This window comes from Schistocerca nitens, chromosome 2 (assembly GCF_023898315.1).
Source record: "Schistocerca nitens isolate TAMUIC-IGC-003100 chromosome 2, iqSchNite1.1, whole genome shotgun sequence".
NCBI classification, from domain to species: domain Eukaryota; kingdom Metazoa; phylum Arthropoda; class Insecta; order Orthoptera; family Acrididae; genus Schistocerca; species Schistocerca nitens.
The window spans coordinates 617,447,309-617,519,397 of NC_064615.1; positions in this window are offsets into that span (position 1 = coordinate 617,447,309).

Consider the following 72,089-nt stretch of genomic DNA (forward strand, 5'->3'; position numbering starts at 1 on the left):
GCACTACGCCGGGCAAAAGGTAATGCGAGCCGTTGTAACTGACCACTGGCAATTCAAAGCGTCTTCTGTAAACGTCTTTCTGACATGCCGCCACCGTTAACTCATCGTCAAACAGAACGACAATGACGGCCTAGAGTCTTTGTTTCTATTCTGTGCAGTCATGTCGAAAGAGTAACAGGAAGGAGAGTTAGAGCACAATGGCTGGTGGACTTCGCGGCAATAGTTTACATACATAAAGAAGGAAAAATGTTAGACCGAACTTCTCATTCCACTTTAAACTGTAGTTCGATGGACAAAATCAGCTGGATTGATGAAGAATGGTTGATTAGAGTAAAAAATCGTGTCGTCCCAAAATTTTGCACAATGCTAGGAGGAAGTGCCCTGAACAATATATTAAAAATTCTGACAGGTGGGTTCAAATGGTTCACATGGCTCTGAGCGCTATGAGACTTAACATCTGAGGTTATCAGTCCCCTAGAACTTAGAACTACTTAAACCTAACTAACCTAAGGACATCACACACATCCATGCCCGAGGCAGAATTCGAACCTGCGACCGTAGCGGTCCCACGGTTCCAAACTGTAGCGCGTAGAACCGCCCGGCCACCCCGGCCGGCTCTGACAGGTGGGGTGCGAAAGTTGGGGCGTGAGTACGCTTGAAGGTCATTTTCTTGGGTTTTTCTCCAATAACTCGAAAACCGCGGCTTCTAGAGAAAATGTTTTCAAGTACAAAACTGCATTAAATTTCTTACAAAAAGGTCCTGTGCATTGTTTTAGGTCCAATAGTTTCCGCGCTGCTGGCGGTTGAAAAATTTCAGATTATTAAAAATACTGTTTCAACAGTAAATTAATGTTTATCTTTAAATCAAGTAGATTAATAACAAATATAAACGTGTGTACTACGTCTAAATACAGTATTGAGGGATATATTGTGTTCAGACTCCTGCTTTTGCGCGTCTCTTTCTCTGAGAGCGGCGCGTAGTCGCCGAGCTTTGTCGTGCAGGCAGATCCGGGTCGAATAGCAAGCGACTCCAGGGGTGTAACAGGGTGAATGGGTGCATAAGTGGCGCAGAAGCTTGAGGGAAGGTCTGTCGTTGGATTGTGTTCATACACTTCCGTTCTGCATCGGTCTGCAAACTGAAGATTTAGTACGTGATTCCCCATTCTGTCTACCCCACTACTGCTCAACCACGATATTGCTGCAGCTAGCCATTATCGGCAACACGCGGAGGTTACACTAATCAAGTACGCTGGTAAACGAGGAAAACGTATCACACTGTCAATAGTTTCAGGTCAACTGTGAACATACTATCAATTGACATCACGCGCTGAAGCCGACCGAAGCGCCCACACTCGCAGGTGCAACAAATAATATTGTGCTCGACCAATATGTCACAAGAAGCAACTGCAGAGTGACTCTCACAGTTAGGCCGACCCTCCACAGCGCGCCTGACGAATCTTTGGCGACGCAGTGGGCAGATTATCTCCAGGGGATGCTTATTTTCCTCAATCTGCGTTAACACTGTGCGGAATGCAGATACGAGGCGTATTCCGAAAGTAAGGTCCGATCGGTCGCGAAATGGAAACCATAGTGAAAATCCAATAACGCTTTGCACAGACGTGTTGGGCAGTGTGTCTAGTATGCCCGTAGGTCGCGTCACGTCTGTCTTTGCGTTCCGGGCGCACAGTGAGCACGTAAAGATGACTACAAAACAGTGTCTCCCGCCAAGTATGAGTGCCTGTGGCAGATTTCGCCTGATTTGACGCAGCCCACACAACATACTGTCATGTATTTCCTTCTTCATGACAGTTCTTGGCCGCAGTCTGCAGGGGAAATGAGGACGCCCCTGCAGCTCGATGGGAAGTGTTCAATCACCCTCCATACAGCCCATGACTGCAAGACTTTGCTCCCTCCGATTTTGATCTCTGCTGACATGAACCGCTGGCTATGAAGGCAACGTTTTGGCACAGACATCGGACTGCAGATCAGCATAGAGAATCAGTGAAAAGTGCAGGCAGCCGCCTTCTATGACGAGGGTACTGAAAAGTTGATACAACGCTACGACAGATGTCTCAGATGGAGCGGCGACTATGTAAAGACGTTGCTGGAAGGTGTGGCTACTACAGCAAATAAAACACTTTTGTTTTTCACTGCGGTTTGCATTTCGCGACCGACCGGACCTTACTTTCGGAACACACTTCGGAGAAAAACTAGGTTATTTCACACTGGACAAAGAAAGAGCACACACTCTCAATTGCATCTTAGACACTACTAGGACGTGTCTTTGATAGGAACGATTCTATTTTCCGCATATCTGGGAACAGATGCCGCTAAGATAGTGCCGGAAGTGCTGAATTCCGCAACGATTTTTCCGACTTTTTTCATAAATCGGCTCAAACCGATGCACCACCTCCTAACATCCGAGGAACGGGCCGGAGCGTATGCGGCGATGAGACCCCGCCTCCCAGGTATTACGTCTCCGAACATGGTCGGAGACCGCGCTCGTGTCGCACGTGAAATGCCCTGTATTTTCCACTCCTCCTTCACCACTCTGCATAACGAGAAAGTGTTTCGCTGTAAAGACAGGCCTACCAAAGGCAAGAGTGGGGGCAGAGGTAGGGGCGGTCCTTGTGTTTTCACAGCGCCGGGCTCGTTAGGTATGCGGAGCCAAAGCTCATTTCGCAGGGAGGCGGCGAAGCGCGCGGTCACAGGCCGCGTCCGCCGCCCGCATTAAAACAGCAGGCAGCGGCGCGTCGCCGGGGGGCGGTCCTCGTCTGTTGACGTCGACGCGGCGGCACGCCTAATTCAGACTCCTGCTGCTGCGCGTCTCTTGTAAATGGATTCTTCGCGTCGAGTTTCTCTGAGAGCGGCGCGCAGTCGCCGAGCTTTGTCGTGCAGGCAGATCCGGGCCGTATAGCAAGCGACTCGGGACTCGTAAAGACTACGGAGTCAGCCGACGGCTATGGTGCCCGTGGGACAATGCTGCTCACACGACTGTTCCAGCAAACGGCTACAAGGCTTGCTGGGGGGCAGTGAAGCGCTCTGCAACCCGCAGGGTGGCGCACGGTACCCATAGTTTGCCTTTCGCTCCACTCGAGATACACTCAAAAGAGTGACGCTTGGGGAGCCGCAGGCGAATGAAAAAGGGGGGGGGGGGGGGAGGAAGACAAGCAGTGATCAAGTAGACATAAAAGTTTTTTGAATATCGTGCCGAGTCATAATGTAAAGACTGTGCTGGAAAAACCAAAGCTCGGCCGCGGTTACAGTGGCCTTCTTCTGAGTCTACTGATCAGCTTTAGCTGTGTGGAGTCGCTTATATTTTGTCATTTCTGCTCACTGACCTTCACGTTAAGTCGCAGTTTTAAAAAGGTGTTGTAATGATTGGTTATTTGAGGGGAAAGACGCGGGAACCTCATAATAACCGGTGGAGGGAATGGGAATCTGCTGTTGTCTATTGCTTCTTGCATTGTTTGCTACGATGGGGCACATTGGCGAATGAGCATGAGCTTCTGTTTTTCTACTCCTGGACGCAGGATGTTTCGTATACCTGCATCGAGGCAGTTGCGTTAGTTGGACTCCGAGGGCTCGCAGCCAGGATGTGGCAAGCCTGCACCTATCGTCTCTGTTAACTTTGTTACGATATTTTATTGTTTCTGTGGCTTCTCTGATATTGCGTTTTTTGCATTATGTCGCGGAACGATACGCTCTTTATGTTAACTAACTCTGGCCGTTGAAGCCTAAGCAATTATAGTAATCAAGGCGGTTAATTGTTTCTGATAGCACAGTATTTTTCCGGGCGTGACCCTGATGTAATATTGCTTTGGGCTACGTGCCAGTTTACCCAGTTTGCACACGTGGACACGCCGTAAAGTGTTTCGGAAACGTCATGTTTCAGCCACTCAAAGGCGCTGATAAATAATTCCTTATCTACGACCAATTTCGATGATTAGATGTTGAAATCAGTTGTGCAGTTGAGAGTATACAGAGTGCCTCCACCCTACAAGGTGGGCCGGTTATAACAGTAGGCGACGAGTAACAGTTAACTCATGATGGATTTGATTCTATATTAATAGTGCAGTGCAAGATGTTGTAAGCAATTTTACGATACCACAAAATGATCTGAAGATCGAAACCGGTTGTGAATAATTATTTGTCAGCGGTTGAATTATAACGTTTTTGAATAATTTGTAATTGCGGTACTTACATAAAAATCACGTTGAGTTGGCACCTGTCATACACAAGAATTGTGCTGTGCGTTCTTTCATCCGCCAAAATATGATCAACTACAATTATTTTAAGTACAGATAATAGTTACCTTATTAACAGCCAGAGAGTTTGTACAAAATAAATGGAAATGTGGAAAGACATCGTAGTTGCATACATAGATATGAAAAAGACTTATGACACTATTAGAACGAAGAGACATTGCAAGGTCTGATAGGCATGAAATGTCAAAAGGAAAACAAGTGAGAATCATAAACATGTTCAAAAAAGTCTCGAAACTTGTTATAGGCTTAATAGACGGCAAAAATCAGAATGTTTTATAACGGAAAGAGGAGTTCGGCAAGGAAGTGTGGCCCCACCAGTGCTTTTTAATAGAATCATGGACAATATCGTAAGGAAAATTCGCCAAGGGTCAACAGTAGATGATATGAAAATCGTAGCATATGCAAATGTTGTGAAGATTTGGGAAGAAAATGAACAGATATCGGAAGAACAACAAAATAGCTGGCAGAGAGTAACTGAAGAACCAGGCACGGAAATAAGTTAAGCAAAAGGTGAAGTAATGAAAATCAGTAGCAAAAAGGAAAAAAAAATGAAGGAGGTAAGCTGTTGTTGAAAACTTATTAAAGTTGTAGATGCTTTCAAGTATCTAGGAAGTAAATTAACGAAGAGAGGAACAATCAAGGACGAAATTTCGATGAGAATAGAAAACTGTTCGAAATTTTCTTGTTGTATACTGAACATAATTATAAATTGGAAAATACCTGCTGGACTTGTACAAAGAAAGGTATGAGAAGGATACAAGTAACAGAGGTGCGATTCATACGAGGGATCCTGGCTAAGACGAGAAACTAAAGGATAGGGAATAAAACGATACGAAACAACCTACAGATGAAGCCTCTACAGAAAAAAGTGAAGAATAATAGGCTTAAATGGTTTGAACACATTTAAAAAATGGGACCAAGGAGACTTCCAAGAAAAGACCTAGAATGGACAGTATCTAGAAGGAGACCAACTTAAGATCACGAACAAGATGGACAGAAAACGTGAACGATGATGTAAACCGAAGAGGACTGCAACGGGAGGAGATGCTAAATGATAGTCTATGGGATAAAACAGGTTAGAACATGCTATGTCAACGAGCTGCATAAGCAGAAACGTTTTAGGAAGAATAAAAAGAAGAAGGAGAGGAAGAGTAAGAGAAAGAGGAAGGGGAAGAAAAATATAGTACATTGCTATTAGCGGCACACGAACATTCTTCAAAATGAGAAAAGAAAATTACAACGCTTGGAGTGAAAAATTTGTTAAAATGTCCAGGCAATGTGTTAAAGGTAATAGCCAACACAGTCGGCAATTGATTTAATGAAGAAACACCATCACTAACTACATTTTTGGTTGGTTGGTTGGGGGAGGGGACCAAAACACCGGGGGTATCGATCAATCGGATTAGGGGAAGAAGGGGAAGGAAGTCGGTCGTGCCCCTTCAAAGGAACCTTCCCGGCATTGGCCTGAAACGATTTAAGGAAATCAGGATGGCCGGACGCGGGTTTGAACCGTCGTTCCGAGTGCGAGTCCAGCGTGCTAACAAATGCGCCACCCCGTTCGGTAACTGCAGTTTTGATTTCGATAGCCACAGTGGATTTAGTGTAAAGAGCTTCTTCAGATTTGCAGATTTGAATTGGTGTTTTTCGTGTCAGGTATAGTATGACGAAATACCAAGAGTGCATAATGCGCAGCCACTGTTAATTTTTAAGCTCATGAGGAAGCGCAAATGACAGTGACTTCGTAAGAGAGGAGATTCCATCGAGGCGTGATAGTAGCTGCGTGCTTCGCGAAAAACACGTATAGTGTTGCAACAGCCAACCGAAATAGTTTTAGATCGTGGAAGTTCTTCATTTAGCTTCACAACGCATATGAGACGCAAGCCCATAAAAATCTCGGACAATGCCTTCTGATCGTAGTCAGCTGTCCAGTCGGAGTACGGGGAAAACAATATTGCCTGGTGAAGTTATTTTACTCCGATCTGTAAGTGACAATTGTTCGATAAGCCAGCTGAAATAAAACCTCCTCGTATATGCTGCAAGGCTTTGGTTTACGTTTTTTTGGTTATGCAACTGATAACAAGACACATAGGCTAAACAAGGGCTCAAATACTCCTGTCCTGCAATCTACGTTCAGGAAAAACTGTCCCACAGTATTACTAAAGTTTATAAATTGAAACTACACTGAGCTGTATGTTCTAGATACTGTGTCTTACTGCACCAAACCCGAAAATTTTCATTTACACTACTATTAAGGGCCTCGTAACTGCCACGCACGTTTCACAAGGCATTGCGTATCAAGAGCGGATATAAAACATTTTGTGTCCTCATCAAAATTCTATCTGGGAAGAACAAAGGAACACATGCTCGAAATAGTACTTGTATAAAGTTAAAAGTGTCTGAGGGGTCTGTGCTTGCTTATGGTAGTAACAGTTGTTGTTTCCTCCAGTGTTTCTCCAAGCACCACTCCCCTTCTCGAAAATCTGTCAAAGACAGAAGTCAGCTGCTTTTGTAGTGACTATTCTTACAACTTGTGTTTGTAGTGTCAGCTGTCACAAGCGGGAATGGGAGCAGTGGTCTCTTTCTGCGGTTTAATAAGAGGGCGACCTCTGTTGATTCAACAACCCCTGTTGATTCTCTCTCTCTCTCTCTCCCACACACACACACACACACACACACACACACACACACACACAAATCCAGCCACACATGGGGTAGCGTACTGTGGTTACACCGGAAGCCAGGTTCGCAGACGCACCTGGAAAGAATTACAGTGTCATTTATCATAAGATATAATTCAATACTTCGCCTTCAGAATTGTTGTGTATGGTTGATTAGGTAATGGAGTAATGTCACGAAGGCCACTAGCAACAACGATCGATATTTTGATTCGTCACACCCGACAACCTTGAAGAATTTTATTGAAAATATCTCTGCCCGGAAAAGAATATACATATAACTAAGTCCTTAACTTAGAACAGAGGTGCGCATGAAGTGGTAACACGATGAAATTTGCACGCTGTCACATACAAGTTACGATTACATACTTTTCACAGAGGCCGCACGGATCCAGCAATAAATTAAATACGACCAAACTCATTGTTCTCCCAAGTTTTCGGGAGTTTTTCCTGATGTCGAATTTGGAAATATTTCCCCAAACCGTCCTTATCGAAAACTGTCTTGCCTCATTTCGTGCTGGGGTACTGCTGAAAACAACGACGAGTCTGCAGTGGCCACTTCTGTAAACTCGATTTATGAAAGATATGTGTATACGAAAGCTAATTCCAGGTATAGGACGAAACCGTAGAATTTTACTGATCTCTTACTAAAATTTTAACGTAATTTTCTAAATTTATTTCCTGGTAATCCAACTGGGACGTTAAATTACTGGGGTTCCCAAAAGTGGAAGAGTTTCCCAACATAAGATTGCGATTTATGCTAATCAATCAGCTGAAATTCACACTCTCTCCCGATATCCAAAACAAACGTACTGTATCGTTATCGATCGTCTCCCTGAAGAACGACATTTCCAGTGTCATGCATGTCATGTCAGCGTATCATTTCAGAACATGTCACATCGTACCCATTACAGCTAGAAATTAAAAGATTTCCCTATAAGTCGTGGTAAGTACTCACTCGGAATGACCTGCACTCTTTTGTTTCAATTTTTTAAAAGTGTGTATATTCCTATTGTAGATCCAGGACTGCACTGCAATGTTTAACTTATGTTTTTGTAATTGTCCATCATGATAAAAATCCAAATTTATACCTTTCAGTCACTTGGATACATTTTTTGTTTTCGTCCAGCGGTGTTAATGAAACGGTCTAATCCCCTGACTAGGATCGTGCGTTGCTTAACTTCGTACGACGTGTCATGTATCGTAAGTTATACGCTGACCTTAAGGGCGTATAAGAAATAAACCTCGCCTGCCATGAGGTACTCATTATTCATGTAGGTCTAGCTACTGTGGTGAAATCTGTGGCAGAGCAGTGAGTGAATTTCTGTCTAATACGCAGTCCCATTCATAGCCGCGAAGTGAAAAAGAACAAAATGCATCCGGTGTCGGACTGCAACCAATCAGAGTGCACGTATTTCACGCAACTCCAGCAGTATTACCGCAACGTACAAAATTACTAGCAAAACCTAGGGAATGAAAAGGCAATCGTTCTTTGCGCAGTAGTGAGAACTGAAAGAAACTCAATTCTTAATAGGACTAACTGACTCCCAAATGAATGTCTTTTCTCTACCATGAAAATGCTCCATATCCTGAAATAACAAAGTCCGTTGGTTCCAACTGGCGTCATAACACGTTACAGTGCAGGTCACGGAGTAGGTGAGTTTCGTGTTTTGTCACTAAGTTCTTAAGGACTGAAGCAATGTTCGTAGCCACAACGAAATTTGTTTTGACGTAGTTCCAATCACAGCAATCGAATAGAAGCAATGAATTTCAAATGAAGGACGTTAAGTATTTAGCTGGTAAATGATAAATGCTGATTTCAGACGAATTCACATGATCTTCAACAGGCATAGGATGCAGATAGTTATCGAGGTGTCTTCCGAAATTTCATCAGGACAGAGAAAGATGATTTGGTATCTGTCGTAACGGTGAACTTCACTTTCTTTAACGTTCAACAACGTCTTTCCAGACGAAATAAAACTTATTTCATGGCTTCTTACAAACTTAGTTTTTCGTATGATTTCCGCTAATTAATTAAAAGTGATTAGACTTTTAATATCCAGCCACACAAAGAGAAGGATCGATTCCGGAGAGGAAAACAGTAATTTGAGTAACGTAATAACACAGTTCACGAGATTTTCTGGACTCTGGTCACAGCTAAACACCCTGAAGTGAAATATTACCTTGGGCATAAAAATCGCTGTTCGCCAAAGAGAGTTCTTTTATACCGAAATCAGACCAACACAGCTGCTTTGAAACTGCAGAAATGCAACAGATTGGCCAAAAAGGTGAAAAAAGTCCCAAAAGGAGCGGCTCGAAACCCTCAAGTGCAAAGAGAGCCAATTAAAGAATCTGAAGGCAATTAATTTCACGAGGGCTTCAACAAGGTTCGCCTTTGAAACGGTCTCCAGATATTAACAAAAACTTCGCCTCTTTTGTGGGTAACAGTTGCGAAAGTGGTGTTCGAGTAGAAATGTAGCCCCACCAGTGGCAGTGTGGTTACAATTACCATCACGCGTCTAAACTGTATCGATTTCCTCTGGTGATCGGCGCGGTTCGGGACAACACCTTTGCGTGCGGGAATTCCACCAGCAGATGGCCCGCGCAACTGCCACGATCGGTCCCTACACCCTCGTGATTAATCGGCAGAAGACATTCATTACCAAGCGGTAATTGTGCCGTTGCCTTCCGCTCCTTTTTCACGTCTACTCACGTGCCGGTATGCTCGGTTATTCGATGAAAGAAGAAGAATAGCTACACTTCCCTCGGCGCGCGACCTCTTTAATTTAGGCTGCTAATATCACGGCTTCGGAATTAAATTAGGTGTAGCATCACATAGGCGCGTTGCCTGAGAGTTATTATTGGCGGCAATTAAGGGGAAACTGCCTGTTTCTTCGGCATCCGGTGCTCTCAATATAAAAGCACCTTTGTCTCGCGAAACGCCTCCTGGGAAGCCGCAGCATTACCATAACGTCTACGTGGTGAGCACGAAAGTGTAACACAGCGGGACGTTTCGTGGCTGAGCATCGATGTTTTCTGTAGCTTTGCTAGGGCATTAGCTTCGCACACACACACACACACACACACACACACACACACACACACACACAACGACACACACGAGCACTAGCGTGTCTGTGCGTGTAGCTGGGGATTTGTCTTATTCTAAAGCAATACTTACTGCAATTGTTGAGCGTGAAATAGTGGGGACGTCTTGGTGCGTGATAGCGCACTATAAATAAATATTTACATTATAAGTCGATGTTTATTTCCCATCAGCAGGTAATATGGTAAAATACTTTCATCATCTCTACCAAACTGTGTCCAGAAAGATGGGAACGCCAAACTTTGGTGGCTACAGCTACGTTTTTCGAGAGAAGTACGTTGCGTCGCGGCATAAGACTTCACCTACCGCTTTGTTATTTTACAATATTCGCCCAAAAAAGAAAAAAAAAAGCTAATCCAACGAGGAGACTTCAGTGCAAATGCTGTCTCTACTCTCATGCACTTAATGTATCGCACGCTCTGGAATATTGTAATGGTAACCTATCTGGGTCTACAATACCTTGCGGTAAGAGAGTGTATGTGGTTCTTCCATTTCCGCCAAGTTCTCTGTACATTCTTTACAGTACTCCAGTCCGTCTGTGCAGTCTAATGTCCTTGAAACCGGCCTCATGGAAATCAATTTCAGATGCCCTATTTCGATGAAGAACAACGCTCTACAGATCTTGATTTTTAAGTATTTTGTACGTTCTTTCATGTCCGTTGTGGTTTGATACCCAAGTTTTTAACTCAGTCATACGATACACTGACCCGACATCAAGAAATTTCCATTTTCCGTAAGATAAGCGCAATAGAATGTCCTCATGACAGCAATGTCACAGTAGGGCAAGGAGACGTACACTTCTCGGTCGAACAACCCCGGTGGTCGAATGACCTGATTTGAGGAAGATATAGAAACCCTGCGTCAGGTCGGTCACGTACAAAAAAAGCAGTAGAAATGGTATCTACCCCTCAACTGAACATCTCAAACCGAATAAAACGTTCGATATCCGCCCTAAGAGAGCACTAACCTCCATAAAACGAACGTCGTTACGATGCGATATCGACTTGCAAGAAATACGTGTAGAGGGTACACTTGATCAAAATGATTACGACGGGCATGCCCTTACAAGAAGTGGCTGTACGACTTCAGAAAGATTCCCGTTGTAAAGTACTTACCATTTTAGTTTGAAAATAATAATAATAATAATAATAATAATAATATTTCAATTATGCAGAAAATAGAACTGAATTCAGGAACATCATCAAAAAACATAAATTTGACACCACAACACAGAAGAGAACAGGATGCAAATGGACAGCGGAGCGAAAGAAACAACACAGTGAACACATGAAGAAAATTTGGGCTCAGAAAAAACATAAACAATCATCATAAAGGAATTCAAGTTCAAACGCTCTCTTAAATGGGAATAATCGAAAATAATAATAATAATATTTCAATAGTAGTTAAATTACGAATGACGACACTGAAAATCACTTCCTATCGAGAAAGTTTATCACTTGATTAAAAAAGGGTAAATATAAGCTAATGGTATTTGAATTACAGAAATTCTTTTCATCATTATTGACATGATGGGCAGAGGTCTGGGAATCGATTCCTAAGGAGAAATTTAAAGACTTATCGTGTTGACAAATTCTGAAATGCAGACGACTCAGCCTTTTGAGGCTAACTGAGAATCAATTTAAGGGAAATTAAAGAACAAAATTATACTTGAAAAACGTCAAAGAGAAATGTAATTGGAATTCTTACTCTGTGCTACGTGCTCCTTTCCACTTGACAGGATAGTTGTTGAACTGTTTGTACAGCACTAAGATGAGGTTCTCACTGAGGTGATACGATACGTCATGCCACAAGACGCAAAAGGCAGCAACAGCCTCTCATGTGGACATCACTGCAAGCCCCATCATGGACGACTTCCAGACATGTCACGTACTTCTCCGAGACTGGAATGAAGTATGTAGGGCTGTCCCTCCAACGTTAAAAGCGATGTCCATGTGTTAGCTACATTTAGTACTCAGCATTCTATGACCTAAAATGCACCAAATGTAAACTGGCCAGCGACTACATTTTTTACTGCAAACTTTTAAGACTACATGCTGTGTTTTACTTAGCACAATACAACAGCAAAAAGCAAAACAGTTCAATATCAATTTGTACCATCAAACTATACGATGGAAGAAAACCATTTTTTCCTAATAATATCTTCAGAATTGAGTGAGAAACAGTGCACAGCGGAGAACACACGAATCCCAAAACAGAGTTTTTTTTTAATTTTTTATGTGACAACTGGGAAGTTTTACTGAGTAACTAACAACACAGGCGGATGCGGGCATTGATTCACCTACATAAAACAGTTTTTTTAGGAGCACCACAAGACTTGAAATTTTCTTCTCAGTATTTGCGTGGAGCAACCAGCACTTCGTGTTGCGCTGGACAATACGACCATCATATAGCTATTGTATTACTGTCGTCCCAGTGCCAGCCAGTTTTTTCGGATTTGAATTGGCGACCCGCTGCACGTCAGCCACTCGTTTTTCAATGGAACCTTCCTGGCGCCCAAACGGAGGGCTGGGGAAAATGTGGGCAGGGATCACAACCGGACGCCCGGCCACTATGTCCCGTTCCGTGCCCCAGGAATCGAGGAAGCAGTTTTTCGGAGAACATGGCCAAGACCAGAGAACAACTGACACTAAGAATGAAAAATGCGTGGACCAGCTCCTCGTTACAGCAACGCCCCAGCTCCGGGGTGGGTTAAAAAAGACACTGCCGAAAAAAAACTAGAAAAAAATTGTCTGTATTTGTGATTGCGAACAACTGTACAACGTCGTTCATTAAAGGAAGTCCCAAAAAAAAGGACATTTTTCTCGCCGTCAGGAAACAAGTAGTGAACTGCGTGTCCACAAATCCACTTCACGGAGTTCGTCTTCTTTTGTAGGAAGTATCCTGAGTCCGCAAAGAAGAGCAGGTGAGGAAGTACCTGATGGGGAGTTGGATAATTAAGCCAGCTTCTGTCGCATTAAGAACCAAACACCTGTCGCCATTCCGGACACCAGGCGATGAACCAGTTAAGTCGCTTCACCTATGTCCCTGTGCGTTCCACCGATGGGGTTTGCTCCTGCGTCATATAGCGAGTCACGTCGCGTATCCCATCGCCTCAGTGGGAACCGCGGCCTAAGACAACGTGATGATTCCTACGAAGAGACCATACTTAACGCCGGCCACTGTGGCCGAGCGGTTGTAGGCGCTTCAGTCTGGAACCGCGCGACCGCTACGGTCGCAGATTCGAATCCTGCCTCGGGCACGGATGTGTGTGAAGTCCTTAGGTTAGTTAGGTTTAAGTAGTTCTACGTTCTAGGGTACTGATGACTCAGATGTTGAGTCCCATAATGCTCAGAGCCATCTGAACCATACTTAACTACGTCCAATGAACCTGCCGAGTTGGGCTATGGAACCTGTTGACGGGACAACATCAGTAACTCACCTTCTAAACACACTCAGGAGAACACCACGGTTTCGATATGTCACTAACGCCAAGCACTTCAGCAGTTCACAATGTAATGGATGTAATTAACTTCGAGTGTTTTACCTGGAACGGCGCAGCACATAAATCTAATTTAAAACATTGTCCAACAGGCTAAAAATGACCGGGTTGTACTGGTTTATATTACAGCAAGCAGTCTGCTGTTTACTGTAGTGTCTCCCACAGGATGAATAATTTACGTGCCGGAATGGGCAGCAGGCTCTACACAAAAAAACTAGTACACATGCAGATAATTAATAAATTAATCAGCTAATTACAGCCAGTGCATATTTACGAAATAGTATAAACACGCGGTATTAACGATTCTCCCCAAGCGCAATTTGGGATTCTATATTTCGAAATTGCAACGGGTGGTGTTCTAGCTGAGGTATGTTGATTTCGAGCGTTACGATCTCTTTAAGGTGGCGCAGTGAAGCGCTCGTAAAAAGCGCGACGTCGGGCGCAGGAATTCTCCGGCCGACGCTGTGGGGGTTTTACATCGCGGGCTCGCGGGACGCCGCAGCCAGCGGCCGAGGCGCGCGGGGGAATTTTTACAGCGCCCGCTGCTCCATATGGAGCAGCTTATGCAAACGAGAGGTCCGGCCGCGCGTCGCACTGGCGCAGGAAGCGCGACGCCGTGGCGGGCGGGCAGTCCCAGCTGCGCAGCGTCATCCGCGGGTGCCTCCGCGCCGCCAGGAATACCTCGCACAGGCTCTGCATTCCTCCACCTGCCGGTCGGGCCGTGTGTGTGCCTCTGACACCTCTCTGTGCCTCACGAATAGTGGAGCAAGGTGCGGGCTGCAAGGAGTGCAAGCAATCTATTGCGCAAAAGACGGCACTAGGCATTAGCTGGGCACTAACACTGACATCGAAAAAGAGCGGCAAACAAGTAGTGGACGGAGAACATCGCTACAGTAGAGTAGGCGAAAAAGATCGCTGACAGCTACAGTGAACTTCAAGCGGCTTCTTCGAGTGTCCACCTAAAACAATCAGGTAACACGATTCTGGATATGTCTCTACAAAAGTGGCGTACACACTAAGCCAACGAAGGCCAACGACCAACAACCAACCTCTTTGTTAGCAGAGATTTGCTTAGTGTGTAAGGGGCAATGAAGCGGTTGGTCTTGGCTGTGATTCGGACTAATGGCGGTAACATCAAAGCGTCGGCAGCGGGTCGGCCTTGGGACCCATTTCCCAGTGTGAAAACTGCGTCGAATCCTCATTCGTTCTGCATCGATCTGCTGTCTGTTGAATGGTTGTGTATTTCTTGTGTTTAAAAATACTGGACAAAGGAGTACAATATGGAGACGGCACTGAAGCTGATATGAGTTTTATAGTCAACGGAAATGTTTTTGTCACCCCACCAACTGCGATAATAAAAACAAATTGGAAAAAATCAGTCACTTGGAGCGAAGTAAGTAAGCTATTAAAAAGTAACGTGCATGTTCTGAAAATGTAGTATTTATTGACATCTTTTCGCTGTGAATGACAAAAAGAAAGAAAGAAAACTACGAACGGTGCTGACGAAGTCTACAGATCAACATGGTTTCCTTTCAGATACAGTCTTGCAGATGAACTGTTTTTATATTTTAAAGTTATAAAATAAGCTGCCTTCTGAATCCCGAGTGGCTAAATATCTCAGAGTCACCATTACTCTTTTTTCTGCAGGAACAGATCTAAAATAGGAGTCACCTTTGGGAAATTTAAGGTCTACACAGTTCCGTAAGAATTAGAAATACGTAGCTTTCATTCGGTAAAATATATGAAATAATCCGTGTTCCAGTTCAGATTTAGTTCAGACATTAATTTTGTCGTACCACGCTGCTCCCTATTTTTCAAAAGAGAGGTCGTCCTCTAGCGTCGTTTATTCTTCTTCTTCTTCTTCTTCTAATAATCAGCTTCTTGCAGTAAAATAAATTCTGCACATGCAACGACTACAAAATCTCCCTCTTCCCTCGTAATATCGGCTGGTGGAATCGTAATTACAAAGCTACTTGCAAAATCTGTCTGATTTTCGTAACTCTTTATTTTCCATCCGTAAAACAAATCTCTGTTCCTCACAGTTTATATTGCAAATTAACTCCACCTCTTCTGCAGTCACAAACAAAATACAGTTCTGTGGAGTTGGCTCCACCTATCTCCCTGGAGCCAAACTAAACACTGAAATGACCACACTCGAAGAAAGCCACTTCTCGGCGCTCTGCTGTCGTCAGCAACAGCACGTCGACAGGAGTTCAATGGAGGGACTGCAAGCAGTCGGCGCATGAGTTGGCCAGCCCCCCCAGTAACTCGTGACCCGATGTAAGAGTGCTCTTTCGATGCTGCCAGCGACCTCTTGCTGTAGCCTGACAAGGTACCTGGTGGCTCGTAGCTCTCGGTGTGCCTCCTGGTGGTCAGTGGGCTACGGACGTGGCTGGTAAGGACCGCGTGAGCGTTCCTTTGCTTGACTCGCGCGTTATACCCATCATGTGTAATGCGGTTGGTTCCCCTGGGCACTATAGCTCTACTTTACAACAATATCAAAATGACAAGAACCTCGGCTGCTTGTCACAGCCTATTGCGATTCCACACGGACGAATCCCTGGACCCCAACTCAATGGTTTGGCAAGGATGAGAGGCCGAACGCCAGTGGGTTGGCGATCCATGTTCGGCCGAATCCACTGACTGCCATTCGGGCCTTTTGGCACCTCCTCAGTGTTATCAGAATACTATACACGACTGTTGTTTCCGCAAGCTACCAATTGCGCTCCTAACAGCGCTGTCACCTGTCAGGTACGACATCTCGTCGACTATACTACTACTTTACCTACTACCTACTAGTAGGAGAGAACCTACAAAACTGGCTCAGACTTTCGAGTAACGTCGTTTTCCTTTCTTACTAATCTCCGACTAGTCAACTATATCACTACACATGTTCTTCATAAAGAAACTATAAAATAATAATAATAATAATAAATTCACAGGAACAAGTCATCAGAACCAAAGCCATAGTTCTACAAAAGATCCTAATTGCAGATTCTGCAAAGAAGTTGACGAAACGACTGGCCATGTCTTGAACTGTTGCGAAAAGACATCCGCGACTGATTACAAGCAGAAGCACAATGAAGAGGCATGAATGAGCCACTGCAGTTGCTGCCGGTTGCACGGAACCAGTAAGACCACAAGCCAGAAGAATTTGAAATCGAACGTGCCAAATGACGGTGGGACCTCTAATTACTGTGCACACATCGATTGCTGAAACACAATACACTAGATACCACAAGTGTGGAGAAAATTAAACTTTGGGACACTGACATTGCCATCCCAGTGGAATCGATGAGAAAGAACGTGCCAGATACGAGGACGTAAAACTCGAACTACAACGACTCTGGCATAAATCGATGAAAGCGGTCCCAGTGATTTCTGGTACACTGGGAGCAGTGCCAAAAGGTCTCAGTGGGTATTTGAAAACCACTGGAACTGGTGAAATATCCGTCTGTCAACTACAAAAAGACAGTTTACTGGAATCTCAATGAGTCATCCATCCATAGATCATGCAGTCCTATGCGCTTGGGAAGTATCCGAATAGTAACAAAATACGAAATACAGCATAATGAACTCATCTGCTGTGTTTACTGTTATAAGCAATATGTATAATGAACCAGGGTGATTGTAATTACTGTGCAGGAACTCACAGAGGTCCAGCGCGAGCTATCACCATCGTAAAGAGCGATAGTTGATTGATAATGTAATTCCGAGTCATGCTGGAAAAAAATTGTTGCAACTTTGACCACCTGATGGAAATCTGGCTCTGTGAATTCAACAAAGACGTATAGAAATAGAAACGTTTCCATATGTAATGCATTAGGAAAGGGACGTGAGCAGTAAAGGTCTAACAAGAGAGAAAGGCATTACGTTGATTTTATTGTAAACCGCCGCTTTCACAATTTTTTTCAGTATGAGCACCGGAGGTATCGACGAAATGCTCTGCAGCGCTAGATTTGCACCTGCCACATTACAATATCAGCAGAAGCACCGCGACGTTCCGCTTGACGCCATTTACCTTCCGATAGCGCAGTATCTCGCTATGAACGCGAGTCCATCATGCTGAATAACTCCCTCTCGGCCGTGCTGGTGACAAAAACCCAGCTCCGGCTACAATGTCTTAAACTGCAAGCGCCAGCACGCTAATTAACTGTTCACTTACTGAGGAAGGTTGACAGAACCACTCCCGAATGTCTGGAAGAACATTCAGAACAATCCTCAGTTACCCATTCATCGAGACACTGCACGCACAGAACACCAACGCCTGAAATCGATAAAATGTTTAATATGAGTCCTTGATCGTTTTTCTTACATTTAGCATACAACTTGAAGCTTTCGACCTACCAGCATGTTACCGAGGGAGGTGTTGCAGTCCGCAGCTCATGGTCGTGCGGTAGCGTTCTCGCTTCACGCGCCCGGGTTCCCGGTTCGATTCCCGACGGGGTCAGGGATTTTCTCTGCCTCGTGATGACTGGGTGTTGTGTGATGTCCTTAGGTTAGTTAGGTTTAAGTAGTTCTAAGTTCTAGAGGACTGATGACCATAGATGTTAAGTCCCATAGTGCTCGGAGCCAAGCCAAGGAGGTGGTGCAGTGGTTACCATACTGGACTCGCACACGGGAGGACGACGGTTCAAACCCGCGTCCGGCCATCCCGATTTAGGTTTTCCGTGATTTCCCTAAATTGCTTCAGGCAAATGCCGGTATGGTTCCTTTGAAAGGGCACGGCCGACTTCCTTTCCCATCCTCCCCTAATCCGATGGGACCGATGACATCGCTGTTTGGTTCCCTTCCGCAAATTAACCAACCTACCAGAAGGTCATAATCAAAATTTTATTAAAAGGACATCGGGACATAGTATCAGGTATGAACGCAACGTAGACCATGCATCAGTCTATGGTACAAAATCACACACTGATCCTGACGAAAACGTGCATAGAAGGATTTGCATCATCCTGATGATGGTGTAGGCCGAAGCGCGGGAAGGTCTATGGAATTACGTAAATCAAGGAATCAAGAAGAAACAGTAACAGTGTCAGTAGCGACAAAGGTATATAGTGACAATGGAATCATATTCCTCTTTCGTATCCTTTATTAGTAATGCCGATTCGTCACGGACTACTATGCATTCTGTAAATCAGAGGAAATTCGGGCGAGAAAGAGAAAAGCTATCGGTTCTCTGGGGACGAGTAGCGCATGAGCTAGCGAAGATAGGATTCCCTGCCCCGTGGTCCGCATCCAATGTGTAAGGGAATCGGTTAGCCAATAAAGGGAGAGAAAAAAATCCCCTCTCTCCGAAAGTGCCCGGCTAAAATCTCATTTGCAGACAGGAGTGAGAGAATTACTGGCAGTGTGATCGGGGCGTGGACAACTCTCGCAGCCGTAGCCAGAGGTGGACCAACGCTTTATTGACTTGCTCGTTCTGTGGTGAAGCTCGTTCTGTTGAACAAATTCTGTAAATGTTCATCACTTCTACTGATTCCATTCGGATTATTCCTTCGTGGCGCGTCCCTCTTAGAGTGATTCTTGTGAGAAACTTTTCGTGTACATTCCCGTTGTGTTGGCGCCTGAATACATCACGAATATCGAGTTTATCTACTCAAATGGTACTACGTTAAGTGCTGGCAGTAACGTTACAGCCACCAGCTTTTGTTCGCAACACTTGGTAAGATCCCTTGTGGCAATGCAGCGGGTCGTCCTTTATAAGAGATCCAGGTCACAACGAAACATCTGCCTTCAGTGCGCGGCATAATGGAGCCCCGGCAGAGAGCACGACGTAGCGGCGGCCTCCGGCGAAGATGTCATCGCACACGCACGCACGCACACGACTCACGCACAGGGAGGTGGCGGCGCCGGAGCCAGCAGCAGCGCGAACGCCAAAGGCAGCCAGACTCCCCTTAATTGGCCAGCGGTTCGTATTCCGTGGGACAATGAAGACAAAGGGCTTTTCAGGAGCGGTGGCGGCGGCGGTGGCGGTGTCTGCGGCGACAGACGCGGCCCCATTCATTGCCACGGGACGCTGCGCTGCTCTCTTCCCCGAAAGCGCGGCAGCTGCGAGGCGCACGAGGTTCGCGAAATGGCCTGGAACGGGCCTGCGTGAGAAACGGAGGCGTGGCCGCTCTCGCGGAGACGTCCTTGACACTGGTAGTTACAGGTGAGACGAAATTTGCGTCCGGTCCGGTAAGATCACGAACATCTGTTGACCAATGTACTCTCTGGGAACCTTGCCAGCAAGGCCTCAAACTAGGGATCGTAAAAAATCGACCGGTAAAAACCGATTCTCGTATGGTATTTCTCAATAACCGGTATTTTTCGATATTCCTTTGGTCTCTCTTGTAACAGATTTTTTTATTATTTTTAACTAATACCTGAGTAAGAAAACCGAACCGTTAATTAGCCATAGCACCAGCGCTAAAATTTTTCTTTTTTAAATAAAACGTTTTCAGAAAAATGAGTAATTTTTTTTGGTAAAATTTGCACTGGCCTGAAATAATGTGTTATTATAGGAAATGGAAAAGTGATCAGTGCAATTTTAATAACAATTCCGTCAGAAACGGATAACTAACACATGGCATAAGAATTGGTACCGCATTGCCGAGACAATAATATAATAATGTCCCCGTTGCCGTGTGCCGTAGCTTAAGGTACGTTTGTGCGTGCAGTGAGGAAGTATTGCCCCACCTGGTCTGTACGGTAGATTCTTGTTATCGTCCCCGGACAATGCAAAAATGCACCAACCTTAATCTGGATATATTTTTACTGAATGATGTAGCAATGAAGTAAAATGCTTCATTTGGTTTTAAAGATAAAAGTTTTGTCAGTTATTTCTATAAAATAATAAGAGGAAAGAAATTATGCTAAAGTAATAAATTAAAAACTTAACAACAAATTATTCATAGAATGCACTAAAAACAGTAGTTAGCTGATCTGCTGCCTATGTCTACGTAATGTGCCTTTATATGCATGTAGTCCTTGAAAACGGTAAAACTAACACGAAAATCAAAGTTCTTCATCCTCAGTTTTCACCTTTTAGAACAGATAGCGGTACGATCCCCGACTGCGACATTATTTTTGAGCAGAGTTTCAGAAAATTAGAACTGTCATGAGAATGTCGGCCATTTTTTGCAGTATTGAACCAATTATCACTTTTCGAGAAAAGCATCGAACGGTGGACGGAATAAGTTTCCTTATATTTACCTATTTAATTTAATATCCTGTTTCTATGTATCTTGAAACTGAGTCAAAGTTTTCAATCTTTGACTGATTTCTACGTTTATTAAAGGAAATAATGGGAATAAAAAACCGAAAATTGTTTATTTCAGAAACCGGTTATTTTGAGCGGTTTTAACAGTCACGTTAAGCTGGCGTCGAAAGAAAAATGGCTCTGAGCACTATGGGACTTAACATCTATGGTCATCAGTCCCCTAGAACTACTTAAACCTAACTAACCTAAGGACATCACACAACACCCAGTCATCACGAGGCAGAGGAAATCCCTGACCCCGCCGGGAATCGAACCCGGCAACCCGGGCGTGGGAAGCGAGAACGCTACCGCACGACCACGAGCTGCGGACGGCGTCGAGAGGAACCGATACAATCGAAAACCGGCTGTTTCAGCGGTAACCGCAACTCACAATTTTCCAGTGTTTCCTAACTCTTTTTTCCGACTTGTTCTTCTTGTGCTTCCACCCATCACTGTCTCATAATTCTGCACGAGCTTCCATCATGCCGTTAATTTGTTCTGCTATTTTTGTTGACTGAAGCAATATCCTACAAGTGGGAGTAACGAAAGTGGAAGGTCAAGAACTGTAAGTTGGTGTACACAAGGGTGCTATGCAAGTACGGTTGCCAGGTCCAAAAATAGAAAATCCGAACTCGGTGCTACATTTAGCCGAGCATTCTGTCCTAAAAGCCGGGCTATTTATTTTAAACAGAAATACTGGGTGCTGGGTATTTTCAGTCGTTTATTAATAATGAGTTGCAGTCAGCTTTTTGTAAGATCGGCTTCAAACGAATCAGCACTTGCGTGTCGTTAACACGGTCACGAGCGACGCGTGAGCGTGGTAGGAAGTGGCTGGTTAGCATCAGCTGATCAGCAAATTCTGCTGTACATGAGCAACTGGGGTGAAAGGAGTGGAAAGGAAACGGGATGGGAAAGAGATACGAAGTAAATTATAACTTCCAGCCGCACATTGGCACTGCGGCAATGCAGCAGCCAGGAGTTGAAGATTTAGGCGGCATCGGGACTCGAACCCGGATGCTCCGCTTCTCTAGAACGGTTGTCTTAACCGCCTCGTCCATTTGGACACGCACAAATTCGCAGCTTCCTGATCGCTGCACCACAACGACCCAGCCCATTAACTCCTAATCGCAGATTTCTGATTCCCTTGGGAGATTGGACGTTGGTTGTGCATCCTAAATGAAAATTTTTCATCAAACAACCGTCACGCCAACAGAATTGCAGATTTGAGAAGTGTCTGTTCTGTCGGACAACCAAAGACCGAACGCAGACGGGATTCAGAAGTATGCGAGTAGGGGATCCTGGCAATGCGGCGAGCGGGGAGGTGGGATTTGGTGTCGGATGGGAATCGTGTCCGAATGGACGAGGCGGTTCTACAGAAGGGATAGAGAAACAATTAAAATCGCTCAAAAGAGGAAAGGCCACTGGACCTGATGGGATACCAGTTCGATTTTACACAGAGTACGCGAAGGAACTTGCCCCCCTTCTTGCAGCGGTGTACCGTAGGTCTCTAGAAGAGCGTAGCGTTCCAAATGATTGGAAAAGGGCACAGGTCATCCCCGTTTTCAAGAAGGGACGTCGAACAGATGTGCAGAACTATAGACCTATATCTCTAACGTCGATCAGTTGTAGAATTTTGGAACACGTATTATGTTCGAGTATAATGACTTTTCTGGAGACTAGAAATCTACTCTGTAGGAATCAGCATGGGTTTCGAAAAGACGGTCGTGCGAAACCCAGCTCGCGCTATTCGTCCACGAGACTCAGAGGCCCATTGACACGGGTTCACAGGTAGATGCTGTGTTTCTTGACTTCCGCAAGGCGTTCGATACAGTTCCCCACAGTCGTTTAGTGAACAAAATGACCTTGTGGATGACATCTGAAGTTCACTGAGGCTTTTTGCAGATGATGCTGTGGTGTATCGAGAGGTTGTAACAATGGAAAATTGTACTGAAGTGCAGGAGGATCTGCGGCGAATTGACGCATGGTGCAGGGAATGGCAATTGAATCTCAATGTAGACAACTGTAATGTGCTGCGAATACATAGAAAGATAGATCCCTTATCATTTAGCTTCAAAATAGCAGGTCAGCAACTGGAAGCAGTTAATTCCATAAATTATCTGGGAGTACGCATTAGGAGTGATTTAAAATGGAATGATCATATAAAGTTGATCGTCGGTAAAGCAGATGCCAGACTGAGATTCATTGGAAGAATCCTAAGGAAATGCAATCCGAAAACAAAGGAAGTAGGTTACAGTACGCTTGTTCGCCCACTGCTTGAATACTGCTCAGCAGTGTGGGATTCGTACCAGATAGGGTTGATAGAAGAGATAGAGAAGATCCAACGGAGAGCAGCGCGCTTCGTTACAGGATCATTTAGTAATCGCGAAAGCGTTACGGAGATGATAGACAAACTCCAGTGGAAGACTCTGCGGGAGAGACGCTCAGTAGCTCGGTACGGGCTTTTGTTAAAGTTTCGAGACCATACCTTCACCGAAGAGTCAAGCGTTATATTGCTCCCTCCAACGTGTATCTCGCGAAGAGACCATGAGGATAAAATCAGAGAGATTAGAGCCCACACAGAAGCATACCGACAATCCTTCTTTCCACGAACGATACGAGACTGGAATAGAAGGGAGAACCGATAGAGGTACTCAGGGTACCCTCCGCCACACACCGTCAGGTGGCTTGCGGAGTATGGATGTAGATGTAGAAGCAGAGCATCCGGGTTTGTGTCCCGGTCCGACACAAACTTTCAACTCTCGTTGTTGCATTGTCACAATGCCCTATGAGGTTGGAAGTAATTGTTTCCTCCCTATTTCTTCCCCACTCCGTTTCCTTTCCCTTCCTTTCATCCCAGTTATGTCTGATAGAACAGACACCATCCACATCTATTATTTTCTACGTTGCCTCGCTTTCCCCTTCGTACAATAGTTGTGTCATTGTGTGTTAGGCTCTTTCGGCCTGTTAAAAAAAAAAAAAGAACATAGGGCACAGACGTAAGAATAGCATTGGTTGGTAGATTGATATACCCTTATGGTATGTGTGGTTATTCCTCTTTACAGTTATTCCTCGTGTTTACGTCATCAGTTTGGAACGAGTGTTAGTTCTGCGTTCTCTAAAAATGGTTCAAATGGCTCTGAGCACTATGGGACTCAACTGCTGAGGTCATTAGTCCCCTAGAACTTAGAACTAGTTAAACCTAACTAACCTAAGGACATCACAAACATCCATGCCCGAGGCAGTATTCGAACCTGCGACCGTAGCGGTCTTGCGGTTCCAGACTGCAGCGCCTTTAACCGCACGGCCACTTCGGCCGGCTCTGCGTTCTCTACCTCTTCACTAAAAAACCTAACAAAAGCTGGACAGGCCGAACTTGCATGTATTTGGCCGACGCGTCCAGCTAAAGCCAGGCATCTGGCAACCCTATGTGCAATGCCACAGCTTCTGTTCACCACTGCTGTTCGGCTTGTGCGTTGAATAAGACAGGGAACAATTAAATAATAATAATAATAATAATAATAATAATAATTCGGAGAAAGAATAAAAGATAAAGGGAAGATGATGAAGATCACCAGAAAAGTGAGTGGCGGCTTGGTTTACATTAAAATTGAGAACGACGCAGATGTGAAAGAAGTCTCATATTTAGAAAGCAAAATAACATACATTGACCAAAAACAAAGAAGGTGACTGGCACAACCCATGGTCCTTTCTCTGAAAATACTTTACTGGCACTATCACACGCAATTTAAGTCAGAAATTACTCGTTTTGGCAGTCACTTACTATCCTGAGAATTCAAGACAGTGTGGTTTTCTCAGTGTTTACTGTGAAATCATCCGTCTTACGGTCTGAAGATGGCCGCTGACGGCCGAAACTAGTAATTTCTTATTGAAATTGGGGGACATTGTGCAGGAAGATTAGCTACTTTTCAAAGAAAGCATTTGAACAAAAACTGAGGTGCTCAGCACGCTAGACATTTCGTTCTCTAAAATAAGAAAGCTCTATTACTATCAGCTGCTGAAACAGCATCGACTGCAATGTCTGTGGGCGTGGGTTTGGGTTATAACTCTTCATGACATTACGATAGTCCGTTACAGGTCCATTACGAACAGAAATGGCAGTAAAGGAAATTTTACCGATTAATTGCTAAGAAACATCAAGTGTGTATCGAATTTTGGTAGTATTTTATTAACGTTGATGGTAATTTTTAGGTTATAGAACATAGGCGTCCACACATTTAATTTGATGGTGGGATGGCATGTTTCAACAAACGGGCATCTCAAAAAACGCGGTGTGGTCATTACTGATTACTTTCTAGACAAGTCTCTACTGCTCAGCGGAACAGTAGATGTTTTTGAGCTTACAAAACACCACACATCGCTCTATATCTCTGAAGAACTGACAGATATTTTCTTCGAGTGGAATGTTTCAACTGAAAGAATTTCAGCTATCAACACAGATAATGACAGCACTGTTATGAAGGTAAATCGGACCATGTTTGGGGAAAAAGGACTATGGGGCATACCTTGCTTGGCCCATACGATTAACTTAGTCTTAACTAAATCAACTGATGAACTGCACTGAATTGAGAAGTAATTTTCGAGACACTGTCAAACATATTAAAGAAGAGAATGTCAATGCAAATGACAAGTTACGAAAAAGAAAAGTAGATAGGGAGCTAAAAGAAGGTCAAATAAAAAAAATGGTATTAGGTGTTCGCACAAGATGGAATTCGTGCTTGTTTATGTTAGAACGATTCCTGGACGTAATGTCCGTTGGGAGCGATACTTTTAACTAGACCTGAGGCTCCCCCAATGGTTTCTAATCACGAGTTAAGAGTGTATCAAAGAAATGGCGGAAATGCTACGACCATTGGAAAAGTTATCAACAGGAATTTCGCGGACATTTACGGTGCAGTAAGCAAAGTGATCCCGTTAGTAAGATATATTCGGGACACAGTCGGAAATATGAAACCTAGAAATGATATGACTGCTCCGTTTAAAATCCAAATAGAGAAACAATTGGCTAGAAGGTTCGACAACTTGGAACATTCCGCCATTCTGGCAAATTCAGTAACTCTTGACCCACGATTCAAGTTCATGCAGTTCATAGCCCTCGTTAAATCAAAGGTAATTAGTTAGTTAAATAAATATGTATGGGAATTTAATGTACCTACAACCAAGAACAGCACACCCGATAAGTCTGGTAAAGAAAATTCAGAGTCTGATATGTGGAAACACCGCAAGCAATTAGCACACAAAACATGAACAGTCATTAATACCTGCTGGAAACGTTAGTGAAACTGAGGTTCAGAAGTACCTATAAACCCCTGTTACACCAATTAAAAGATGCTACAGAAATTTTGGAGTACAGGACGTAACTTTTCCCGAAACTTACAAAAATTGCAATTTATCTGTATCTGCCCATCGTTGCCAAATCTGTGCCCAGTGAACGCTTGTTCTCGGAGGCTGGGAAAGAAACGTAGATCTAGAGACTAGATTATCTAAGCTTCTTTTCACAAATTCTACATCAAAACTATTACATTCAAAGGAAATAAATTTTTTAATGATAAAAATGAATTTTCTATACAAGATACATTTTATTTTGTTTCGTAATCTTTTACGAAATTTTTGATGACCGCATGTCAGTTATCTTTGGGCCTAATGCAAGGTAGCGTTAGGAAGGGATAGGTGGACGGGGATAAGTCGTAAAGAAATAGCTGACTGTTTTTAGCTGCTTTGCGTTTTAAAATCCCTCTCATCACAAAATTTACGTTCTTTTATTGCGCTATTTAGAACTAAAATTATTTTTCCGGAATTTCTAAAGTATAGAGAAACATCGATAAAACGATTTATCGTTTTGAAGAGCAATGTTATCTTTCACATCGACGCTTTTATTTGTGAACATCGATGTTTTTAAGAGCGATGTTGGACTCCTACTGTTAAGATGTACCATTATAAACTCTTTCTGTTGTAATGAGAAACTTTTGTTTCATGGCCCTCTGTCGGAATAGACTCTGGAGGCTTTTAGTTCAGCTCTATTACTGGACAGACTTAAGAGTTCGTTCAAAGGGAGCATATAGGATGTCGCTACTGCTCCTGCTGACGAGAAGCAGCTGCAGAAAACGTACAGAAGCCCTCTGGCGCTAATATGCTTTGATCAGTTCCTTCGTTCCGTTATGCACCTTGTGTGGCCCACAGAGGAACAGTGGAGGAAGCTAAGAGCTCCTCTTTCGTATTTACCTCTGGAACATCAGTTGAAAATGATGCGAACGTTGTTTATGTTCCAAGAAACAAAAGTCAGATAGACAGGGACCATTAACTACGCAGTGGGAGGAAGTTGCCGCGAGCTGTTTAAGAATCAACCCAGGTATCCGTCTGCAGTAGGGAAACTTCAGGCAATGTAGCAAAGAGCTGGCGAATTAAGATTTGGGTCCCACATCTCCTCAGTATCTCCACTGACATAAACATCTTGCCTATATCCATGAGCAGTACATTATGTAACAGATAGCGTCTTTTTACTTCACGACTACAAGACCGCTTGCATACGGACCATTTCCCCACTTCCCAATAGCAGGTGCATCATACATCCATATTAATATCTGGGTGCTATATTTATATTAGGTACAGCCATGTCACAGTACAGGCGAGAATGCAGGATCGCATTGCTGCTAGCACGGCCTTCCTTCTATACGCAAGACAAGAATGTCAACAAATCTCAAACAAAACATCTCCAGTTAGGTGACAAAAGTCATGGGATGTCTCCTAATATCACGTCGGATCTCCTTTTGCCAGGCGTAGTGTAGCAGCTCGACGTAGCATGGACCCAAAAAATAGTTGGAAGTCCTCTGGAAACATGCTGCCTCTACTGTATGTCTGTCCATGATCACGTTAGTGTTATCGGTGCATGATTTTATGCACGAACCGACCTCTCGATTATGTCCCATAAATGTTCGATGGGATTATGTCGGGCGATCTGGGTGGCCAAATGATTTGCTCGAATTGTCCAGAATGTTCTTCAAACCAATCGCGAACAATTGTGACCCAGTGACATGGAGCATTGCCATCCATAAAAATTCCATTATTGTTTGGGAGCATGAAGTCCATGAAGACGGTCTCCAGGTAGCCGAACATAACCATTTCCAGTCAATTATCGATTCCGCTGGACCAGAGAACCTTGTCCATTTCTTGTTAGCACAGCCCACACCATTCTGGAGCCACCACCAGCTTGCAGTGCCTTGTTGACAATTTATGTCGGTGGTATCGTTAGGTCTGCGCCACACAAGAATCCTACCATTAGCTCTTACCAACTGATATCGTTGCTCAACTGACCAGGCCACGGTTTTCCAGTCCTTTAGGGTCCAACCGATATGGTCACGAGCCCGGGATAGGCGCTGCAGGGGCTGTCGCGTTAGGTATAGGGGTCGGTCGTCTGCTGCCATAATCCATTAACGTCAAATTTCGCCAACTTTAGTAACAGATACGTTCTTTGTATGTCGCACAAGGCTTTCTGTGGTTATTTTACGCTTTGTGGCTTGTCTGTTAGTACTGACAACTACGCAAATGCCGCTGCTCTTGGTCGTTGAGTGAAGGCCGTCGGTCTTGTCCATGGTGAGAGGTAATGTTTGAAAATGGGTGTTCTCGGCACACTCTTAACGCTGTCGATCTCGGAATACTGGATTCCCTAACGATTTCTGAAATGTCCCACAAGTCTAGTTCCGACTACCATTCCCAGTCGGAAACGTTTTCACATGAATCACCTGCGTGCAAATTACAGCTCCAACAATGCATTGCCCTTTTATACCTTTTGTGTGCGACACTACCGACATCTATACAAGTGCGTATCGTTAACCCATGACTTTTATCATCTCAGTATGTAGGACGCTCATCTGACCATTTGTATTCTTGATTCGCTGCCTGCCTTCGTAAAATTTATGGCCCCATTCTAATTACAGAAAGTGGAGAATGTGCAATCCGTCATAATATTGAACTCTACACCATCAACAATTGCTGTGCACCATGGTTTTAATGGAAATACAACATCCATAGTGGGCAGCCACATTATTATTGCGCCGGAAAGTCGGTGGCCAAATGACTAACACCGGGTGTGTGGAAAAATCCTGAACACTTTGGGTTGCCTGTTATTAGAAAGATCGACTGCAAGTGGGGCCGTCGCGTGGATGGCAGCAAAGAACACTGATCAGGGTTGCAAGCGATCTGCCTAAGAACTGCGTTATCTACGGGGCCTGACGGTGGCAAGCTGCTAACAAACAAGAAATATAGGGCAAAGGATACATCACCATGATAATTTCCCTGTGAATAGAAGACTTACTGTTGTCATGTTTTCCCGAAGCTCAGCTGCTTCACTGTCTTCTCGAAGAAAAAAAAAATGGTTCAAATGGCTCTGAGCACTATGGGACTTAACATCTGTGGTCATCAGTCCCCTAGAACTTAGAACGACTTAAACCTAACTAACCTAAGGACATCACACACATCCATGCCCAAGGCAGGATTCTAACCTGCGACCGCAGCAGTCGCGCGGTTCCGGACTGCGAGCCTTAACCGCGAGACCACCGCGGCCGGCTGTCTTCTCGTCTAGGTTTGTAACCAAGAAACGATATACATCTTCTAATTTCATGGATTTATTTCATGATTGGAGACTGGCCTAAGAAGCATTTCATCACACAAAACAGGCACGCTGTGCTTTCAAGTGAACAGGACTGTTGCGAATGGTCTGTATTAATCCCATTAACTACTTTCTACTTAGTATGAAATTTGTTTAAATTGTTCTTAAATTGGCAAGAAAGCTGTGCTTACGTTCTTCATATTACTAAGGATTTAATTCTTTAATCTTTATAGGTTTTCTTAGCTTTTCTTGTAGGGTGCCTATTTCCAGCTCTTTTACAGCGCACGTAATTTGTTTTCTGCTGCGAAGCTATAACACCCTAGCCCCTTTCCACTGCGTTACACGACGCACACGTTTTCTAATACTGTCGACCAACGTGCAGCAGCTACGGAGTGTGTAAGCCGGTCAGTGTGCCTTGGGAGGCAGGCAAGTGCGTGATGGAGCAGCCGTCTGGCGGCAGGTGGCGTGGGGCTCGGCAGGTGCAGCGCCTCCAACCCCCCCCCCCCCCCACCCAAGCCAACAACACTTCGAGAGCAGCAGCACAGCCACCACACGCAGCAGGGCCCGGGTCGGCCACCTGCTTTTTGTGGCGCGCGCCGCGCCATTCTCAGAACACGGCGGCTGCTACTACTACCACGACCATTCTCCACAAAGACAGATGCGGTGCCACGCCAGCCAAAATACGTTGCACTAATACCCAACATATTCTGTCGTTCCCTCAAATCTCCACCCCCTCCCAACACAACCATCCAGACTGTCACTACACCATCCAGACAGTCACTACAAAGTAATTCTCTAAACAAAAACGTCTCCGCAAAAATTAATGCCTTATTCAGTAGTAGTAACACAGGTGGAATCCTCGATAAATTCATATCATGTAATGAAACACTTACAGAAACAACTTACAAAACGCTACTAATCCACTTCAAGGCCACAAGTTTTATTTTGCCTGATGTCTAATCCATTACAGTTCGGGAGTGCAGGCACTTAAACTCTATGGTTTCTCCTGATATTTCGGACGTATGTCTTCCCCTTATCGTTAGACAGATAATACGACATTCACTCCGTCCAGCCGTAGCGTCAGTCGGTCGGCTCAATCTGAAGATGGCTGAAAGGTATATGGCTGAAATATCAGGAGAAGGGAATTTATGCGGCTGCACGCCCGAAATTTATTGGATCACTCTCCTGGCCGCGAAAATATGAAGATGCACTGTAACTATTCAAAAAGGTATTACCAATAACGGAAAATATTTCACAGTATATATACTAAATTTTCAAAGTTTCCGTACCAGATTCAGAGCATTATAACTCCATTTTCAACGCATAAAACTCATTTCGTTTATTCGAAGTTGCACAACTGGTGTTCTAACGTCGGAGTGTGCACTGATACATCGGCGATGGTGCATCTACTGTTTCTCATTGCCGATGGGCAATGCGCCTTACAACTCCAATTTTCAAGCTTAAGTAACTGAAATGAGTTGCTTGCATTGAAATTGGAGTTATAATGTGGCTTCAACGTGGATTTTTCCCTTATAAAATAAAGAACACCGCGGTGGTTGTAGTGTTTTTCATCACAACTGTCTCAACAGGATTAAAATTAGAGTTAGCCTTTCAAAATATTTACTTGTACATATGACATGCTTAATCAAAATTATGTCTTCGGATCTCGCTAATTTTGAAATAGTATTTTTCTTTCCCATGATTATGGCTGACATTAAAATTAACTTTGTTAGTAGAGCAACCGAATAAAGAGGAAGGCTGAAAAAAAAACTTCATTTCATCTGCTGTTGCAATATTGATGTTACATAGCAGTAAGATGGTTTCCTCAGAGCTTTGTACATGTAGCAGAATTCTCATTAAGGACACAGTGTGTGGACTACAGCACAAAAGTTGTTGGTCAGAATAGTAAGGGTAAATTTAAGGATATGTCCTTAAAGTCGACATTCCCGCTTCCACCTGAAAATAACCCTACGGGCGAAATTGCAATCGTGGTGATTGAAAATTATCGAACACGTCAAACGCGAAACTGTTCCAAAAATATTATGTGACTGTGAACACAGCACTAGAGAAGATAATCTGTTTTAGCTTTTTAACACATATTAAACCAATGAAAGATTTTTCGATATCGCTTGAACAATGGAAGATATTTGCGGCTATCTCCCATTACCATAATAGCTGAAAAATAAAGATCTCGATCTTCATACGAACTGAGGCGGCTTAATCAACGAGAAAAAGGGATATAACCCTGTATTGCGACATATGTGCCACCACTCATCCCGCATTACCTACGTGGATGGAACAGAAGGGAGCCTTCCTACTGGGTAAAATGTGCAAGGTATGCTGATATAGATGCGTTGAAACAAACAGCACAAGATATCACAGAACAAATTCACACAGCGTGAGTAGTTGTAACGATGAACAACGAAGCCTTCAGGAAAATTGGGCAGATTTAATATTTTATGGGAGTATTACTCACGATCGTATACAGAGAAGGACGGCACGCATGGTCACAGATTTGTTTGACCCGTGGGAGAGTGCCGCATAGATGAACAACGTGAGCTGGCAGACTCTTGAAGGCAAACGTAAACCATCCCGAGAAAGCCTCCTTAAAAAGTTCCAAGAACCAGTTTTAGATGATGACTCCAGGAATATACTACAACCCTCTACGTAGGGATCTTGAGGACAAGGTTATATTAACTACAGATCGCACGGAGGCGTTTCGACTGTCGTTTTTGCAGCGCTCCATACGTGAACGGCAAAAAAGCTTGAAAATGCCAAATTTAATCGAGTTCGAAAAATACACAGAAAGGACAGTCAACAGTCAATAACAATCCTCACTGAGCTGAATTATATCACAAAACTTATAAAAGATTCCTTGAGCTGCAAGTAAAACAGATGTGACACACGAAACACAAAAAATTACGTTAGTTAAAAGTTTAGCTGTTTGGGAAACAACGTTTCCAAAACCGAATACACTCTGAAAATTAAAAATGTGTAAAATCCATTCACTGTTACATTTCGTGCGTTGCATCAGTTTTAATTTGGAAAATGTCTAATACAGGAGAGAAAAATACTACAATCAAAATAACGTTTGAAATATTTCGGACTGTGTTTAAAAGGTTAGAATGAGTACATAACGCGTATGCTGGTGTACTGCTAAATAAAATACGCTAGATATCTGCAGTAACAATACTGTGAGTTTCAACAATACGTCCTGCTTCCTTAACTGTGTTGTAACACCATGAGGAAATTATTGCGTTTATTTTTTACGCTTTTTTCCCCTATTATTCACTTTGTACCGCCACTCAAATTTGGTCACCTGCTGAACAAGAACACATCAAGTGCTGTCCTTGTGTCACAATTAATATTTAACATAACAAATGTAAAGAAACGACTCACGGCACGTTAGTACAAACTAGTTTGTAGCTATATGGCAAGGAGGCGTCAATTACGTGGAAGTACGATATAAACAAGCAAACTAACACTTTTAATCTAGAGGCAGGGTATGTGAAGACGGTAGGATACAAGAACACTAGCCAAAAGACCACAACAATTAACAAATGAACCTAAGGAACCAAACTTAAACAAGAAATGGAAAATAATCAAATGTCTGCCGAAAACGTACATAATATTATATCAAGTAATTTCTTGTAAAGTGAAATAAAAATTTAAAAAATCATTATATAGTCGCTTTTTGCTGCTGAAACCGATGGTCTCCTAAACTTGTGTTACGGTAAGTAGTAAATACATGAACTCAATTTCACCGTGCAATATTTTGCAGTCTTTATTCAATTTCATATAGTACTTGTCTTTTACTTCTCTTTTTGCGTTACTATACAATATGGGATCCCATCCACATTATTTACCTATACTCATGCACTCAGGAACGTGAACATTGTTTACTCAACACTTATAAAATTATTTCTTTGCAGTGCCCGAGCATTCAGCTACATAGCGACACTGCTGTTGAAGCTTTCGAGTCAAATGCATCGAATCATAGCTCCAGTTGTTAACCATCAGAATATCCGTCGAAGTGGCTAGAAGACCAGGGTTATAACATTTGTGACAAAGTTAAGGGTTCCTGATTTGTTATGAGAACCTCAAATTCAATTGTATACTACAGCAAGTGAACCAGTGTTTGTTCTCCAAATACGTAGAGTAGATCATCTTTCATTCAGATTTCCAGTAACGAGCCTAAGTTCACCATGCATGTCCTCTACCCAAGGAGAAAAAAATATCGTGACACATCACATATAAATAGCTCTCTTCGTCTTCAGCCATAACGAGACTTATTTGACCAACAATGCCTGCATCAACAGAAAAAAACGAGAACCAAATCTGATAACCGCGTAATGTAAGTACATAAAAGCGATTGCTGCCAATAAACAGATCTTCTAAAAAGGGAACTTCCGATTAAACTAATCTAAATATAGTGAACAACCAAATTTGCTTTTACCTGGGCAGGTAATTATTACCTCCAAGGAAAACGAAATTTATATTGCAAGGTGTTCAACTGATGGAGGAGATTAGAAACTAACGTTCTGTCGACGTCGCGCTCTTCTGAGTTCGAGCACAAGTTTGCACTTGACACGGCTCGACCAAAAAATTGTTAGTAAGCATGAAAGGCATTTGTATCCTCTTTCACGCGAAGCGCAGTGTTTGAGCCACCGCGGTAGCACTGTGTACATAATTCTGAGTTATTGTAAAAGACCTCCTGTTTTGACTCACGTAAGCAGTTATATATGACAGTACTGTTTGTACGTGGAAATTGTTAACGTGTCTGAGCAATGCAGCGGTACACCACAATCAAATAAATCATTGGGCTCCCTGACAATTTAATGTTTTAGACTTTTGGATGGCAAGGTCTTTTCTTTTCTCGTGGTACGTATATGTTACATAACAGGGTGCGTTTAGGTGACATTTAGATGGACTGACTCAGACAGAATCTACAGCTCAGATATAGCCAAGAGTCTGACGCGTCGCTAAGAAACGTTTGACAAATTACGCGTACACTATTGCGTTCTGCATCGTTTATACACTTCAGGCGAAGCTATTACTCAGTAAAAGAGGAAGGGAAAACTACATCTGTTTAAAATATGACGCCCTCTCCTGGAACTATCCAATTCATCTAACTTGTCACTCTGAAAAACTGCCTTCTAGAAAACACTCCACTCGAAGGTTACAAAAGTTTTTATGTTGCTTAGTAGAAACTGACGTATTTTCGAAAGTAACGCTGTGCTAATATTGCAATTTGCTGCCAAACACATAAATCTTAAACAAAGTATGTAGTCTTCGGATGTATCCAACGTGGAAACTATATTTCGTTTATCAGTGGATACTATGGAAGTTAAGATTCTCCTGTGATGCAGTTCGTTAAATAACAGGTAAAACCACAAGATTTTATAAAAGAAATTCGTCTGCTATTTTTCGTACTTTGTGTTACGAATTTTACTAACAATAGATTTTTGGAAACTGCATCCTGCAATATGTGTTTGTATTGTCTTCGAAACCTCATTGTAGTATGCTGGGATCAAATTGCATTTCCCGTAAAACTTCTACAATATGTGTCTAAACAAATGGCGATATAAAGGGCTGTATTATAGAAAAGATTCTTATTATATATCACGTTTCCCATTACAGCAAAAAAATTTAAAATTTTGTATTTAGCACTTCAGATGCCAGCATAAGCTTGTAAGTTCCTGGACGTTTTATTAATGTCGGTCTAAGCGTTAACAAAAATAGCAGTTCAACATACTGTTAAGTTCTGAGAGTATTTACGCCTAAGAGAAAACATTAAGCATGAGTATTACTACCTAAAATCAAACACAAACCTCTGACCTGATGACACACGTAACTAAATGATTAAGACCGTGGGTATACAGAATACATGATCTGCAAAAGCTGTAATTCTCCACACCAAAGGTTTTGTTCTATTGTCCAGTAAACACTATTAGTAGCATCGCATGATAATTGGCATTCATACCGGCAGTCTCTAATAGCTTAATACAACGTTTCGAGAAATTTTCGTTATTTATACATACACGTGTGTTAAATATAGGGGAGCATTTTTCTACCGCCGTAACTTTAACGAAATTATAAATGGAAGATGGAAGACAAAAGCAGAGTTCAGAAGCCACCATAATGGGTGGAAAACGTTATCAGCGACGGAAGTATACTTCAGTAGACTTTAGTTTAGTGCAGTTTAAATTACAGATCTTCACCACAACCTTGACTTCTCGAAGATGCGACGTGTGAGAGGGAGGCGCACTGTAACTGTCATATTTCATTTTTGGCAGAAATACACAAAGATGAGATTTAGTGAGTGTGCTACTGGTTAAATTATAATAGCACTCAACAAAGACCATCACAGAGCTTTGATTTTTCGTTAGTATTTCACATACCTTCTGCAGTATCTACTCTCTCTGCCCTGCAAAACTGTAATATGCACACTGTGACCATGTTGGTTCTCAAAATATCGACTGTACTTTCTTACTACAACGGTTTCAACATCCGTGCAAAGTCCAAGCTATACAGGTCAGGAACATGGCGACTTTCGTTTGGCCTTTATTTCATCAGAAGCAGCGTCTTTTCCTATTATAGTGTACTAACATCTCTGTTCTATTTTTGGAAGATTAAGTTACCGTTCTCAAAATATTACAGGATAATCTCTCATTTATAAAACAGACTAGTTCCTTAGTTCCTGTAGAAGCAAAAAACGTTGTGCGCAGTAGTCGTACACAGGCAACAGTGAGCTCGGATTGGCTATTCCGGCTGCCTCTTTAAGTCTCCAGAGACGCTCATAAAAAATTCCAATAGAATGCTCGGAGTCCGACATGCGGCTTAACAGCATCGATACGCATCGAACAAGGCAGGCGAGCCAGCCAATCTCGGATACAACTGTAAAAGTGGGGTGCGTAAATATTTTACCATTCAGGCCAATTTCCGCTACCGAAATTGTGCCGCCCCCGAGTCGGGCAATAAAGTGATTGATCTGCACGCACAGCTTGCCCGACTGGGGGCCGCAAACAATACCCAGGCTGGCGTCGCTATAGGGCAGATGTACCCTGATCGGGCAAGACAAGCTGCTGCCGTGGTAACACACCCTTTCATCTGTCGCTTGAGTCCGGTTTTCGAAAGCATACACGTCTCCCGGTATCATAATTCTGTAAATGACTTGACTTGAGGCTGTCAGCAAAGGGTTTAACGAGTTATCGGCGTTCAGGCGTTCTAAGTTCAACTGTTGTGCAGAAAATATCAAAGGATCCAGTTTTCCTGGATAGTTTTCTTGATGTTCAGGCTGCTTTGTGCAACTGACGCAAGCCAGACAAAAATTGGTGCCGACATAAGTGACAAATCTGTACGTTACATTTGGTTACTGGCGTCTCTCGTTGTACTCATACGTTCATATCATCATCAATTAATTTAAAACTAGCAATTTGCGGCCACACGTTGCTGTAGCTCAGTCTGGTTAAATGGAAAGGAGGAAAAAAGAAGGAGCACGTGTCTAATACGAATGGGATTTGGATATACGTCCTAATCTCCTGCTCTCTCTCTATGTCCAACAAATCTGCTTCTCCCCCATCTCTGTCCACACCTCCTGCCCCCTCCCTCTGTCCATCTACTCCTTTCCCCTTTATCCCCCCCCCCTCACACCTCCCTCCATCCGAACCTGAGCCTTTCTTATTGCAAATCCAAGTTCTGTAGTAGTAATCTCATCGCAATCCGTTAAGCCATAAATACAACTTTCCTATTTGCCACCAACGTTTCACTATTATGCATATAATATATTATTATAATAAGCGTCTGACAAACGCTTATTGCAGTAACATAAAAAAATTTGAAGTAAATCGACCGAATTCTTTTTTAGATTTTTTGTAACAATGCTTCCACTTTATATATTGCATATGAGTGTTCATTAGGTTTAACGAGCTTATTCCAATGGAACGCTGTGCCAAAATTTCGGATAGTTAAGATTTTGAAGAATCGAACATTTCAATGTTTCTTTATATAGATTATAACCAATGTATGAAGCAAATTTCAGTATTTTAAATATATTTCACACTGTTAATGTCCGAACAGCGCAAGAAATACCTGTTGACATACAAACTGGTTTTCATCATTGGAATCATCTCTGGGAACTATACGACGAGATCTCGGAAATCGTGAGTGAAGTAATGAATGTCTGGGGTAAAGTTTAGATCGGAACTAAAATCACTGTGCACATCACGAATTTTCAACAACTATCATGTTTCGGCAGTTTGAGGTGTCAAACCGGAGTAAACAGCCATAAAGATTAGAGGGAAAGCTGGCTACATTATGAAATACATGAGGCATCATTCACAACACAGTTAAAAATGAGACGAGACGTGATATAATTAAAAAGCAATAGTTCTATAGAGATCTTCTTCACGGTAGCGAATACTGGATATCTACTAAAACAAGTTTAAGCAAATTACAAAACAGAGAAATAAAATTTCTGCAAAGAAACGAATCGTATGGCCAACTAAGTTGCGAGTCAATAGAAGTAGAAACAAATCAATGATAAATGACTAAACATCACAGCTCTTGTTACGAACCCATACAGACGGAAGACAAACGAGTTTTCAAGTAAGCGCTAAGGATAGAAGAGATTTGCGAGACTTTGATAGCAGAGAATAATACCTTAGACGTGCTGAAGTTTTGGCTCTGCCCCATGTTCGATGCTAATAGATGATATGAATATCTAACGAGAGAGGGGCAGACAGTCTGTCAAGATGGTGCAGGCATAGAATTACTCCATTTTACACAACAAATGAAAAAAAGCAATATTTATATTGCAGTTAGTTACGTCCTACAAAAAGAGATCGCGAGAAATTCATTTTTGTCGAACTAGAAACTTTTGCAGGAATGTGGCGAAAGTATTGGTAGGAAATGGAGTCATTTACATATGAATAACGTATATGTAACGTATATAACGTTTTGTTAATGCGTCTAAAATGTTCGAAATCATTATACTCCAAGAATCAGACATAACTTATGTAGGCGTAAAAGTTTAGTACTTAAGAGGCTGTCTTATCAAATGTAATTAATTCTTGTGACTGCCACCAGCAAGTAACGTCAACTCTGACACCTCTCGTAATAGTTATTGACTCCTCAGAAAACGTATAAGCATCTCGTTTACATAACAAAATCACAATTTCACGGTAGTAACGTTTTTCAGGAATCTTTGCGGAAACAACTTGCTGAACTATAACTGAAGAAAGTTCATGTCTTCCACAAAACTTGCTAAATTCCAAGGACAGTAAAAACTCTCACAGGGCAACAGCACACACACACGGGCACAATCACAGGGCAACAGCAAAATGTCCACTCATTGTCAGTAACTACTGGAGGAATAATCTCGGACGGAGCCAGGTCGGACTTTGATGCAGAATACTACTGAATATTAGTGTTCTCTCCCGTGGCTGAGAAATACTGATTAAAAGAAGAAGAAAAACAAACCGTAACCTGCACAAGGTGTCATTTACTCTGCAATCCACTGCGCTAGGGCATGTGAATTTCGTTATTACGACACAAATACAATAGTTAATATAAAAGAGAACTGACATTGGAAAACCAGGTAAATCCCATTTCTAAGACGGTTTGCTGCCTGTGGCCTAACAACACAGAAATAAGATAAAACTCAAGAATCTGTGGAAGGCAGCATATAAATTATCTGATTATAGTTTCGTCTGATGTAATTAGATGTAGTGACTACTATATATAGAGCTCAATGTTTCCGAAGAAACATGTAATGAAAATGAATGCACATACTAGAATACAGATGTAAACATTTGTGCACCACATATATAATATTTCCCTAACAAGCAAATTATGACCTATAAATTACAGTTTTTACGAAAATAACGAGAAGATTAATAGCTAATAACTTTACTTTGATGCGGAACCATTGTCATACAAAACTTTTTGAAAGATATAACCGCCATTTGACAGTACAAAGGGTTTTATTCCCCAATCTAGATTTTGGCCTTAGTCCATTTTCAAGTGTTGCAAGTATCAAAAATACTCAGGTCAAATTATTTTTGATCCTTGTAACACTTGAAAATGGCCAATGGCCGAAATCTAGATTGTGGAATAAAACCCGTTGTACAGCCAGATGGTGGTTATATCTTTCAAAAAGACGTTACCACATTTCGATTACACATTCTAATTACAATTTGTGAAAATAAAAAATCTGTGTTAGTGCTGCATTTGAATGAGTGGAATGATATTTGTTTATGACTCTGGCGCCTTACAAACGAATATGGTAGAGAACAAAATCTACAGATGCTTGCTCTGAAAAAGTTCCCCTCTTGTTCACAGTGAAGCGAGATAAATACATTAAAAAACTTACCGAATAAACAAGGAAGAATATTTGTAACATTTAGAGGTTAGCTTACGATGGTTTGTTCATTCTGTTATCGCCTATCACATCATAACGCGCACATTTGTTTACACATTTTTAAAAAGCACAGATGTAGTTTAACCTGATAAATCAGAGATGAAGTTTATCATGCGGTATCAGTGATCTCAGTATTAACTGTGGTATTAAGAAGTTGACAAATGCAAGTTATAAATTTAAATTAAGCCTTTAAAATTACTAAAATAAATGTCGCTAGCGAAACCTACACGTTAATTTTACACAGATTCAGGTTTTACGATTCTGTGGAGGCATATTTCCAGTTGTTCTAACAGATTTAGGATCTTACCATTATCAACACGATATAAAAAATTTTGGTAGTACTACCCAATGAAGTCAATGGTAAGACCCTAAATCTGTTAGAACAGCCTGAAATACACCTTCATGTTACATGAACAGATTTCGCTAGCCGTAGTTATTTTCCCAATAGAGATTTATTTTAAATTTATTCTTTGTATATGTCAGCTTCCTAACACTGTTTTTTAAATTGATTTTATTGTATTAATTCTCAATACTCAAACATATGACACCAGGTGATAAATTTCATCTTTGATCATACCAGGTTAAACAACATGTGTGAAGTGTTTTTAAAATGTGTGAAGAAATGGGCTTCTCGAGTGATGTGATGTGCGATGACAGTATTAAAAGACAAAGTTGTTTTTTGATAAGTTTTTCACTGTTTCTTCCCCACTGTTTTCGCATGTTTTCCGCACTTGATTCAGGAAAAACAAAACACGACACCTAACATTGTAATTGCAGAAACAAGGAATTCACTCAAGAGATCATGTAAATTATGTATTAGACGATTTGCACCTGAAAATGGACCCGTAAGGTCCGAAACGCATCGCGTAATATAATAAAATACGATAAAATAGTGACTGAGGGCGTTTCTATTCAAGCTTCCTGCGTTTTACGTGTATTTTTAGCGTCTGTTGCCGATCCTTACTTTCCTCGAAGATACATGACAGGAAATATAACATGTAAATCACGAAGACATCCACGGTCTAGTACCAATACGTCTTCTGCCTCTATCGACAGCCATTTCGATTCTCGTGCTATGGGCTACATTTACAGCTCTGGCAAGTGCGTTCGTCAGAACAAGAGGTTATAAACTTTTATCGTTTCCTCTGTAAGTTTCTATAAACAAACTCAAGCTCTCTCTCGTTTCTTCTATTCAGTAGAAACACACAAACGTAAAATTCGGTAGGTCGGTAACAAAGGAAAAGACAATGCCATAAGCATAAGTAGGTTCTGCTCTACCTCAGGGAGTAGTTATAGGACCATTTTTTCCAAATTTTTGTTCAAACACTTAATACGTAATGGCAACTACTGTCGATCGACGCATTCCAACATTATTTAATGAGCGAAAAGACCCAAGATTTTCCTGCGTAATCATTGTGAGCGAATTTACATGGAACGACGTAAACCTAGTTGTAGAGAAGGCAGATGTCATTCAAACACGAAGCGAGTTAATTACCAAATCTTCGTTGATGATTCTACAGTGTTGTTACCGTTTGGCGCCTCTTGTCATGTTAGACGAACAAGCAAGGAGGAGCAGACGCTGGTTTATACAGGCGACGCTATGGTGTCCACAGAATTACTCAACACATTACAAACGAAGAGCTGCATACAAGCGGCGATGAGGACTGTAGAAAAATTGTAATGGTAAATTATGTAATGGTAAAATGGACAAATTTGGTCTTACTGACAGAATCGATCTTACATGGGAATGCGGACTTACTATTTTACATATGAGAAAATTTAACAGTAGCATTGTCAACATATAATTTACACGGAATTAATGAAAGCTGAAGTAAAAACAAATGAAAAGAGTGATTGCGGTTAACCTTGTCACTTCACACGCAGAACGTCGTAATAAATGTACGGCAGGTGGCCAATGCCGAGGGGTTTTCTCACACGGCTTTGTCTCATCAGTTCAGGTGAAGGAAGTAAATATTTTTCGAGCTAAAAACATGTTGTATACCCTACATTCTTGATTACGGGGAAAACGTTTCCACGTTTTTTTTGCTGTGTTGTCAGCGATTATGAAGTTGGCTACTTTTTCAATAAGGATGATTTTTTTCATCCCACTTCATTAAATAATAAGGCTTGGAAGTCGATATTTCAGTGTCACTGCTTAAAAGAAGCGGACTCGATTCCAACGCCAACACAAACCGTTTCAGGCTCGGAGTACTGGAAGCAAACAGCCTACAGACTCACCAAACACAAATCTACATCTATACTCCGCGAGCCACCTTACGGTGTGTGGCGGAGGGTACTTATTGTACCACTATCTGATCCCCCCTTCCCTGTTCCATTCACGAATTGTGCGTGGGAAGAACGACTGCTTGTAAGTCTCCGTATTTGCTCTAATTTCTCGGATCTTTTCGTTGTGATCATTACGCGAGATATATGTGGGCGGTAGTAATATGTTGCCCATCTCTTCCCGGAATGTGCTCTCTCGTAATTTCGATAATAAACCTCTCCGTATTGCGTAACGCCTTTCTTGAAGTGTCTGCCACTGGAGCTTGTTCAGCATCTCCGTAACGCTCTCGCGCTGACTAAATGTCCCCATGACGAATCGCGCTGCTTTTCGCTGGATCATGTCTATCTCTTCTATTAATCCAACCTGGTAAGGGTCCCATACTGATGAGCAATACTCAAGAATCGGACGAACAAGCGTTTTGTAAGCTACTTCTTTCGTCGATGAGTCACATTTTCTTAGAATTCTTCCTATGAATCTCAACCTGGCGCCTGCTTTTCCAACTATTTGTTTTATGTGATCATTCCACTTCAGATCGCTCCGGATAGTAACTCCTAAGTATTTTACGGTCGTTACCGCTTCCAATGATTTACCACCTATGGCATAATCGTACTGGAATGGATTTCTGCCCCTATGTATGCGCATTATATTACATTTATCTACATTTAGGGAAAGCTGCCAGCTGTCGCACCATTCATTAATCCTCTGCAGGTCTTCCTGGAGTACGTACGAGTCTTCTGATGTTGCTACTTTCTTGTAGACAACCGTGTCATCTGCAAATAGCCTCACGGAGCTACCGATGTTGTCAACTAAGTCATTTATGTATATTGTAAACAATAAAGGTCCTATCACGCTTCCTTGCGGTACTCCCGAAATTACCTCTACATCTGCAGATTTTGAACCGTTAAGAATGACATGTTGTGTTCTTTCTTCTAGGAAATCCTGAATCCAATCACAAACCTGGTCCGATATTCCGTAAGCACGTATTTTTTTCACTAAACGTAAGTGCGGAACCGTATCAAATGCCTTCCTGAAGTCCAGGAATACGGCATCAATCTGCTCGCCAGTGTCTACGGCACTGTGAATTTCTTGGGCAAATAGGGCGAGCTGGGTTTCACATGATCTCTGTTTGCGGAATCCATGTTGGTTATGATGAAGGAGATTTGTATTATCTAAGAACGTCATAATACGAGAACACAAAACATGTTCCATTATTCTACAACAGATTGACGTAAGTGAAATAGGCCTATAATTATTCGCATCTGATTTATGACCCTTCTTGAAAATGGGAACGACCTGTGCTTTCTTCCAGTCGCTAGGTACTTTACGTTCTTCCAGAGATCTACGATAAATTGCTGATAGAAAGGGGGCAAGTTCTTTAGCATAATCACTGTAGAATCTTAAGGGTATCTCGTCTGGTCCGGATGCTTTTCCGCTACTAAGTGATAGCAGTTGTTTTTCAATTCCGATATCGTTTATTTCAATATTTTCCATTTTGGCGTCCGTGCGACGGCTGAAGTCAGGGACCGTGTTACGATTTTCCGCAGTGAAACAGTTTCGGAACACTGAATGTCGAATTTCGATTTGCATGTTGTAATGTACTTTTCAACGACATTTTATGCCGAAATTACTATAAAATTTAGAGGTCGTATGAGAAAGAGCACAGAGAAGCAGCTGGTTAACAGTATGTCGACGCTAGAAAATAGCATCGGGAAAGTCGACGTGTATTTTCTAACTAAAATCAAATTTCAACAATTTGATACCGACGTTAATACTCGTAGTTGGCGTAAACTATCAAGTTACATAACAGGCAGCTCTTCAACATCCTGCACAATAACTGTATGAAACTCGGAGACATGTTCAAGCTTATTTCGTACGGGACCGAAGAGAATAACATTTGTCATGTTTACTTCATTTTAGAACAACGTCATCGTGGAGTTTCAGTTACAACGTACACGCATAATCTGGCACTCATGGAAATGACGATTCTTTTTGCTGCCTCTACACAGCAACAATATAGATTCATATTTTCTTCTATGACACTGTCTTAAAATTCTTTCTTATAGCATAACTTCCAATTACGAGGAATAGAAAGGCTTAAGGACCATAATATCGGAAAAATTATCGGAGTAGTATACAAATAAAAACGCTCCAAACCGCAATTTATTTGCTTTCTACTGGAAGTAACCAGTCTCAGTTATAGTAACCATGTCAGACCAAGATCCCAGATAACACGAGGAGTGTAACTCATCAAATGTTTCAACTTTTATTACAGCCGTTGTCAATTATCCGTGAGCGTGTTAGTGATAGCATGTAGGTACATAATGTTTAGTTCTTCTTATACATCATGATATTTCGGGATTTACGGTCACATATTCAGGAGCAGAGAGCTTATCACGTACTCGTAAGACTGAAATGTTGCTGCAAACTCCCTCTACCCGAAGATGAGATCATGGTATCCGAAATGTCACAGTGCAAAGAAAAATATTTTTTTCTACGACATACGCGAATTTTTATACTTGAATATCTTCAAAAGACTTTCAAATTTTAGTACGAGGCTCTGATGCTAAGGAAATGAATGCCACAGTTACAGTTAACACATAACTTCACAGTATATGAACACAAATATAAAACAGTGGCGTCTGGAAAAATATCAACTCGCTCTAGATGTGCCTGTGCTTTTACATATAATTACTGATCTCATTAGCAGAACAGACCGTTGAAGCATAGTACACGAAAGCCACCTAACACCTTAAAAATTCCTTGCTGACAGCCAGAGGAAAATTATGTCACCCGCAATACATGACACTTCTGATAGAAGTACCTATTTTATTTGCTGGGACAAACTTCCGATTCTGCTTGAATTTATTTACGAGTTCGTGGAAAGCAGAATGGTAGCTGGGTGCACTCAAGAACTCTTTAACAACAACACAAACAAACAGTAGCAACATTTTCGAACATACAAAAACACACAAGTCAGTAATTATGCTCAAAGACATATTTTCGTGCACAGGTTAACGCTTCAGTGGTGGAAAGCATGGAACGGTAGTCGATCCACGCATTATTACCGATGCTTCTTGGCACAGACGTCAAGCTTGCACTAGTAGATAACGAATCATTCAGTAGTCGATGGATAAGACTAATGAATCAATATTTACGATGCTGAAAAACAAATTCTTGCGCTATTTCGTCACGAATATCTTTGCCAGCTCGTACAGGACCACGTTTCTCATCAAACGAACACCGGTCCATAGACGTATGCGCGCCTGCACGTAGCACCCCACGCGTTTGGTGAGATAAACAAACACAGTTTCTCTCACATCGGAATGTGAAGAAACACTTCAGATCATCATTTCACAGTCGCAATCCTATGTCCAACGGTACAAACCAGCCACACATTTGTCAACAATGACAGTTTAGCCTGTCACATACTTTCAGAGGGAACGCTCACCATCGACGTTATCAACTGAAAAACAATTGCCGGTGCATAATTTTCACAGAGTTCTACAATTCCAATGCACACATCAACAATTTAAAATCATCGGTGCACTGCATCCCAACTCACAGCTCTTCAGCAGTAGATTTTTTTTCCCACTGCGATATTTGGGCACTCGGGTGAAGACACGGGAACAAAAATACTGTGATTCGTCCATTCCATTTGGACGAACTCACCTTTTTGCGCGCAGGCTGCAAGCACCAGAATGCGAAGCACAAACGTTAATCCATGTCTCCTGCGGTGGTGGAACGTCTTCGCCGCACAGGCACTCATCGCGACGTGTGACACGGAGACGTCCTGCCCGGGCACCCTCGGAGGGTAGAGAATAACAAGTGGGGGCGGGGCGGGGGCGGGAAGTCACCACACGGGGATGCTGCACAGCTTACGGCGCGTGACCATGCCCTTTTCCTGTTGAGGCCACTTTTCGGTAGCACTGCGTTTGTCTTGCAAATTCGTCGCGCGAATCGGAGTCACGACCGGGAGAGTCGCATTCTGCCGCGGTGGCTACTACTACATAACAACACACGCACTGACGCGGCCGTGGTCGGCTCGGCACATCCAACCTCACGTACACGAAAGTCTCCACTTCCGAGCTCGGCCCGGCTCGCACTGAGTCGCTCTGCCTGGGTCTCGCGCGCTCGTGATCCGACGCGGCCGAGATGAGCCGAATGGCGGCGATGGGAGCCGAGCGTGAGACGGGCGACGCGCGCGCCGCGAGGTGGCACCCGGCGGCAGCAGCAGCAGCGGCAGCAGCAGAGCGGGAGCTGCGACCGGAGCCGCCCGCCGCCGGCCAGATCAATAGAATCGTAAAATATATGTACCCATACACACGCGTGCGCGCGCCTCTACGCACTTTGGCACGCGCGTGCGCGCCATCTGACTTGGTTAACTCCCGACTCTGCGGTTTGTCACGCTTGTATCGTAGTCTGAGGCCAGTGCTTCTGTACACACCACAACCACTACTCTCTCGTCCAACTGCTCTCGCTGTTCCGTCGTCGTACAATTTTATGAACCTCGAAGTTCCTCACATTCCACACAACTAGGATGAGCTGAAGAAAGGTCACATGATTCTTCGCGTATTGCTCACGTTACCGGTTCGAGCCCGCCACTGAGATCATCTCCAGGACACCCTTCTACAGTGTCTGCGCACTATGGAAATACCAGTGTCGCCTCTGGGACCAAGAAGAGAAGAAAATCCGATGTAGAAACGCCTATTACTTGATCCAGGAATTGTTCCACAGTAGAGGGCGGCAATACAGATTTGACACAAACGCCAATTATGGAAATGCCTTGATTGCTCAGTTCTTTATTAAATGTTACGCGTTTCGAAAAGTCATCGACAGACATAAGCCGTGGGACAATGTACAGAAACTATGAAAAATAAGTAACACATACAAGCATAATAAATGACCGTGACAAACACTATGACAGTTATTGCGATGCTTACATGTGAGTCTAGTTTTGGGCTAAATAAACTGAGCACGTGGACTGTATATATACTCTGTTCATCATAAGACTAAACATGATGCAAACAAACACAAACGGGATGATTGGTCAGAAGTCGTAGTACACGTTCACTGGTGTCGCGCTCTTGGAAGTAGGACCTGCTTATGTAATCTCATTACTAACTTACGTTAAAGGAGACTTGAAAATATGCTGATGTATTAACAGTCATCAACGTTTTTCTTAATCACGGTTTACCTATGTAGTTTTTTTTTCAAAAGTCGTGTACAGTCACTGTGGTGTCACAGCCAGACACCACACGTGCTAGGTGGTAGCTTAAATCGGCCGCGGTCCTGTAGTACATGTCGGACCCGCGTGTCGCCACTGTGTGATCGCAAACCTAGCGCCACCACAAGGCAGGTCTCGAGAGACTGACTCGAACTCAGCCCAGTTGTACGGACGACAGAGCTAGCGACTAGACGTACGAAGCCTTTCTCTCTCATTAGCCGAGAGACAGAATAGCCTTCAGCTAAGTTAATGGCTACGAACTAGCAAGGCGCCATTAGCCTTACAGTGATTGTAATTAAAGTCTCCTTTGTGCGATGTACCACAATGATTGATTAAAGATAAGTATTATACCAGTTACGTACTTTTCTTCATAGCATTAATTACGTATCCTGTTCCAGTACTTCACGCCCGTCTGCGTTAGTCTAGCGTGCCTTTTAAGCCACCTCTATCTACAAGGTGTTGGCCCAGCTGCCGACACATCAGTCACAGTATCTGTTCTGTTATGCTCCGATTGTCAGGCTGTTAATACGCAGTATGAAAATGGCTGAGGCTACTTTCTACTCCGTATGTAACACGCTTGTGGAAGACGGCTAAAAAGTGCCGAGAAATAGGTTGTTCTTAATGTTTGTCATAAATTTACAGAAAAAAATCGGCTTTGAAGTTTTGCGAGGGACTGTACTTGATACTGTTGAGATACAAATACATACTGGAGGTGTAGCGGAATTGGTAGACTGATAATCTGGTACAATTCATGGATCCATGGTTCAAATCTCACCTTGGTCACCTTTTTTTCTTTCCTTATTTTCGTTCAGTCTGAAATACCTGCAATTCGTAATTGTAAAATTCATCACCATTTTTTATGAATAATGCACGTCTTCTTGGTTCTAATTACATAATGCACGCGAAATTTCCGTTTTCATTTCAAATAAAAATTTTTAATCATCGGTATTTTATGATAGATTGTTAATAGTGGTTGCTTAAATTGAGGAAACATAACAATTTAATTTTTAGGACAACAATGAAAAACTAGATACTCTTCATTTGCACTACGTCCATTGTTTTATACCACATATGTAGTCTCACACGAACTAAAGTGAGTCGGCCGCTGTGGTCGAGCGGTTCTAGACGCTTCAGTCTGGAACCGCGCGACCGCTACGATCACAGGTTCGGATCCTGACTCGGGCTTGGATGTGTGTGATGTCCTTAGGCTAATTAGGTTTAAGTAGTTCTTTAGGTTTAGGTAGTTCTAAGTTGTAGGGGACTGATGATCTCAGATGTTAAGTCCCATAGTGCTCAGAGCCATTTGAACCATTTCAACTAGAGTGATGAGTGTCGTAAAAACGTAAAAAACAATCGTTTTCACTGCATCGAGCACACCATACAAATAGAACATTTTTGCATTTGCCACTGTACCATTACAACGTGAACCCAGCAGAACTGTTATGGGATTTGTCGCGAGAAATAACAAGATTGTTAAGCTGGCAGACGTACTGGAAGTAACGCACGCAGGTTTTCCACGTGTCACTGCCGAACGCCGGCGGGATGTGCAAAGGCACGTCATAAAAGAACAGGAGAAAATGCGGTGCCTGGGTGGCATTGCGGATTCTATTGTTGATCGACCAGTAGCAGATGACATTTCCGGAACTGAAATGTATCTCTCGGATTCGAATAAGGACGGAGCTAAGAGATTATCAGATGACTGACTGTGATTTATGCCTTCAGTGGTTTTAGTGTTGAACAATACTGTGAAATCCTTGCAGTATGCTTTTGCATCTCACATGGCACGCTCAGAAAAAAATTACCGTGTGTTTAAGTTAGGAATTTTCATCACTCTAATTTGTAATTAGAATAAAAATGGTTCTGAGCAATATGGGACTTAACTGCTGAGGTCATCAGTCCCCTAGCACTTAGAACCACTTAAACCTAAGTAACCTAAGGACACCACACACATCCATGCCCGAGGTAGGATTCGAACCTGCGACCGTAGCGGTCGCGCGGTTCCAGACTGTAGCGCCTAGAACTTCTCGGCCACACCGGCCGGCGTAATTAGAATACAGTGTTAGTTGAGAAATAGAGTATTTTATGCTTTCCGTCTGGTCACCTGAGAAGCGTGCGGCAGTGTTGGAGTTTTGCCAAATATTATTTCATTCTCTTTAAAAATTAAATGGCATTCGAAGGTATATTGTTTCTCTGCTCGTCTGTTTTTACGTCTGAATTGCAACTGCTCACATAATTGCAGGTTAGTTGGACCAGCTGGCTTGCCAATGCTGTCCAAGTTAAATGGGCCGGTAAAGTTGTGTCCCGCATTATCGCTCAGTCTGTGTGTGCGTAACACAGCATAAAACGTATCCTTATGATGGTACTTGACGATACTGGACACACCTTGGCTTCCGCTCCACATGAAACGAAATCCAATGAGATTCAAGCAAACGCGGAAGAATACATGGTGTAATGTTTACATCAGGCTTAGTCTCATGATGAACGGAATATAATAATAAAATGCTCATTTCACAACCATATGCTCTCCGGTGTCGCACCTAGGAACACGTGATGTTTCCTGGTCGGCGCTTCAGTCTGCTGACTGGTTTTAGAACCACATGTAGGAATTCGCACTAGAGACCGCCATAAGCAGTTTCCGGCATATTCTACTGTTTTGTTGTTGTGAGACATGAGTGTGTGTTTTGGACAGCATTTGTAAATATTACGAGTTTAAATTATCTAAGTGCTATATGATATATTAAAACAATTCTGGGGATATTTTGACATTCCAATTGCAGAGTTTTGAGTGAGAGAACGCCCCCCCCCCTTTTTTGTGTAACTAGTTACATAGTGTACGTAACGTTAAGCCAAACTTCGTCAGTCTTTGACCATCTTGTACCTTGAAGTGGAAGTTTTCTTTACCATGAAACATTTGACATTTACAAAAGATTTTAATTTCTTTTATCTCCTAACAGTTTTCCCTCTCTCGAAAATGGAAATTTGTATTGTTGCCACTAGCTTCTGTATGAAAATCTTCTTTATTTCCAAGCGGTTTTTGATAATATTTCTTCTGAATTCGATTTCTCTTAGCGAATACATGTATGTAGTAAAGTAATAATGTAATACACACACTGTTAGATACAGTATTGAAAAGATTTTTCCCGATTGAAATACTTTACAGTTTGAGGAGAGTGTTTGGTCTTAGGTACACGGCCTCGTTGTGAATTGGAACAGTTTTTCACATTGAGAAACACTTGCCTTTTCCGGAGTAATTTTTGCAATTTAAAATAAATGCTATCATTTCAAAATGGTAAGAAAATATATTAAACTTCCGTTATTGTGCCGGTTAGAGACGAAAGTCTGAAAAGTGATTCAAGGTTCAACAGTCTCTCCTACCTTTGGATTAATTTTTCACCGGGACTTAATGCTGCAGAATGATGAAAAGCTATGTGAACACTCGGAGAGGCGAGAAATATACTTCGTACATCTTGTACATCGTGGCCCGTCAGACAAAAAGGCTGTTATCCTCGCTTTTGACAGGGGTTCAGTTTCGGACAAAATCGATATCATGGTTTCCCGCCGCGACGTGAAGCCACATTTACCACCCTCGGTGTGGTAGTTTAAATGCCAGCGCTTCAACCATGCATCCCCGGTATACACAAGATCCATATTTGCGGAGACTGTGGTCAGCATTTCGCATGATTCGTAATGTACGCTACTACCTGTGTCAATTGCGGTAACGGCCAAATCCCCGCTGTCCCCGAAGTGTTGCTACCTTGATGCTAACCTCTCGCTCCTCTGTTATGGTTCCAGAGGCAGCATCGTCGTATTCCCATTCGGGAACCCTCTCCCCACAAATCCACGGGTCAGGAACCTGATACCAGTCAGTGGCCGAATTAGCCATGTAACGTGGGTCCTAGAACTGACCGCTCTTCTTCCATTTCCACACCCACAGTGGAAAATTGCTCACAAGTTTCTCAACTGTCTACAGCTGTGGAAGAGAAAATCTCGAGAGAAGTGACCATGAAGGTAACAGCTTCCCCCACACTGTCGGACTCTGAGCCGACGTTCGATGTTGTTTCACCCATATCGATGGAGGTGTGACTGTCGTCTTACCATGATGATCCGAAGGAACTACAATGGATATTAGTGCCACCTGCCAGAACTACAAATAATTTACTCTTGTTCTGCAGGTCGTCTTACTCTCCAAGAAACACACTTCGCTGATGAATATTCTATAACATTCTGAATTATTGTGCATTGTATCAGAACCGTGCTGATGATAAACTCCTTTGATAATGAAAACAGTAAAACACTCTGAAGCTAATTTGATAAATAAAGACACGGTATATTGTAATTTTGCTTACCAGTAATAATTAAACACAGAAAAATTTGCATCTAAACATGAATGAATGGAAATATGACGTTAAGTGGCATGTAAACAAAGATCACATACTTTGACAGCTGTTAGATTCAAAGTTCACTCTAATACGTTAACCTGAACTAATGGCGAGTAAGCTATTTATTTGTAATTGGTCGTTGTAAATAACTTTAATGGCAGATGCCTCAACTCACTCGTCTGGCCACATTTCACAGTACAACACACAAATTCTCCTGCCTAAACGACTGTATATGCACATCGAAGCACACCCCTCCAAAATACACACACAATGCATGCAACGACAAGTACAAATACACTGAGAAGCAAAACAAATAATTGATGGCAATAACTACTGTTAGTGGTGGGGTGAACAATCACTGAAGGTGAACAGTCTTTACAATAACTGCATTATATTTACGGAGAGAAAGATTAAGAGATAGTCTGTTACAAAGCAGAAAGAAATTAAATTGGTTACAGTTGTGAGTTTCTCGAAGGGATGAATTGTTTTAGGTCTTACGTGTTCTGGGTCGGCGTGATGTGGCGACGGCGGTAGAAGCAGTTTAGATTCCCTACATCCTGTTTCGGCTGGCGGTGGTACCAACTTGCATAGCATCCATTTGTCTTAGGACGGAACAGAGTAACTGTTTATGCAGCACTTGAAGGCCATATTAGTTCAGCTGCAACTTTCACACACGACAGTTTGGCACCGTGTTTAAATTAACATTCCATTTGCTATAATTTGCCAATTGCGAAGTTAGACAGACCATCTGCTTTTAATATACATGGTTCACGATAACACTGTTCTCGCGAAAACCGTCACTTACGTAGCAACACAGTTCGCAGTTTCCACATTGGCTGTTAGTGTTTTAGCATATGTCATATTTCGTTGCCAAGAAAAATGAGCAGTATTACATTCACATTTTATGTAATTCAGTTCAGTTCTAAACCGATGACAATACTGTCTGTTCACGAGTGCATTGTCACTGCCACAAGCATCATTCTGAAAAAAAAAAAAAAAACCAACAGCGTTCGCGTAATACAACGTCCGTTTAGAATGTTCATCATAAAGTCAAATTTCAAATCGTGTCTAACATGCGAAAGGCCGGTACTAATATCGCGTTAAACGCACACCATTACTACACGCAATATTTGCTTCGGTACCGCCACGCTCACGCGCCATCTGTGACTGCCAGCCACACTGTTCGACCAGACAGCGCTCGATACCTCTCTCTCTCCACAGTTCTTACAGCAGTTCTGCCTATTGCATTCCGTTTCGCACAATAATTTAATAAAACTTTTTGAAAGGTCATCAGAAAAAATCTCTGTACGTAAGGAACTCGTGTATAAAACAGCAAAGTAAACAGTCACGCTTCATGTTCTACACTATATAACCAAATGAAAAATGTTCTACGTCATCAGAAAAACACCTATGAAGTACAAGGTAGTAAAAGAAAGGAAAAAAAATCATACCTCGTTATTAGTCGTGTGCATCACACACTCCACCATCCACTGGTGCGATGGTGGGGCAGAGAATTTACATCAGCTATTCATGATCGTCGAAGGACCTGCAGTGTCTCGTGTGGTATCCTTCCTACATCACCCTCATCACATTTGAGTTGCTTTGCGCTAAGCTCCCAAAATTAAATGCAGCCAAGGAATGGAAAGTATGCCTCTTCATTAGAGCTGTGAGTCAAGATCCATATTCTACTAGCCACCGAAGTTCAGTTTCTGTTCCCGGTCTTATCCATCATGGCGGTGTATCTACCAACGTATCAGTTCTAACCGAACACTCACTTGGTGATTGTATCGGACCCTCTTGGGTAAGAAGAGATTCTTATCCATTTACCTTTCGAATTCATAAAAGACAAACTGAAGCCATTACCTACATTTTACACCCTAACACGTCGAATTGTGTGATGCCTTCTTTGACTAGGAACTGCTACAGGTTCTGGATACACCGTCAGGCCCTGATTCGATTCATAACCAGACAGTCTGCCATCAGAACCTTGCTCAAAGAATCTGTCTACTCAGGGTCTTCAACCGTATTTGGCAAGAAGATGTTTTCCCTTTACAGCGACGATATAGTATCTTCCTTCCAATCCTTAAAACAGACAAAAAACACATGTCCAACGACAGCCACTGACCGATTAGCGTCACCAACGTGCTCTGCAAACTGCATATAATGATGGTTGCCCGACGATTGTCCTGTGTACTCGAATCACGGCGCCTTTTGTATCCATATGAGTGTGGTTTCCAGGAGGGCACTCCACAACCGACCATTGGTTAGATGTCAACAGCTCATTGCAGTCTCTTTTGACATACATAACAATTGCAACATTGCACTTGCTCTCCTTGGCTGTGGCTTTCCAGGCTCCCTAAATATTTTCATTCGTCAGGTTTATCTCACCAGTTGGTACAGTTTAGAGTTGGTAAGGAACTCAGTTCCCCACAGACATAACAGAATGACATCCTGTAGGGATCTATACTAACTGTTACACTCTATCAATGGGTTAGTGCTCTGTTAATCAGCTAGTCCCCTCACGATGTGTGTCGACGACTTTTGTATTTTTTATACCTAATCTGCAGAACTGACTGAGCGTCAGCTTCAAGGAGCCATTTGAACATCGCCCGCATGGACACTTTCCCACAGATTCCCGTTATCTCCCGCAAAAACACGAGTCACGTATTTCTGTCATTGTACTGTTGTCCATCCTCATCCAGAACTCAACTCGTGTGCACAAAACTATGACACTGCTGCACAATCTCGATTTCTGGGACTCCTCTCTGATAAAAAGCTAACAGCTACCCGTATTCGACAACTAAAGACTAGCTGCATGCGACAGCTTAACATTCTCTGCTTCCTTGCCCAAATCTCTTGAGGTGTGGATCGCGCTACTCTCCACCATATTTTCCGGGCAATGGTCTCGTCCAGATTGGACTATGGTTACTACGTTTTTGACTCAGCAGCATCTTCAGCTCTGAAACTGTTTCATTGAGTAAGACTGGTCATTGGCTCCTTCCAGACTAGTCCCACAGACAATCTTCTTGCTGAAATGGGGGTCCTCCACCAACAGTTCAGACAATAAGCAATATCTAAAACTAAACTAAACTCATCCGGAACAGGCCATGAAGGCTCAACGGTACCGACCGGCCGCCGTGTCACCCTCAGCCCACAGGCGTCACTGGATGCGGATATGGAGGGGCATGTAGTCAGCACACCGCTCTCCCGGCCGTATGTTAGTTTACGAGACCGGAGCCGCTACTTCTGAAACAAGTAGCTCCTCAGTTTGCCTCACAGGGGTTGAGTGCACCCCGCTTGCCAACAGCTCTCGGCAGACCGGATGGTCACCCATCCAAGAAGCAATATTTCTGACTTACGCAATCGCCAACCGACAGTTTTCTTGTCATGCAACTTGTCAAAATCTGTTTATATACAAGAGGCGCCGAAACTCTGACGCCAGCTCTTGGATACGATTACCACTTGGAATTAGTCTCGAGGTGGCATGACTTACGCTTAATCTCTCTAGAATGTGTTCCGCTTGATTTCCAACATCCCTCCCCCTCACTTACCATGGTTAGTCCGGGGTAGGCTTTTACATCTCACACCAGTCAGGAACAACATTTGTTGCTGGTAGTGTGAGGTGTTTCTACGGCAGAGCTGATAACCATTAACGGATATCTGCCCTTAATTGAACAGGCCTCACTGGCCCACATTTTACTTTGCAGTGAACTCTCCAAGCTATTGATCGATGTTACTTTCGTCCTCCTGTGACATCTGCTATTCATGATTTTCTCTCAGACCTTAGTCGCACTACCGGATCAGTTGTCTTACTCTGGGTCCCAAGTCATTTGGGTATCCCAGGTAATGAAGTGGCTGACAGTTTCGTTAGAGATACGATTACTCACCCACCATTCACTTTGACGACCACAGGAGCAGACCTGCGGCAGCAAATAAGACCTCCCTGAACTCAGGGATGGAGCAACAAGTGGTGGGCTATAGTCCCTTCAAATAGACAAAGAGACTATAGCTGCACAACGCTGCTCCTTCCGTTTTTCTGGAAGGAATCAACCATCGTATGTCGGCTACGCATTGGTAGTACCATATTAACCCAGTGCTTTATTTTATGTCACGAGCTGTGATTGTGGAGCCTACACACAGTAGCACACGTCGTGGTGGAAAGCCTCCTTCTCCTGGCTCTCACGTTAAGCGTGGTCTTCTGGATTGTTTGCATCTAATATTGGCGGACGACTCATACACAGTAGGAACGGTTCTCTGTTTTCTCCGTGAAAGAGGTTCTTACTCTCAGATGTAACGTTCTGAACTACCCACAGGGTGGAGTCAGGGCGGTTGATGTCGGAGCATCTCCCTCCATATGCTGGGACTGGGGGAACCCTCGACCGTATCTCCGTTTACAGCTGCCTTGCTCCCTGTTGCAATTCCTTTAACTGATACTGTGGTACAGAGGCAGGGTCTTTACTAGTAATCAGATCGTCCTCGATCCCAGGTTCGAGCCCCGCCAGTGCTTAAATTGTGAATAAAAATTAATCAGCAATCGCGGCTTCAGACTTCCGGCATAAGAGGTCACCTTCATTCTGCCAACGACCTTGTCAAAGAGGGTGGAGGAGAGGAAAGAGGTTCAGGGTACTCTATTGCCCTTCGGGTGGGAAACTGCTCCTAAGAGGTGAAAGAATCAGCAATGGTCAACAGTATGAAGATGCAGAAAACAATGGAAACCTACGCACTAAGACATGTGACGTGTATGTACAAAACATGTGGCCTCTAATTCCAAAAGTGTCATGATGATCTCTCCATTGGCATACCGGAATAGTCCCACATCCAGACCTCCTGGAGGGGACTGCCAAGGGGGAGGTGATCACAAGAAAAAGATCGAATAACCAGCGAAAGGATAACGTTCTACGAATCGCGGCGTGAAATGTCAGAAGTTTGAATTTGTTAGGGAAGCTATAATATCAGAAAAGGGAAATGAAAAGCCTCAATCTTGATACATTGGGGGTCAGTGAAGTGAAATGGAAAGAAGACAAGGATTTCTGATCAGATGAGATAGGGTAATATCGAGAGCAGCAGAAAATGTTGTAACGCGAGTAGGATTCGTTATGAATAGGAGGGTAGGGCACAGAGTGTGTTACTATGAACAGTTAAGTGATAGAGTTGTTCTTATCAGAATTGACAGCAAACGTAACCCGACAACGATAGTTCAGGTATACATGCCGAAGATGAAGAGACAGAGAAAGTATGTGAGGATATTAAAACAGTAATACAGTAGCTAAAGGGAGATGAAAATGTAACAGTCATGGGGGACTGGAATTCAGTTGTAAGGGAAGAAGTAGAAGAAAAGGTTACAGGAGGATATGGGCTTGGGACAAGGAATAACACAGTAGAAAGACTAATTGAGTTCTGTAATAAATTTCAGCTAGTAATAACGGATACTCTCTTCAAGAATCACAAGTGGAGGAGGCCTAGTTGGAAAACGCTGGGTGATAGGGGAAGACTATAGTTAGATTACACCATAGTCAGGCAAAGATTCCGAAATCAGATACTGGACTGTAAGGCATACCCATGAGCAGATATAGACTCAGATTACAATGAAGTAGCGATGAACAGTAGGCTGAAGTTCAAGAGATTAGTCAGGAAGAGTCAATATGCAAAGAAGAGGGATACGGAGTAATAAGGAATTGTTCAGTAGGTAGTATAGTTGAAGAGGAATGGTCATCTGCAAAAAGGGCAATCACAGAAGTTGGAAAGAAAAACATAGGTACGAAGAAGGTAACTGCGAAGAAACAACGGTGACAGAAGAAATACTTCACTTGGTCGATGAAAGAAGAAAGCATAAAAATGTTCAGTGAAATTCAGGAATACAGAAATAGAAGTCGCTGAGCAATCAAATACACTCCTGGAAATTGAAATAAGAACACCGTGAATTCATTGTCCCAGTAAGGGGAAACTTTATTGACACATTCCTGGGGTCAGATACATCACATGATCACACTGACAGAACCACAGGCACATAGACACAGGCAACAGAGCATGCACAATGTCGGCACTAGTACAGTGTATATCCACCTTTCGCAGCAATGCAGGCTGCTATTCTCCCATGGAGACGATCGTAGAGATGCTGGATGTAGTCCTGTGGAACGGCTTGCCATGCCATTTCCACCTGGCGCCTCAGTTGGACCAGCGTTCGTGCTGGACGTGCAGACCGCGTGAGACGACGCTTCATCCAGTCCCAAACATGCTCAATGGGGGACAGATCCGGAGATCTTGCTGGCCAGGGTAGTTGACTTACACCTTCTAGAGCACGTTGGGTGGCACGGGATACATGCGAACGTGCATTGTCCTGTTGGAACAGCAAGTTCCCTTGCCGGTCTAGGAATGGTAGAACGATGGGTTCGATGACGGTTTGGATGTACCGTGCACTATTCAGTGTCCCCTCGACGATCACCAGTGGTGTACGGCCAGTGTAGGAGATCGCTCCCCACACCATGATGCCGGGTGTTGGCCCTGTGTGCCTCGGTCGTATGCAGTCCTGATTGTGGCGCTCACCTGCACGGCGCCAAACACGCATACGACCATCATTGGCACCAAGGCAGAAGCGACTCTTATCGCTGAAGACGACACGTCTCCATTCGTCCCTCCATTCACGCCTGTCGCGACACCACTGGAGGCGGGCTGCACGATGTTGGGGCGTGAGCGGAAGACGGCCTAACGGTGTGCGCGACCGTAGCCCAGCTTCATGGAGACGGTTGCGAATGGTCCTCGCCGATACCCCAGGAGCAACAGTGTCCCTAATTTGCTGGGAAGTGGCGGTGCGGTCCCCTACGGCACTGCGTAGGATCCTACGGTCTTGGCGTGCATCCGTGCGTCGCTGCGGTCCGGTCCCAGGTCGACGGGCACGTGCACCTTCCGCCGACCACTGGCGACAACATCGATGTACTGTGGAGACCTCACGCCCCACGTGTTGAGCAATTCGGCGGTACGTCCACCCGGCCTCCCGCATGCCCACTATACGCCCTCGCTCAAAGTCCGTCAACTGCACATACGGTTCACGTCCACGCTGTCGCGGCATGCTACCAGTGTTAAAGACTGCGATGGAGCTCCGTATGCCATGGCAAACTGGCTGACACTGACGGCGGCGGTGCACAAATGCTGCGCAGCTAGCGCCATTCGACGGCCAACACCGCGGTTCCTGGTGTGTCCGCTGTGCCGTGCGTGTGATCATTGCTTGTACAGCCCTCTCGCAGTGTCCGGAGCAAGTATGGTGGGTCTGACACACCGGTGTCAATGTGTTCTTTTTTCCATTTCCAGGAGTGTAAATAGGAAGTACAGGGAAGCTACGCGAAATGGTTGCATGAAAAATGTGAAGAAATCGAAAAAGAAATGACTGTCGGAAAGGTTGACCCAGCTTATAGAAAAGTGAAAACAACTTTCAGTGAAATTAAAAGGAAGCGTAGTAACATTAAGAGTGTAACGGGAATTCCACCCGTTCAACGCTGGGGAGAGAGCGGAATGGTGGAAAGAGTACAGCCGGCCGCGGTGGTCTAGCGGTTCTGGCGCTGCAGTCCGGAACCGCGGGACTGCTACGGTCGCAGGTTCGAATCCTGCCTCGGGCATGGGTGTGTGTGATGTCCTTAGGTTAGTTAGGTTTAAGTAGTTCTAAGTTCTAGGGGACTGATGACCACCGCAGTTGAGTCCCATAGTGCTCAGAGCCATTTGAACCAAAGAGTACACTGAAGGTCTCTATGAAGGGGAAGAGTTTTCTGATGTGACGGAAGAAGAAACAGAAGTCAGTTTATAGGAGATAGGGGATCCAGTATTAGAATCAGAATTTAAGAGGGTTTTTGGAGGAGTTGAGGTCAAATAAGGCAGAAGGGATTGATAACATTCCATCAGAATTTCTAAAATTATTGGGGGCACTGGCAACATGACGACTATTCACGTTGGTGTGTAGAATGTATGAGTCTGGTGACATACCCTCTTTCGGAAAAATATCTTTCACACCATTCCGAAGAGTGAAAGAGCTGACGTGTGCGAGAATTACCACAAATCAGCTTAACAGGCATGCAGCCAAGTTGATATACAGAAGAATTGAAAAGAAAGTTGCGTATGTGTTATATGGCGGTCAGTTTGATTTTAGGAAGTGTAAAGGCACCAGAGAGGCAATTCTGTCGTTGCGGTTGATAATGGAATGCACATTAAAGACAAATCAAGACACGTTCTGTCATTGCTTCTTCGGCGCAGTGATTGAACCGTGATGGACGAAAGGTTGCATCCCTGCCTTATACCCTTTCTACTCCGAGCATTTTTTTTGGTCTTCCACTCTCATTTTTCTTTCTTGGTTCTTGAACATATTGTATATTACCCGTCTGTAGATCTATATTTTATTGATGACATTGAACACCTTACACCATTTTACATTGTCAAACACTTCTTCTAGGTCGAGAAATGCTACGAACGTGGCTTGATTTTTTTGATTCTTACTTCCATTATCAAGCGCAAATTCAGAGTTGCCTGTCTTCCCTAATTGCAAATCATTCATCCTCAAATACAGCCTCGATTTTCTTTTGCATTCTTTCTATTCTAGAAACTATGATGATGGAAAGTAAAGTGATAGACAACTTTATTACCAAACCCTCCTGCATATCGAATTTAATACATTGTTGTGGAACTTCGGGAATCTGGCATAGAAATTGTAAAATATTGGGAAATTAGCTGAACTGGTGAAAATTAGTGATGAAGAGTTCGACAGAGTGTACAAAGTTCTCGTGTCTTGTTGGCTGCTTCGTCAAGAACAACCAGTATGCTGGACTCATCGGATTCTCTTTCTTGTAACGCACTGATACCAGACACGTGTACAATTCCAGTGCCACTTTGTTAATCGCTGTTGGCTGACCGGCCACAGTAACTGGTTCTCCCACTTCTCTATGCTAGTCTACCGCGCAGCATGATGCATCTCCCTAATCCGGTAGCTACAATCACATCGGTCCGGTACATACTGAGGTTTTATTTACAGAAGTTTTATTTATGAAGCTTCTTCAGCGACCTGTAATACAAATTTCTTTTAAAAGAAAATGTAATATGAGAAAACGTAATGTCTCCTATTTTTCAAGTTTGAAAAACTATTTCGTGAGGTTAATTTATCGTTTGGTGTAACTTACAGAGTGACAAGTATTGAACTAAAGAAAGATAAATTAGTTACCAATTACGGCGTGCACACACTTTATTCAACATGCAAATGATAGTACAGATATTCGGATAGAGGTTATGAGATGTTCGATATGCCTGCCATCCTTGACGATGATGTGGCGTAGACGAATAGCCGAAGTTCGACATGACCCGCTGAAGTGTCGGAACACCAATGCTGTCGATGACCTCCTGAATGGCTGTTTTCAGCTCAGCAATGGTATTGAGGTTATTACTGTACGCCATGTCTTTAATCTAGCCCTATAAAAAGAAGTCACATGTGTTCATGTCCGGAGATAATGGCGGCCAATTGAGGACCATGCCAGTGGGCTCTGGGTACCGCAGTCAGAATGCGGTCCTCAGGGTGCTTCTCCAGGACATCACTCTCCTGCTTCGATGGCGTCGAGCTCGGACTTGCATGAACTACATCTTGTCGAAATCAGGGTCGCTTTGGATAACGGGGATGAAATGATCTTCCAAAACCTTCACGTATCGTTCGGTAGTCACCGTGCCATTAAGGATTAACGCACCGACTATTCGGTGACTGGACATTGCACACCACACAGTCACCCGTTGAGGGTGAAGAGATTTCTCGATCGTGAAATGCGGATTCTCAGTCCCCCAGATTTGCGAGTTTGGCTTATTGACGAACCAGTCCAAATGAAAGTTTGTCTTCCATATATTGTTTGTCTTGGTAAACAGTGGTTTGACTGTTTATTTGTTGTAAGTGTGTGTGTATGGGAGAGACAGATGGAGAGAGAGAAAGAGAGAGAGAGAGAGATAGATGGTTCAAATGGTTCAAACGGCTTTGAGCACTATGGGACTCAACATCTTAGGTCATAAGTCCCCTAGAACTTAGAACTACTTAAACCTAACTAACCTAAGGACATCACACACACCCATGCCCGAGGCAGGATTCGAACCTGTGACCATAGCAGTCCCGCGGTTCCGGACTGCAGCGCCAGGACCGCACGGCCACCGCGGCCGGCGAGAGGGAGAGAGAGAGAGAGAGGAGAGAGAGAGAGAGAGAGAGGGGGGGGGGGGAGGGGGGCAGAGGGGATCATTTAGTCTGCTTATGTCTTACATTCTCCTCCCGTGAACCATGGACCTTGCCGTTGGTGGGGAGGCTTGCGTGCCTCAGCGATACAGATGGCCGTACCGTAGTTACTAAAATGTAGACTTTCACGGCCGGAAATATCATGTCCGGTTGATGAATTCTGTGGTGATTCCCAACGTTTCGTCTCCGACTGCGGGAGACATCTTGAAGGGGGTCAGTAGCTCGATGGAAGGTCCAACACACCAACTGGCTCGCTACTGTCTCCCGCAGTCGGAGACGAAACGTTGGGAATCACCACAGAATTCATCAACCGACCACGGCATAACAGCCCGGATAATTATAATGGACACGTACCGTAGTTGCAACCACAATGGAGGGGTATCTGTTGAGAGGCCAGACAAACGTGTGGTTCCTGAAGAGGGGCAGCAGCCTTTTCAGTAGTTGCAAGGGCAACAGTCTGGATGATTGGCTGATCTGGCCTTGTAACACTAACCAAAACGGCCTTGCTGTGCTGGTACTGCGAACGGCTGAAAGGAAGGGGAAACTACAGCCGTAATTTTTACCGAGGGCATGCAGCTTCACTGTATGGTTAAGTGATGATGGCGTCCTCTTGGATAAAATATTCCGGAGGTAAAATAGTCCCCAATTCGGATCTCCCGGCAGGGACTACTCAAGAGGACGTCGTTATCAGGAGAAAGAAAACTGGCGTTCTACGGATCGGAGCGTGGAATGCTAGATCCCTTAATCGGGCAGTTAGGGTAGAAAATTTAAATAGGGAAATGGTTAGATTAAAGTTAGATGTAGTGGGAATTAGTGAAGTTTGGTGGCAGGAGGAACAAGACTTTTGGTCAGGCGAATACAGGATCATAAATACAAAATCAAATAGGGTTAATGCAGGAGTAGCTTTAATAATGAATAGGAAAATAGGAGTGCGGGTAAGCTACTACAAACAGCATAGTGAACGCATTATTGTCGCCAAGATAGACACGAAGCCCACATCTACTACAGTAGTACAGGTTTATAAGCCAACTAGCTCCGCAGATGATGAAGAAATTGATGAAATGTATGATGAGATAAAAGAAATTATTCAGGTAGTGAAGGGAGACGAAAATTTAATAGTCATGGGTGACTGGAATTCGAGAGTAGGAAAAGGGAGAGAACGAAACGTAGTAGGTGAATATGGATTGGGGGTAAGATATGAAAGAGGAAGCCGTATGGTAGAATTTTGCAAAGAGCATAACTTAATCATAGCTAACACATGGTTCAAGAATCATAAAAGAAGGTTGTATACATGGAAGAATCCTGGAGATACTAGAAGGTATCAGATAAATTATATAATCGTAAGACAGAGATTTAGGAACCAGGTTTTAAATTGTAAGACATTTCCAGGGGCAGATGTGGATTCTGAACACAATCTATTGGTTATGAACTAAAGATTTAAACTGAAGAAACTACAAAAAGGTGGGATTTGAAGGAAATGGGACCTGGTTAAAATGACTAAACCAGAGGTAGTACAGAGTTTCAGGGAGAGCATAAGGGCACTGTTGACAGGAATGGGGGAAAGAAATACAGTAGAAGAAGAATGGGTAGCTCCGAGGGATGAAGTAGTGAAGGCAGCTGAGGATCAAGTAGGTAAAAAGACGAGGGCTAGTAGAAATCCTTAATATTGAATTTAATTGATGAAAGGAGAAAATATAAAAATGCATTAAATGAAGCAGACAAAAAGGAAACGTCTCAAAAATGAGATCGACAGAAAGTGCAAAATGGCTAAGCAGGGATGGCTAGAGGACAAATGTAAGGATGTAGAGGCTTATCTCACTAGGGGTAAGATAGATACTGCCTACAGGAAAATTAAAGAGACCTTTGGCAAAAAGAGAACCACTTGTATGAATATCAAGAGCTCAGATGGAAACCCAGTTCTAAGCAAAGAAGGGAAAGCAGAAAGGTGGAAGGAGTATATAATCTATACAAGGGCGTCGTATTTGAGGACAATATTATGGAAATGGAAGAGAATGTAGATGAAGATGTAATGGGAGATACGATACTGCGTGAGTTTGACAAACACTGAAAGACCTGAGTCCAAACAAGACCCCGGGCGTAGACAACATTCCATTAGTACTACTGACGTCCTTGGGAGAGCCAGTCCTGACAAAACTCTACCATCTGGTGAGCTAGATGTATGAGGCAGGCGAAATACCCTCAGACATCAAGAAGAATATAATAATTCCAATCCCAAAGAAAGCAGGTGTTGACAGATGGGAAAATTACTGAACTATCAGTTTAATAACTCACGGCTGCAAAATACTAACACGAATTCTTTGCAGACGAATGGAAAAACTGGTAGAAGCCTACCTCGGCGAAGAGCAGTTTGGATTCCGCAGAAATGTTGGAACACGTGAGGCAATACTCACCTTACGACTCATCTTAGAAGAAAGATTAAGGAAAGGCAAACCTACGTTTCTAGCATTTGTCGACTTAGAGAAAGCTTTTGACAATGTTGACTAGAATTCTCTCTTTCAAATTCTAAAGGTGGCAGTGGTAAAATACAGGGATCGAAAGGCTACTTACAATTTGTACAGAAACCAGACGGCAGTTATAAGAGTCGAGGGGCATGAAAGGGAAAAAGTGGTTGGTAAAGGAGTGAGAGAGGGTTGTAGCCTCTCCCGGATATTATTCAGTAAAGGAAACAAAAGAAAAATTCGGAATAGGTATTAAAAAGAAATGAAAACTTTGAGGTTCACCGATGACATTGTAATTCTGTCAGAGACAACAAAGGACTTGGAAGAGCAGTTGAACGGAATGGACAGTGTCTTGAAAGGAGGATAAAAGATGAACATCAACAAAAGTAAAACGAGGATAGTGGAATGTAGTCGAATTAAGTCGGGTGCTGCTGAGGGAATTAGATTAGGAAATGAGACACTTAAAGTAGTAAATGAGTTTTGCTATTTGGGGAGCAAAATAACTGATGATGATCGAAGTAGAGAAGATATAAAATGTAGACTGGCAATGGCAAGGAAAGCGCTTCTGGAGAAGAGAAATTTGTAAACATCGAGTATAAATTTAAGCGTCAGGAAGTCATTTCTGAAAGTATTTGTATGGAGTGTAGCCATGTATGGAAGTGAAACATGGACGGTAAATAGTTTGGACAAGAAGAGAATAGAAGTTTTCCAAATGTGGTGCTACAGAAGAATGCTGAAGCTTAGATGGGTACATCACATAACTTATGAGGAGGTACTGAATAGAATTGGGGAGAAGAGGAGTTTGTGGCACATCTTGACAAGAAGAAGGGACCGGTTGGTAGGACATGTTCTGAGGCATCAAGGGATTACAAATTTAGCATTGGAGAGCAGCATGGAGGGTAAAAATCGTAGAGGGAGACCAAGAGATGAATACACTAAGCAGATTCAGAAGGATGTAGGTTGCAGTAAGTACTGGGAGATGAAGAAGCTTGCACAGGGTAGGGTAGCATGGAGAGCTACATCAAACCAGTCTCAGGACTGAAGACAACAACAACAACAATGTCTTACATTTTTTTTGTTATTGTTTTACTGGCTGACATATTCAGACAGTTATTGCTTACGTTGATTGGATCGTTAATTGCTTTCTTTTTCACTGCAAAGTGTCCTGCAATATCAGAAGTTTCTTGTTGTGATTGTTCACTTTAATAATTATCATGACCTATTCCATGTTGAATGGTTCATGTACATGTTTTACTAGGTGGTCAGCAAAGGCAGAATGGCTATTTTCAAACGTACAATTTCTTACGTGTGTTTTTCACCTAGTCTTGAAATTCCTCCCTGTCATTCTTAGTTCATGTTATCCACAAACAGTCTCGTAAAGAGAAATGTAGAACATAACCAGACTTAATAATTAATAACCTCCCCCTTTTCCTCTTCCACCCCCCCCCCCATCCTCCCCGCTCGATCTCTCTATGCCTCGCTCGCACGCACGCACTCACACACACAAAATTAGCCGGTATCAGATCCGAGATTGACAACACAAACAAAAGGCAGAATATAAACACACAGAGACAGTTGGCAACACAACACACTGCAAACACACACAAGTTCAACACACAGCGAAAAGTTAAGCGAAATGTTGTAATAAATGTGTGCGATAAAACGCCGGAAACCTATGATCTGGAGTACAGAAGCCGAGTAAACAAGTCTACAGGACGACACACATGAACGAACATGGTTGGAAAGCGTAAGTAACACCAAACGATACATTAACCTCATGAAGCCTGTACTGCAAAAGTTGTTTCGAGCATGGAAATCAAGAGAGTGACATGAAAAAAGTAAAATACACTCCTGGAAATGGAAAAAAGAACACATTGACACCGGTGTGTCAGACCCACCATACTTGCTCCGGACACTGCGAGAGGGCTGTACAAGCAATGATCACACGCACGGCACAGCGGACACACCAGGAACCGCGGTGTTGGCCGTCGAATGGCGCTAGCTGCGCAGCATTTGTGCACCGCCGCCGTCAGTGTCAGCCAGTTTGCCGTGGCATACGGAGCTCCATCGCAGTCTTTAACACTGGTAGCATGCCGCGACAGCGTGGACGTGAACCGTATGTGCAGTTGACGGACTTTGAGCGAGGGCGTATAGTGGGCATGCGGGAGGCCGGGTGGACGTACCGCCGAATTGCTCAACACGTGGGGCGTGAGGTCTCCACAGTACATCGATGTTGTCGCCAGTGGTCGGCGGAAGGTGCACGTGCCCGTCGACCTGGGACCGGACCGCAGCGACGCACGGATGCACGCCAAGACCGTAGGATCCTACGCAGTGCCGTAGGGGACCGCACCGCCACTTCCCAGCAAATTAGGGACACTGTTGCTCCTGGGGTATCGGCGAGGACCATTCGCAACCGTCTCCATGAAGCTGGGCTACGGTCGCGCACACCGTTAGGCCGTCTTCCGCTCACGCCCCAACATCGTGCAGCCCGCCTCCAGTGGTGTCGCGACAGGCGTGAATGGAGGGACGAATGGAGACGTGTCGTCTTCAGCGATGAGAGTCGCTTCTGCCTTGGTGCCAATGATGGTCGTATGCGTGTTTGGCGCCGTGCAGGTGAGCGCCACAATCAGGACTGCAAAAAATGGCTCTGAGCACTATGGGACTCAACTGCTGTGGTCATAAGTCCCCTAGAACTTAGAACTACTTAAACCTAACTAACCTAAGGACAGCACACAACACCCAGCCATCACGAGGCAGAGAAAATCCCTGACCCCGCCGGGAATCGAACCCGGGAACCCGGGCGTGGGAAGCGAGAACGCTACCGCACGACCACGAGATGCGGGCTCAGGACTGCATACGACCGAGGCACACAGGGCCAACACCCGGCATCATGGTGTGGGGAGCGATCTCCTACACTGGCCGTACACCACTGGTGATCGTCGAGGGGACACTGAATAGTGCACGGTACATCCAAACCGTCATCGAACCCATCGTTCTACCATTCCTAGTCCGGCAAGGGAACTTGCTGTTCCAACAGGACAATGCACGTTCGCATGTATCCCGTGCCACCCAACGTGCTCTAGAAGGTGTAAGTCAACTACCCTGGCCAGCAAGATCTCCGGATCTGTCCCCCATTGAGCATGTCTGGGACTGGATGAAGCGTCGTCTCACGCGGTCTGCACGTCCAGCACGAACGCTGGTCCAACTGAGGCGCCAGGTGGAAATGGCATGGCAAGCCGTTCCACAGGACTACATCCAGCATCTCTACGATCGTCTCCATGGGAGAATAGCAGCCTGCATTGCTGCGAAAGGTGGATATACACTGTACTAGTGCCGACATTGTGCATGCTCTGTTGCCTGTGTCTATGTGCCTGTGGTTCTGTCAGTGTGATCATGTGATGTATCTGACCCCAGGAATGTGTCAATAAAGTTTCCCCTTCCTGGGACAATGAATTCACGGTGTTCTTATTTCAATTTCCAGGAGTGTATTAACATACTTGTATCTTTGTAACTACTACATAATACATTGACTAGACATATGCAAGTAAACACGTATTAAGGGCCACTGAAGATGCTTCATAAATAAAAGATACGAAACGCTTATGGCGAGAAACAAACTGCTATTTATTTTGTTTCAAATACCTCCGTGAATGATGTAATACATTTATCCAATACTTGCAAAATGCAAAAGCGACTATAGATGGCGATATTCGCCACAATCTCAAATTATGTCGCTGCTGGGATTCGAACCGACGTTAGAAAATGCGTTGGTCGTGTCGTATCCTGCCTAGTCGTTAAAGATGGGGTGTCTAGGAAACCTGCTTTCTCGGATTGCTAGACAACCATTCAAGCAAATCATATTAATGAGTTTTATTTAAAAAAAATAAATGACAATACGTAACTCCGAGAAATATAGATGTGTTGCAAGGGCGACATCCGAAATAAACTAGCTTCTTCAGTATAACAATTCTAAGGTTGAGCTACATAGACTGCACAAGCAAGTAACCCGCTTTGACCCTTCTGCTCAGGTCGCTAGCCTTGAAGCTTCTCTTGAACTGGGCCGCGGCCAGTCGGGGGCGGCGCTTATGTTCACTTCGTATAGAGGCCGCTGCTGTCGCGTTGTCACCCTGGTCAGCGTGCAATTGGCTGACGTCTTCCTTCACAGACCCCTCTGCTCTCTCGTTCCCGACTAGCGTGCGGGCGCTAGACTTGACGCCGTAACAGGTTGTGTAATACTGGCGTAGCTGGACATGGTAAATCTGAAAAAAAGTGGAAAATTCCGTTGCTATAGATCGAATCGTCCACCGTGTGGCGCAAACACGCACATAAGGGTCGAACGTCGAATCAGGATGAATGATGTTCGGTACGACACTTGTCTGTCAACTAATAAACTGTTTTGATGACCTCTGCATTACTTTGAGTCCAGCCTTCACAGTTACTGCTGCAGAAATGTTGTACACTGAATAGCGATGCTACAGGCTATCGAGTATCCTGAAAGCGTTACTTATGCACAGGATAGTAATAGAAGAGCCGCAGCGGGTCATCGCCGGCTTCAGTGAAACAAAAGGGCAAAATGAGTAGTTCGACAAGCTTTCAACGTATTCTGCGTACAAGTACGGCAGCCCGGAGTTAACAGGGACTGGTTTTCAATGGCTATTCGGAACATTGGCAATAGTTAGGAGCACATATAGTTCTCACCATCAGGAATCATACGAGTCGGGGAAAATCTGTTAATAATTTGGCGAATTAATCACATGCATGCCTTACAATACAGCCTACCCGTCTTACTTCGTCATCCCAGTCTTTTCTTACCTATTGGTATCAAATAACTTCCTTGGTCTGTCTACCATTCATTTGTATAGCTGTACCTCCTCTCGGGCTCCATTTTACACTGACGGAGAAGAAGTGCAACACCAAAAAATAATTAGCGTTGAGTAACAAAATTTCAGGAATACATTTGTGTCGGTAACATACTGAAGTGATTAATATTACAGGATCATACGTTACTGTAAGCGAGAGATAAGCCTTTGCAAATGAAAATTTCTGGTACATTAATATAACTTGTGTAAGCGTCAGAATGTTGGATGCAAACATGCAGTCATTGTGAGGTACAGACGCCGGAAGTGAGTTTGTGGGATGGAGTCCCATGCCTGTTGCACTAGCTCAGTCAATATAGCGACATGTAATTCTGTTTGTGGATGAGGTTGGAGTTGTAGTCTGGTGATGTCCCACTTAAGCTCAACTAGAGACGGATCTGGCGATCGATCAAGCAAAGGCAACATGTCGACACTCTGTAGAACACGTTGGGTCACAGCAGCGGTACGTATGTTGGAAAACACCCCCTGGAATGCTGTTCATGAATGGCACCACAGCAGGCCGAATCACCAGACTGGTGTACAGATTTGTAGTTGGAGTGTGTGGGATAACGACGATAGTGCTCTTGCTTTCGTACGAAATCGCACCGCAGACCGTAACTCCTGGAGTAGATCCAGTGTGTTTAGCACGCCGACAGGTTGGTCGCAGGCCCTCCTTGAAACCAACACTAGCCATCATTGGCACCGAGGCAGAACCAGCTTTCGTCAGAAAACACAACAGAACTCCACGCTGTCCTGCAATGAGCTCCCACTGGACACCACTGAAGTCACAAATGGTGGCCGTTTGTGGTGGGTGGAATGCACGCTACAGGGCGTCTGGCTCAGAGTTGTCCCTGAAGCAGCCGATTTGTAACAGTTCGTTGTGTCACTGCGGTGCCAGCTGCTACCCATACTGCTGCTACAGATGCAGTATAATGCGCCAGACCCACGCTACCTGGCCGTCTGGGACAAATCTTCTTGCTACCATACATTCTCGTGACCACCGCTATCAGCAATCACATACAGTGGCTTCATTCCTGCCAAGTCTTTCTTCAATATCACAGGAGTTACATTCAGCTTCTCGTAGCCCTATAACACGACGTCGTTCAAGCTCAATGAGGTGTTGATATCTGCGTCTATGTCGCCTTAAAGGCATTTTTGGCTAACATCAACTCACCATGTCCAATCTCAAAGGAAACCAACACTCACTACCGTTCCAGGGTGAATTTAAAAGAAATGTGATTTTCATATTAAAATGCGCAACACTTATGCGACTGGCGCGAAACCTCAATAGACGTCATCTTTCAGACGGGTAAACGCGTCTACCAACTTCTGTTTATGTCTCACAACTCCTCATTGGTACTGTAATACTTTCATTACAGTATACTTTCGTTACAGTCATCGGTCCCTGCACGACAATGCGCGGTATCAATAAGTTCTAAAAAGCTGTCCGCCGAAATGCTATTTTTAGGGGACCATATCTAGGGTTCTATTGTCCAGTTCTAGGCGCTTCAGTTCGGAACCGCTCTGCTGCTACGGTCGCAGGTTCGAGTCCTGCCTCGAGAATCGATGTGTGTGACGTGCTTAGGTTAGTTAGGTTTAAAATAGCTCTAAGTCTAGGGGACTGATGACCTCAGATGTTAAGTCCCATAGTGCTTAGACCCATTGGAACCAATTTTTGAACTTGTAGAAATACCGCCAACTTTTAAACGAAACTATGCAGGATATCTTTCATTTTGTGACTGAATACGGATGTCTTTGACCACTGGATTTTGTGGCTCTGTAAAAGTCTCTTCGTGTAGACGCTAGCGGTGGGTAACGGCAACATCACGCGAGACGGCAATCGCTACTAGAGGGGAGCGTGGGCGCTCATCAGCGGTCAAAGGTAATCTGTAGTGTAGCAGATGATTACTAGTTGTCACGTTGCATTGAAAGCGTAGCTTGCCGTGGAGCCGGGAGGAGAGGAGATTTGGGTATCACGTTGGCACAGCTGAGGCTGGCTACAGGACCGAGCGAGCCCTGTACTTCCTTAAAGCTACGTGCAATACTTTACACATACTCTTTGTGAACCTGAGCAACTACTATTAAACATTAATAGATCATTTCCATAGTTAGTATACCAAATTCTATGGATAACACAACCATACAGTTAAAATTCCATATCACTAACTTTAGTACTTTCGGAGATATCAATTTTTACGTAAAACACATAATAACCACGCTGGCAGTGTCGAACTCAGGGAATGTAATGCATTCGTCTATAGTGTCAACTGAAACTACATCTGAGAGGAGAAGTTCATACAAACTGATTTTCTGTTATTTTCTTTAGTTTCATTACCGCAGATTTCTGACTTAATGTAAAGTACTTTGGAAATTATTACTTCGTCTTGTTTTGGTTCTGTGAGTGTTTTGGACGGACTGAGATAGTGAATGGAGAACATAAGTAAATTGAGAATGTGATATTTTATTAAAACTATGTAAATGTGTGAACGAGAAAGTTGTCGTGCAAATAGAGGAATTTTTGACGTATGTCCGCGTGAGTTTGGTTTTATGAAAGGCAGCATGATGGGGCGTTGAGTATGAAATTTATTAGTAATTTATTTTGTGGAAAGGAATCGTATTTTCTTTTCATCAAATTTTATTTAGTTTTGGAATTACAAGATTTCTTGTCTAAATTACGGGTGGTAATCTGATTGGCTGAGATTAGAAATACCACGAGTGTAGAAGTGCTAGAGATGATCTGATAGGTTGCTTAACATACTAGCTAATAGGAATTCTGCATCTCCAGCGCGTTTGACTAGGACTTATACCTCGGATCT